This window comes from Triticum aestivum, chromosome 7B (genome assembly GCF_018294505.1).
Source record: "Triticum aestivum cultivar Chinese Spring chromosome 7B, IWGSC CS RefSeq v2.1, whole genome shotgun sequence".
In the NCBI taxonomy this organism is placed as follows: domain Eukaryota; kingdom Viridiplantae; phylum Streptophyta; class Magnoliopsida; order Poales; family Poaceae; genus Triticum; species Triticum aestivum.
Window position 1 is genome coordinate 275,656,760 of NC_057813.1, and position 72,089 is coordinate 275,728,848.

A 72,089-nucleotide genomic window follows, 5' to 3' on the forward strand; every position below is an offset into this window, starting at 1 on the left:
TGGCACAGTCCAACAGAAGCCCATTCCTGTGAAAAGGCCGACCCGTTTGACTTGGTCAAAAGGTGGCGCGCCGCCCACAGAAAGCCTATTAACGGCCTGTTCGCATATAGCCCATTTACAATCCACTACCCAAGGGCCCGTTACGACCTATCCGAATTAGGCCCAGTAGCGTCATGTAGGCCGTCCAATATGATTCCAGCTCATTTTAACTTCTAGCCCAAGTATGGCCCATGACGTCTTTCGGCCCACATGAGGACCTTTGTAACTCTTGGCCCGTTAATGGTCTGTGGTGAAACTGGCCCGTAATGAACAGTGTATCATTTTATACCCATTAACGACCCACTATTCCATTGGGCCATTTCCAGCCCATGTTATCTTTCGACCTTCTCAGGGCCCATTTATTCTTGGGATCATTTCCAGCATTCGGTTACTTACGACCCGTTACTCTAATTTTCTGCTTGTGGGCCAAATTCAGCCTGTGGTTACAGTCGGCCCATTTGTCGCCTGTTAATATGTTGGGCCCTTTTCATAACATCATCAAATACGGTCGATCAACGACGGCCCGTTATGGTCGGCCCATGAACGGACGATTCCAACTCTAGCCCGTTTACGGCCATAATGCGGTCTGTTATTGACCAATGTTTGGCCAATCGATCATACGGCCCGTAGAAGGCCCATTGATGATACGGTCGTAGAAGGTCCATTGTGTCTACGGCCCGTAGAAGGCCCCTTGTGTCTACGGTCCGTAGAAGGCCCATTGTTTCTACGCCTTGTAGGAGGCCCATTGTTTCTATGTCCCGTAGAAGACCCATTGTTTCTATGGCCTGTAGGATGCCCAGTGTCACTACAGTAAATATGTAGCCCATGGTTATTGTGGCCTAGTTTAAAAAAAAGGTTATTGTGGCCACTAGCAAACTGCGGAAAAAGAACTGCACTCACTACAAGCAAACAAATAAACAAGACAATAAGGAAATAAATAAGCAAGCAACTTACGCTAGGCTATCACGACTATTACACATATTACATCCAGTGGGCATCAAAGTTCGCCACCAGTGCAAATATAGGGAACAAAGCAGCATATCATATACACTGGTTGTCAAAGTTGGCAACTGGTGCAAATAAACGCCGCAGCAAAACAAGTACAAAACTGAAACCACTTTAGAAGATCTCAAGAAACAATATCTTGGGTACCCATAATCACTACTAGGGAAAAGCCTAGCAGCAGTGCAGGTTTTAGGCCTATCAGTAGCGCGGGACGATGCGCTCCTGATAAGGCACTACAGCTAACGTGTAGCAGTAGCGCATGTCGTCCCATGCTACTGCTATACATGGATAGTTGTAGCGCGCTTAAGTGAAGAGCGCTGCTGATATTATCTGCAACGCTTTTTATAGGGAAGCGCTACTAGTAAGGCGGCGCTACTGCTAACTTTTTTCCCGTCGCTACTACTAGTTTTATTAGTTTTTTTTTCTGCATATTTGTTTTGTATTTGAATAGGCTTTATACAATAATCTTTAGCATATCATACACATACAAATGTAATCATAGCATATACATACAACTAGTCTCATCAAATCATGTCATCATCATAATCATCATCCAACACAAAGTGGTCTCTCGTCATCATCTCAAAAATAGCGATACAAGTCTCGATTACTTGCAAATACATCGTCATCCATCTAAACAATGATATACGCAAGAAGAGATATCACTTTGAGTGATAGCGGAACTATGCAGTACATGAGTTCGTATCCCTCTCTCGCATTAGCATGAACCTAAACTAACTACTACCTGTCACTCGGAAACCGGAAACCGGTACGCCTGGGCCTGACACTCCATCCACTCGTCGTATATATACTCCTGGCGTAGCACTTCTTCGCCATCGATGATCTATGCACCTGCATCGTCACATCAGTCGATGATATGCAACATATATAGTTGAGCAACAGAAAGAGGCAGACTTGGCAAAAATAGAAACAACATATCATAAGCATAAATAACAAAGTTCATCGTACCCAAAATGCCCTAACTAGAGTGATCTTCGCCAGTCGAGGAGGAGGACGGTTTAATTACATCACAAATAAAGTTTCGTCGTGCATAACTCAAAGTTTTGTCATACAGAAAGGATGGACTAAATGGATACATTGTCATATATCGACAATCACTCCAACATGTCATGCCATCCACCGATGTCAGGGAGATAGTCCCCGAGCTTAGTGAAAGGCTTCATGTCGAGACGCTGAGAGGCTACCCATGTTCGGATGTCTTCCCGTGACATTTGTCCTTCTTCGTAGAACATCCCTGTTTTCCCGACGACCTCCTTCATGATGATTTGGGCAAGTTCGTGCTAGATGTTATAGAACTCAGCTCGAAGTCGATGATCCTCGATATCTCCTACGTTCTTTGCCCATTGCAGAATATGGGCATCGCCGGATCTAGGTGACATGCGAAGGTTCTAGTGATCCCGTCTGTACTCCAGCATGTGGTGTAGGACATAGAATCCATCATTAAGAGAATCACTCGGTTGCTGGATGCAGCAGAAGTCGGTCTTATGGCCGAAGGCGAGCCTGCCGCCCCTTCTCTTCTTGCCCTTGACCTCTCCACCCCATGCTTGGTAGTAAAACATAGCACTGTCGAGAACATGCTTGATGTGGGTGTAATCCTTTTTGTGAATGTTCTTCGACGAGTCCAAGTAAAGAGCGTGGGAGTATCGGGGGTAGAGGATGATGAGGACGGCGCGCCCGCCGCTGCGCAAAATAAGTACACCTCAAATTAATTAGCCTCCACCATGCAAATGAATGATTGAAACCGAAGGAAGGATATCCGCGTGGATGACTTACACGGGATGATAAGGCACGAGAATTGCCTCCTTGTCCTTATTGGCAAGCATGAAATTGACAATGTATTCCCTCGCGTATTCACGGTGCTTTGTGCAGACTCCAAGAAGCCCTCGTGCATGTAGTACGGGTCAGCGACACAAATATGAGGTATCTGCTCAACCCCGATGATGTAGTTCATGTGCAAGGCATAAAGGCGGACAAACGTAAAATCCAGCTTCTTCACGTGAAACATGTCGAATATGTAATCGAATCGAAGGAAGAACTTATCCGTGGGGAAGCAGTCGACGTACGACAATTGCCGCGGAACGTTGACCATGTAGAGTGGGTATCTGTCAGGACCCTGACTCAAAGCCACACTGGTCTAGCATGTAACACCTCATATCACTTTGCGGCCTCACGCACGGTATTCCCACGGGTGTCGCCTTACCTTGCCCGAGACCGTTTACGCCTTTTGGCACACGTATATGATAGTGTCGCTAGCATCCATATGACAAGGAGCCTGGGCTGACATGGCAAGTCGTGAACCCAAAGTGGCACTAACTTACAGGGACAGGCATACATGACCCAGCAAGGAACGTGTCGGTCATCAGCGAGTGAATCCAGGCTGTAGCAACTGGGCTAGCAGGACTTTGGTAAACCGGGCTGTAGCAGGCTAACAGGACTCCGGTAGACACCACGTGACATTTCCCTGAAGGGACAGACACATGAACGAAGAAGGACACATGCCGGCCAGCCTAAGTGTTCCGGAGCAGTAGCAAGCTACCAAGGCTTAGTGGAAGCACTAGGAGACATTTCCCGGTAAGAGAGGCTACCAAGGATAAACAAGTAGATAGTCAGATCCCACACATACCAAGCATTTCAAATATACACACAATAAGCTCGATATGTGCAAATACGACAGGGCATGACAACATGACTCTACAACTCGAGTATTTTATTCAATAGGCTCCGAGGAGCTAGATATTACAAACATGGGTCTCATGACCCAACATTCAGAGCACACCAGTCAAAGCACAAGCAGAAGCTTAACATGTCTGAGTATAGACATCTACAAATGAAAAAGGCTGAGAAGCCTGACTATCTACCAGATCCTGCCGAGGGCACAAGATCGTAGCTGAGGTAACAAGCTAAACGTCGAAGTCCACACGAAACTACTAGTGAGACAGAAGTCTCTCTGCAAAAACATAAATAGGCAAACATGAGTACAAATGTACCCAGCACATCAAATTTAACTACATATGCATCATTATCAACAAAGGGGATGGTGGGGTTTAACTGCAGCAAGCCAGCTTTGACTCAGTGGCTATCCTGTACTACGACTGCAAGTAACTCTTTTGAGGTGGCGCACACGAGTCCACATATTCACCATACCAATACACCACTATGGATCCAATCCCGTCTCCCTACGAGAACGCCATCCATAGCACTCACGCTTATCTTGTGCATTTTAGAGTATCCACTTTCACTTGTCTATGAACTATATAGGCAACCCAGAAGTCCTTTACCACGGATACCGCTATTCGAATAGATAATGTTAACCCTGCAGGGGTGTACTTCTTCAGACACGCTCTCATCACTTATCTCCATTTACACAACATGTACTCGGCAACCTTCAAGCGGAAGCCCAGCGAGGGTGTCGCCCACGACCTGACTAACCACGGAAGTCTCTCGTCCAGGTTTATCGCCTATTCGGGTTCCATCCGCAAGGAGATCCGGCCGGGGTGTCGCTCACGACCCCAAACGATGTGAGCAGGGTTCCCAAGCCCACCATCCGGGTGCCACTTGGTACACCGTGCCACTGTGCCTAGTCTGTTCCAAGCCCACCCGTACCGGGTGCCACTTGGTAGACTACTAACACTACCTACAAACACCAGAAACTAGTTGCAACTCCTGGACAGAGATCAGGTTGATTAATAAGTCGAGAGGGGCTGAGTTACCGGAACCCAATGTGTGGTAGTAATTATTCATGGATCACAAACACAGAACTCAGTTCCTGAGGACGGTCTCAATGAGACAACCCACCATGTACTCCTATATGTCCTCTCACCACTACCTTTACCAAATCGTATTCACACACTTAGCTCTCAATAGTAGGACATGTTTCACAACATTCCAATTCATCCCCGATGAATCAGACCTGACACAACTCTAAGCAATAGCAGGCATGACAAACAAGCATGAATGAGTGGGCACATCAGGGCTCAAACAACTCCTACTCATGCTAGTGGGTTTCATCTATTTACTGTGGCAAGGACAGGTCATGCAGAGGATAAGGGGTTCAACTACCGCAGCATGTAACAGTTGAATCGATGTTGTCCTAATGTAGTAAAAGAGAGCAGAGCGAGAGAGTGGCTTTGTATCGGAATGAACAAGGGGGTTTTGCTTGCCTGGCACTTCTGAAGATAGTAATAGCTGTTCATCGGTGTCATCGAACTCATCGTCGAAACCACGTCTACTGAGAGGGAACAATTACCGGCAAACAAGGAAGGCACAATCAATGCAATGCACAATATGATGCATGATCATGGCATGTCAATATGATGTGATTTCAGCTAATGCAACTAGCAACAGATTAAATGGAGTTGGTTGGAATCCAAGATTCAAATTCAAACTCCATATGTGGATATTCAAATGCCATTTACATGATTTGTCCTCAATAGTAGCTATAAGTTGTTCTAACATGCATGAAACTAGTACAGATGGATAGATTGGATTTTTCTGATCATTTTTCATATATAATTTATCTCATTTGGAGTTATAGATTAATTTCTATGATTTTTAGAAGGTTAGGGCATTTTCTGGAATTTCCTGAATAAGATTAAATCCAGAAAATACTTTATTGCGTCAGCATTGCGTCACAATGACGCCAGCAGTCAACGGAGACGGTCCAGGTCAATCTTGACCTGTGGGTCCTGTCTGTCAGTGACTAACCTAACTAATCTAATTTAGTTAGCCTTAAACTAACACTAATATAGTTTAGTTAGTGGCCTGGGGCCCACATGTCAGTGACCCAGAGGGGGTCAAACTATGGTCAACCCCGGGTCAAACTCACCGGAGTTGACCCTAGGCTCGCCGCCGGTGAGGCCTGGGACAGCGGAGGCGCTCTGGTTTTGCCCACGGTCGACCAAATCGACCGTGGTTTGGTCCTACACATAGCTGGGACTCGCACGCATCTGGTAGGGCAAGCGGGAGGGGCTGGGGTGGAGCGAGCTCGCCGGAGTCGAGCTCGTGGCGGCGGTCGGAGTTCAGATGGGATTGGGCTCGGCACTACGATGCACGGGAGGAGGAGCTGGTGGCGGCTATGGGCTCCTGGTGCTGCGTTGAGCACAACGGTGAGTTTGGCTTCGAGCCACTATGGCTCTAGCCACGTCGGCGACAAGGCACGATGGCGGCGAGCTTCGGCGGCGGTGGTCAGTGGGGCTAGAGGAAGAAATCGACGGCGGGGAGAGAGGGGTTGGGTAGATGTAACACCCACGATGCGTCTATATCTCCCACGTGTCGAAGCACGACTTAGAGGCATAACCGCATGGTGGTTTTGTCACAAGAAGGGTCATCTTCACACAATCCCATGTAATGAACAAGAATGGGATAAAGAGAGTTGGCTTACAATCGCCACTTCACACAATAAATAATTAAGATCATACATCATTCAAAATACACTCATAGACCGGCTATGATCAATTCAAATGAAAAGAAGACAACCCCAAATGCTAGATCCCCGATCATCCCGACTGGGCTCCTCTACTGATCATCTGGAAACGATACATAGTAACGACCAAGGGCCTCATCAAACTCCCACTTCAGCTCAGTTGCGCCATCTGCGCTAGTATCCTCGGCACCTGCATCTGTTTTGGTAGAATCTGTGAGTCACGAGGACTCAACAATCTCACACCCGCGAGATCAAGACTATTTAAGCTCATAGGTAGGAAAAGGGGTAATATGATGGAGCTGCGGCAAGCACTAAGCATATATGGTGGCTAACATATGCAAGTGAGAGCGAGAAGAGAAGCAATGCATCGGTCGAGAAGCTAGAAGTGATCAAGAAGTGATCCTGAAACTACTTACGTCAGGCATAACTCAAACCGTGTTCACCTCCCGGACTCCGCCGAGAAGAGACCATCACGGCTACACACGCTGTTGATGCATTTTAATGAAGTCAAGTGTCAAGTTATCTACAACCGGACATTAACAAATTCCCATCTGCCACATAACCGCGGGCACGGCTTTCGAAAGATAATATACCCTGTAGGGGTGTCCCAACTTAGCCCATCACAAGCTCTCACGGTCAATGAAGGATATACCTTCTCCCGGGAAGACCCGATCAGTCTCGGAATCCCGGTTCGCAAGACATTTCGATAATGGTAAAACAAGACCAGCAAAGCGACCCGAATGTGCCGACAAATCCCGATATGAGCTGTGCATATCTCGTTCTCAGGGCACACCGGATTGTCCAAACTTCCGATAGGCCAGCCCAGAGTTGCCCCTGGTGGCCACCGGCGGCGGACAGGTTGGACCAACACTCGAAGGAGCACTGGCCCGGGGGGTTAAAATAAAGATGACCCTCGGGCTCGCGAAAACCCAAGGGAAAAAGGCTTAGGTGGCAAATGGTAAAACCAAGGTTGGGCCTTGCTGGAGGAGTTTTATTCAAAGTGAACTGTCAAGGGGGTCCCATAAATCACCCAACCGTGTAAGGAACGCAAAATCAAGGAACATAACACTGGTATGACGGAAACTAGGGCGGTAAGAGTGGAACAAGTCACCAGGCATAAGGCCGAGCCTTCCACCCTTTACCAAGTATATAAGGTGCATTAATTAAACAGGAGATATTGTGATATCCCAAAATATCCATGTTCCGACCAGGAACAAACTTCATCTTCACCTGCAACTAGCAACGCTATAAGAGGGGCTGAGCAAAAGCGGTGACATAGCCAAACAACGGTTTGCTAGGACAGGATGGTTAGAGGTTTGACATGGCAATAGGGAGGCATGATAGACAGTGGCAGGTAGAGCTAACAAAGCGATAGAGCAAGTACTAGCAAGCAAAGATAGAAGTGATATCGAAGGTATGGTCATCTTGCCTGCAAGGTTCTCAGAGTTGTCGAAGGCTTGATCCTCGTTAGCATACTCAACAGGTTCCTCATGCATGTACTCGTCTCCCGGCTCTACCCAAAGCAAGAACATAAGCAAAGGAACCACAATACATCACGGTGCAATGCACAAGCAACATGATGCAATACATGTCATGATATGCGAGATGTGATATGCAATGCTTATGCGTGCTTCGGGAGGAAAAAGGATGAACAAGGCATCAACTTGGCAAACCAAGTATGCCGCTGGAAAGATGAGATGATTTCGGTTGAAATTGATATGAAGATCAGCGGAAACGGATGCACGTTTTGCAAATGGCAAGCAAAACAAGAATGGCGCAAAGATGCGATTAACAGCACGATGCTACTTAGCATGCAACAAGAAACTATGCTACAACACCCCAACATACCAAAAAAGCATATGGCAGTGATCTACAGGAGATGCTTAACAAAAGAGGAACACTGAGCTACGGCTATATCACATCATAACAGGTTCAAACAAGCATGGCAAAAGAGCTAAAAATATCAGGTTGGACATGGCATAAACAACATCACGGAGCAATGTTCAGAGCAAGTTATCAACAAGCTACAGGAACTTATAATAGCAAAACAAGACATGGCATGAATCTACTCAAAGCATAGATCAAAAGTCCCTTACTAGCCATAAGCCAAAAAGGATCAGAAAATATGATGGCACCCATGTAAACATAGCAAGTTTCGTTAACAGATTCAGCAAACAAAGCATGGCATTGACAGAATTACGAAGGCACCTTCGTGACCTCGATGCACTCACTACAGAGCATTTCATGATAAACTAATCATACATCCATCAAGAAGACATGACATAGAAGCTATACATGGCAAGAACAACATCATAGCATACACGGATCAACTACAACAACCTTGGCAAAATTGAATAACATGTAAACAATCTGCCAGGAAACATTTTGAAGCAAAAGTAGAGCACGAAAATGACATGCTAGACTACTCCATAATTTCAAACAGGGGCATGTATGGGTAGATCATAACCATATGTTCAAAACACCCTTACTGAAGTATCTCAAATTATGCATGGATCTCTCTATAGCAACATGTTTACATGGCATGAAAATAACAGCAGAACAGGGACCAAAATCAGCAATATCACGAAGCCTAGTTTGCATGCTTGTGCTAGTCACCACATTGATCACAAAAATACATGGCAAGTACCTATGTAAAGAAGACATGGCATAGTTCAAAACACATTTAGGGATCAAGTACATAGGATGCACACATCAATCATGGCAAAAATGACAAAAGTGCATGTTCTGATACGAATCTGAAACTAACATTATGAAGCACTCTTAAAACAGCATTTCGGGCACCAAGATGAGCTCAAATGAAAATGATGCAATGAGATGAAATGATGTACTCTTCAAGGCGAACAATTCGGTATGCTACACGCCCAAAACGGAGCCACGGGTGCAAAGTTGTGGGGCGATGAACATGCAACAAAATTAATGATAGATAAGGACTAGGATGAATTTCGGGGGGAGGAAGAAAGTCAACCCTAAGCCAAATCGGATGTGGATCCGGCCCGGACGTCGGAGTTGGCCGGAGATGAGGACGGCTGGAGGAGATGTCGGGGCGAGGCGGCGGCCGAGACGGCGGGCGGCGGCACCGGGGCGCGCGGCGGCGGCGAGGCGGCCGCGGGACGGCGGCCGGTCGTGGGTGGACGGCCGCGGCGGCGGCGACGGTGGCGCCGCGGGAGCGGGCGGCAGCGACGGGAGACTCAGGCGGCAGGGAGCGGGCGATGGGCCGCGGGGGCCCCGCCTGGGCCCGGTGGGCCTGCGCGGGAGGCGGCGGCGATGTGGGCGCGGGCTGCCCACATGGCAGCCCCTGGTTGGTTGGGTGCGGCGGCGTGGACGTTGTCCGGCGCCGGCGGAAGGTGTCCGGCACAGAGAGGAGCGGGGCTAGGGTTAGGGTAGGAAATGATCCGGGATTTCGGGGGAGGGGGTGTTTTTATAGGTAGAAGGAGCTAGGAGTGTCCAAATGAGGTGTAGTTTTCGCCCACACAATCGTGGTCCGACGACGGTGAGCATGGAAGTGACTTAGATGGGTTATTGGGCTGTTTTGGAGGGGTGTTGGGCTGCATCTCAAAAGAGGCCTTTGCGGTTATGCGGTTAACGGTTGGAGTATCAGACGAGCTCCAAATGACCCGAAACTTGACAGGTGGTCTACCGGTGCTATACCAGGGCCACTTGGCAAGGCTCGGTCCATTCTGAGAATGTTTAACACCCGCACACCAAAAGAGACAAGAGGGATGCGCCGGTGCATGTGGGAGTGTCGGATTGCGAAATGGACAACGGGGAAAATGCTCGGGTGCATGAAACAAGCACGTATGCAAATGAGATGCACATGATGACATGATATGAGATGCATGACATGAATAAAATGCAAAACAAAAGACAAAACCCAACCACGGAGGGAATATCATATCACATAGCCGAAAAAGGCAAGAGTTGGAGTTACAAAGATGGAAAGTTACATCCGGGGTGTTACAGTAGAGGAGCTCACAGCAAGGTCGTAGAGCAGCTCAGCGTGCCCGGGGACGGCTTGTTGATGATGGAAAGTCGCCGTCGATCTCCGTGGTCGGAGGAGGAAGAAGGGGGCAGGGACGACGCGTTGGGGCCTTCTACTTGCCTGGGATGACGGAGAGGACGAGGGCGGCACGACGGAGCTCGGGGGTGCGTCTGAGAGGCGAGGCAGTGGCTGTGGCCACGACAACGATGAGCGGCGGCGACAGCGGCACTCGGGCGCGAGAGGAAGAGAGAGCAGAGGAGGGGAGAAGCACGGGAGAGAGTGAGAGCGGTCTAGGAGGTGCATGGTGACGCGGGAGAGATCCAGGGCGAGCAGGCAAGCAGGAGGTGGCCAGCGCGTGCGCGCACGCGTCGGGCACACACCCTCCTGCCTACTGGCAGGAGGTTGAAGACGGTGGCGGTTGCGGTGGGCTAGGCCGCACAGTGCTGGACTAGCACAGGAGCTGGGCCGGCTCTGGTGGGCTGGCTCTGGTGGGCTGCACAGGTAAGCACTTCTCTCTCTCTCTCATTTGTTTCTGTTTTCTATTTCTTTTCCTCTGTTTTGAATTAGTAAAAATACTAACCCATTTTGTAAACTCCTGAAATAATTTGTGGACTCTCTCTGGATTATTCCAGTGACCCACATTTAGTTTCAGATTTATTTGAGCACTTAAATTATTTATAGTACTTAAATGCCCAAAGTCACTTACAATATGATTTAATTCAAAAATCCAAAAATGATCTAAGAATATATTCATCATTTTTGGCAGAGGTTTTCACCTTAACCAGAAATCATGAACTTTTCTTAGGGACATTTTGGGTTTATTGAAAAAAGATTTTAATCCATCCTAGTTGAGTTGATTTAATGCTAGGGTTTGAACATCCCCATTTCAATCTTAAATAAAATTTAGACATGATGCAACAACCAAGCTAGCACAAGTGCATAGCAAGGATAGGGATGTGACAACTCACCCCCACTAAACAAGAATCTCGTCCCGAGATTCAAGACGTGAGGTAAGAGGACAAAGGGGACACAAACTAACACAATCTTCATGATCCGTTTGCTCTTGTCGAAAATGTTGATTCATTGCATCATCTTGGTCTTGACATCTTGCTTTGAGAACTCCATTCAACATGACCACGAGAACAAATGAAAACTCTAGAAGAATCAATCTTCTCGAGGGACGAGCAACTAACGATCAACTCACGGAATGAGGCATAGAACACCTCTTGAGCTGAGATGTTCAAACACACTTCGGGAGGAATGGAAGAACAGATGACGGCAACTCGATTTGGTAGGCAACAATTCCACGCTTGAGGAGATGGTGAATGGTTTGAAGATAGCAATGAAATAATTGCCATGATTCCATAACGGGGCACCTTAGAGAAGGTGACACGTAGAATTATTTCCTTAAGTAGCAGAAAGAATTACTTTTGATACCTAGATCATTGAAACTCTCTATACCATCCTAAGGCAATTCACAAACGATCGTTTGACAGAGTTCGAAGGAATGGCATATCCGGATTCGAGTGGATGATGTGGACTACCTTGTTGAAGACAACGCGATGGATGATTTTGCTTATCATCGGAAATGGATGGGATCCATTGTAGGACCACCTCTGAAAATGATCCTAAGCAACAATTGCTGAGATGGGCAGTCAAGGAAGGTTGGCACAAGGCGGTGTAAGCTGGGAACAGAATGCAAATGTCGGGAATGTTCCAACCATCACATCTGCCTGAGATTCAGATCTGGTTGGTGTCAGGATATTCCAGACTCATCAAGTCTAGAAAGAAAAATGGAAGTTTGCAACAGAAATCGACGAGATGACGTTGCAATATTCTCGGGGAGTGAACTACGATAACAAGCTCCAAAACATGAGCTGGTTCTGCTACACACCTGCGAACACGCTGTCCAAGACAAGCATGACCACATAGTAATCTTACAACAAAATGCTACCGAGTTCTGGTAGGGAGCCATCATTGCAGATCACAAAATCTTGTGCGTGAACTAGTATTAGCACAACAAACTCATTTTCCTTGAACAAATCAATCAGTGGCTTGGTGTGCTAGGGAATACATATGGAGTGCAGGTAATTAATCTACCAAACCATAGGATACATTCGCACATGCATAACTGACTTGGGATGGTACCAGAGGACACAAAAACAATCTTTCTCGAACTCACGGCGGCAACTTGCACCAAATGCACATGAATTCAAGGAATTCACTTCTTCCATCCAACATATGCTTCATGAACGGAACATGAAGATAATGCTTATAAAAAAGTTTCCAACACTATCTGGATGTCCAACACTAATCATGGAGAAGATAAAAATGTTGTTGATGGGCTCAACAACAAGTCATCGAGATTTCCATATAAGTGGAATTCCACAATTATGTGAACAAGGTGATAGCATTGGTCAGACCCAAAAGATATAATGGTGTATGCTCGAGGAAGCAACCACGAGTAAGACAACATTACGAATGTCATTGGTTCTGATTTGTTTTGAAGATAGCCCATACTCAAATCAAAGATTGGATAAGATGATAGGTCCATTAACTGATCACGAGGGACAATCGATGAAAATATCATCTTTCCTCAACACACACACACACGATATCGCTTAAAATGAACTAAGTCGGACAAGCTTTCATCTTCCAAGTCTCGAAGTTGTTGTTTAACCTAACCAACTCGCTCAGGGTATCCGACACAGATTCTTGGAGAAAGGGTGGTTTACAAGAAAACCAACTTGATCATGAACCCAACATAGCGGTCAGGTGACGATTTGGTGATACATTCCGAGAAGATATACGGAAAATCACGAACCACCGATATGTCACTAAGCTCAAGAACAATCTTACTTTTCAGGGCAAGACGATATGATCAAATAAGCAAGGATTGACACCATCCTAACTCATTGATCGAAAAGTGCACCGGAAATAAGGATTAGGTAGCACGATCAACCTTAGGGTGATGATTCAACAATCAACACGTAAGGATAAGATTATTGTCCATTTAACTACCAAGCAACAGAGTTGCTAGGAGTATAGATTTCTCACATCACGGTTCACTTGTCGGCAATCCGGTTGCGACAACACGGAACCGAGGAATGAATAATGATGCCGAGAAGTATCACTACGTCAAGAATTCCTAAGAGAAGGTGCAATTCTCATGACATTCCTGACATAAAGTGGGTAATACTTCAGGGTAGAACAGACCAAAAGCTTGATTGCATTTTGATCTGCAGAATACAACTGCTTTGACTCAATCCTGGATATGGGTGAGGTACTGGAGTTTGTTTCTACTAGTCATTCCGGAATGGAATGGCTTGAAGGACCACAGGAGTAAAAGGCATCGATGAACACGAATGCACAACCACTCCTGACTGTCAATTGATAGACGAGGGCCAGAAAAGAACTGAAGAGGGATAATCCCAAAAGAACATATGATTTTCTGAGTTGTGGATGCATGGGATAAAATGTTGAACGAGTTCAACATATTTCTTCCGGATAACCCATGCAGAAAGGTTGAACTGGCAGAGTCGCAATATAGGATGGACAACCCATCGAGAGCGCTCCTGTTGTGATCTTTTGATCCAACAAACTTCTGCCGTAAGTGGTTCGTAGTATTTGGAAGAAGGAAATACCACGAACCTCGAGGACTAAGGCAAAGGTTACTAATATCCTAAAGGAACGAGCAAAGACTATCAACATGAGGTAAGTAGGGTGAGTCTCGGGTTCAAAACCCAGGAATAGAATGCCTACTAACTAAATGGCATCACGGGATGCTTTCGAGGATGACGGCCAGATTCATCACACTGGGAACACAAAGCATGACTAGGGTACTAGGTGATCCTCTAAGGCACCTAGGGTCATAATAGTAGCTCCAACATATATGTCGAGGCAGCAGAGTACCTCAACTCACCGATTAGTGTGCTTGAACTGGCCCAAAGGGACATCGGGAATGGGAAGAAGGGATTTGCAAATGCATCAGACTGTTTAGAAACCTGGGATGACTCAGACAACATAATGGCTGTAAATGCTCAAAAAAAGATTTGAGACATTCACAAGGATTTGCATAGTCACTCAACAACATCATATCAAGGTTCTGGTTCAATTGATAACATACTAAAGTAGTAGAAATTGAACTGAGGCCTGGAACCAACAATCCTAAGATTCTACGGATTAGTAACACGTGATCCTGATAGAGAGAAGAGAAAGCCTAGTTCCTTAACCCCGTAGGAAAGATAAGATGACTCAGAACAGAAGGGCACAAGGTATAAGGAGTAAAAGAGCCTTACGTTCCATCCCACAATCAATTCCCTTATATAACTAAAGAATTTCTAGACTCAACTTCGACCAGTTTGGCTTGGTAATCCTACAGGCAGTCGGGCTCTGATACCAAAGCTGTCAGGACCCCGACTCAAAGCCACACCGATCTAGCATGTAACACCTCATATCACTTTGCGGCCTCACGTACGATATTCCCACGGGTGTCGCCATACCTTGCCCGGGACCGTTTGCGCCTTTTAGCACACATATATGATAGTGTCGCTAGCATCCATATGACAAGGAACCCCCGCTGACATGGCTAGTCGTGAACCCAAAGTGGCACTAACTTACAGGGACAGGCATACATGACCCAGCAATGAACGTGTCGGTCATCAGCGAGTGAATTCAGGCTGTAGCAACTGGGCTAGCAGGACTCCAGTAAACCGGGCCGTAGCAGGCTAACAGGACTCCGGTAGACACCGCGTGACATTTCCCCAAAGGGACATACACAGGAACGAAGAAGGACACATGCCGGCCAGCCTAAGTGTTCCGGAGCAGTAGCAAGCTACCAAGGCTCAGTGGAAGCACTAGGAGACATTTCCCGGTAAGAGAGGCTACCAAGGATAAACAACTAGATAGTCAGATCAAACACATACCAAGCATTTCAAACATACACACAATAAGCTCGATATGTTCAAATACGACATGGCATCACAACATGACTCTACAACTCGAGTATTTTATTCAATAGGCTCCGAGGAGCTAGATATTACAAACATGGGTCTCATGACCCAACATTCAGAGCACACCAGTGAAAGCACAAGCGGAGGCTTAACATGTCTGAGTACAGACATCTACAAATGAAAAAGGCTGAGAAGCCTGACTATCTACCAGATCCTGCCGAGGGCACAAGATCGTAGCTGAGGTAACAAGCTAAACGTCGAAGTCCACACGAAACTACTAGTGAGACAGAAGTCTCTCTGCAAAAACATAAATAGGCAAACATGAGTACAAATGTACCCAGCACATCAAATTTAACTACATATGCATCATTATCAACAAAGGGGATGGTGGGGTTTAACTGCAGCAAGCCAGCTTTGACTCAGTGGCTATCCTGTACTACGAATGCAAGTAACTCTTTTGAGGTGGTGCACACGAGTCCACATATTCACCATACCAATACACCACTATGGATCCAATCCCGTCTCCCTACGAGAACGCCATCCATAGCACTCACGCTTATCTTGCGCATTTTAGAGTATCCACTTTCACTTGTCTATGAACTGTATAGGCAACCCAGAAGTTCTTTACCGCGGACACGACTATTCAAATAGATAATGTTAACCCTGCAGGGGTGTACTTCTTCACACACGCTCTCACCACTTATCGCCATTTACACGACATGTACTCGGCAGCCTTCAAGCGGAAGCCCAGCGAGGGTGTCGGTCACGACCTAACTAACCACACAAGTCTCTCATCCAGGTTTATCGCCTATTCAGGTTCCATCCGCAAGGATATCCGGTCGGGGTGTCGCTCACGGCCCCAAATGATGTGAACAGGGTTCCCAAGCCCACCATCCGGGTGCCACTTGGTACACCGTGCCACTGTGCCTAGTCTGTCCCAAGCCCACCTTTACCGGGTGCCAGTTGGTAGACTACTAACACTACCTACAAACACCAGAAACTAGTTGCAACTCCTGGACAGAGATCAGGTTGATTAATAAGTCGAGAGGGGCCGAGTTACCAGAACCCAATGTGTGGTAGTAACTGTTCATGGATCACAAACACAGAACTCAGTTCCTGAGGACGGTTTCAATGAGACAACCCACCATGTACTCCTACAACCCACCATGTACTCCTACATGGTCTCTCACCGCTATCTTTACCAAATCGTATTCACACACTTAGATCTCAACAGCAGGACATGTTTCACAACATTCCAGTTCATCCCCGATGAATCAGACCTGACACAACTCTAAGCAATAGCAGGCATGACAGACAAGCATGAATGAGTAGGCACATCAGGGCTCAAACAACACGTACTCATGCTAGTGGGTTCATCTATTTACCGTGGCAATGACAGGTCATGCAGAGGATAAGGGGTTCAACTACCGCAGCATGTAACAGTTGAATCATTGTTGTCCTAATGCAGTAAAAGAGAGAAGAGCGAGAGTGTGGGTTTGTATCGGAAAGAACAAGGGGTTTTTGCTTGCCTAGCACTTCTGAAGATAGTAATAGCTCCTCATCTGTGTCATCGAACTCATCGTCGAAACCACGTCTACTGAGAGGGAACAATTACCGGCAAACAAGGAAGGCACAATCAATGCAATGCACAATATGATGCATGATCATGACATGTCAAGATGATGTGATTTGAGCTAATGCAACTAGCAACAGATTAAATGGGGTTGGTTTGAACCCAAGATTCAAATTCAAACTCCATATGTGGATATTCAAATGCCATTTACATGATTTGTCCTAAACAGTAGCTATAAGTTGTTCTAACATGCATGAAACCAGTACAAATGGGTAGATTGGATTTTTCTGATCATTTTTCATATATAATTTATCTCATTTGGAGTTATAGATTAATTTCTATGATTTTTAGAATGTTAGGGCATTTTCTGGAATTTCCTGAATAAGATTAAATCCAGAAAATACTTTATTGCGTTAGCATTGCATCACTATGATGCCAGCAGTCAACGGAGATGGTCCAGGTCAACCCTGACCTGTGGGTCCCGTTTGCTAGTGCCTAACCTAACTAATCTAATTTAGTTAGCATTAAACTAACACTAATCTAGTTTAGTTAGTGGCCTGGGGCCCACACGTCAGTGACCCAGAGGGGGTCAAACTGTGGTCAACCCCGGGTCAAACTCACCGGAGTTGACCCGCGGCTCACCGCCGGTGAGGCCAGGGACGGCGGAGGAGCTTGGGTTTTGCCCATGGTCGACCAAATCGACCGTGGTTTGGTCCTACGCGTAGCTGGGGCTCGCGCGCATCTGGTAGGGAAAGCGGGAGGGGCTGGGGTGGAGCGAGCTTGTCACGCCCAATATGCGACCCTATCCGAAGGGAACTCGAAGGTCCCACCAAGGATAGACCCGCATATTGAAACGCTTTTGCAAGGTGGATACCATTACATCAACATTACATAATAGATGGGGATACATACAAAAGGCATACAATGACACATGATTACAACATCATCATACATAAGATCAACATCCGACTAAGGATGAAACACAAACAACATTCACCCTGCTAGCCCAGGCTGCCGACCTGGAACCTATCCCCTGATCGAAGAAGAAGCAGAAGAAGAACTCAACGCAAGCAAACATCGCTCTCGCGTCATGATCATCGCACAACCTGTACCTGCAACTGTTGTTGTAGTAATCTGTGAGCCACGAGGACTCAGCAATCCCATTACCATGGGTATCAAGACTAGCAAAGCTTAAAGGGAATGGAAGGGCTAAAGTGGTGAGGTTGCAGCAGCGACTAAGCATGATATGGTGGCTAACATACGCAAATAAGAGCGAGAAGAGAGCAAATGGAATGGTCATGAAGCTAGCAATGATCAAGAAGTGATCCTGAACTCCTACTTACCTCAAGCATAACCCAAAAAAACCGTGTTCACTTCCCGGACTCCGCCGAAAAGAGACCATCACGGCTACACACGCGGTTGATGCGTTTTAACTCGAATCTGGTGTCAAGTTATCTACAACCGGACATTAACAAATTCCCATCTGCCCATAACCGTGGGCACGGCTTTCGAAAGTTTATACCCTGCAGGGGTGTCCCAACTTAGCCCATGATATGCTCTCGCAATCAACGAAGGATATACCTTCTCCCAGGAAGACCCGATCAGACTCGGAGTCCTGGTTTACAAGACATTTCGACAATGGTAAAACAAGACCAGCAAAGCCGCCCGATGCGCCGACAATCCCGATAGGAGCTGCACATATCTCGTTCTCAGGGCAACACCAGATGAGACAGGCTACGAGTAAAACCAGACTTTGAGTTTCCCTGAGGTGGCCCCGCAGGGGGCTCGGTTCGGACCAACACTTAGACAAGCACTGGCCCGGGGGGGGTCTTAAATAAAGATGACCCTTGAGAGAGCGACTCCCAAGGGAAAAGTAGGTGGTGGTGAGGAAAATGGTAAAACCAATGTTGGGCCTTGCTGGAGGAGTTTTATTCAAAGCAAACTGTCAAGGGGGTCCCATAAATCACCCAACCGCGTAAGGAATGCAAAATCCGGGAACATAACACCGGTATGACGGAAACTAGGGCGGCAAGAGTGGAACAAAACACCAGGCATAAGGCCGAGTCTTCCACCCTTTATCAAGTATATAGATGCATTAATTAAATAAGAGATATTGTGATATCCCAACATAATCCTGTCCACCATGGAGCAATCTTCAACTTCACCTGCAACTAACAACGCTATAAGAGGGGATGAGCAAAAGCGGTAACATAGCCAAGCAATGGTTTGCTAGGAAGGGTGTCATAGGAAGCGCAACATAGCAATAGAACGAAACAACTTGCATAGCAATGATAGTAATGAGATCCAAGGTGACGGTCATCTTGCCTGAAATCCTGCAAGGAAGAAGAACGAGTCCATGAAGAAGATGAAGCCACGAAGACGAACCAAGCGTAGACGAACGAATCCTCACGATCGCAACGAAACGGGAACTATCGAGAAGAAGCACACAACATGGTAAAAACACCACACATGAACAAGTCATGATGCTCAACCAAGTATGATGCATGGCAAGGCTACATGAAGCTGCTCTTGGCAAGAGATGATGCATACAAGAGCAACACATCGAAGCAAGTTTAAATGAGGCCGGGAACAACATATAACAAATCCGGTAAGTCCTCATATGCAAGTTTCGAAATTGGTCCAGATCTGAATAAACCTTATGTTCAAGTTGTTAAACAGCAAGTTAAGAAGCACAAATATGATCTACACGAGATTCTAGTCAAGTTACATATAAAGTTCATTTAGTTCGGAGCTACGTCCTAGAAGATATGAGCAAATCAAGTTAAACGTGGCATTGATGTAAAATGCATACAAACATCAAGAAAACACACCAAAACATGTATGCAACATGATAATATCAAACTACATGCAATTCTAAGCAAGTTTCATATAGAGCACACTCAAAACGGAGCAACGGTTCAACACATACACTCTATACAAGTTATAGCAACAATCTGTCCAAAACAGCAACTAGGTATCTTGCAAGCATCAAAACAACATGCTACAACACCCTAACATGAGAACAAAAGGCATGGGCATGATGTACAGGGAAATCAGTACAAAACAGGAACACTGAGCTATCTCCATAAATCACTAGAACATGCTCAAACACACATGGAAAGATAGCAAATAATATCAGTTTCAGACTTTGCAGAAATAACATCAGGTTGCAATGTTTAGAGCTATCAAACAACATGTTACAGGAACTTAACATGGCAAACAAAGGCATGGCATGAACCTACTAAATCCATAGAACAAAAGTCCTTTACTGACCATGAACCAAAAAGGAACAGAAGATACGATGGCACCCATGTAAACATGGCAAGTTATATGACAGATTCATACATGGCAGGAACAACAATAAGTAGGCATGTTGGTGAGCTTGTACCACTCACCACAGAGCATTACATGGCATGGCAGGGCAACCAACAGTAAGAAGACATATTTATGAAGATAATCATGGCAAGAGCAAGTTCATAGGGTGCATGAATCACTAGCAAAACACATGACAAACTGGAACTTAGTGTTAACAGGCTGAAAGCAACATTATTTAGCAACTTTAGAGCAAGATTATAACAAGCTACAACAGGATATAAATGCAACCAGGGGCATGGATGGATAGATCATGACATGTATGACAAAACATCATTAGTGAATATCTCCAGATTATGCATAGAATGACTTGTAGCAGCAGGTTTACATAGCATCACAAAATAACAGATTCTGCCTAGCAAAACAGCAACAAGTACACTACTTCACGAGCTCGATTCACTCACCACAAGTCATTGCATGACAAGATAAGCATAGCATCAGCAAGAAGACATGTGTATGAAACTAACCAAGGCAAGAACACGTTCATAGCATGCAAGGCAAAATTGAATAACATGTAAACAATCTGCCAGGAAACATTTTATAACAAAAGTAGAGCAAGAAAAGGACATGCTAGACTACTCCATAATTGCAAACAAGGGCATGAATGAATAGATAATAACCATATGTTCAAAACATCCTTAATTAACTATCTCAAAATATGCATGGATCTCTCTATAGCATCAAGTTTACATGGCATCAAAATAACAGCAGAACAGGGACTAAAATCAGCAACATCACGAAGTCTAGTTTGCATGCTTGTGCTAGTCACCACATTGATCACAAAAATACATGGCAAGCACCTCTGTAAAGATGGCATGATGTAGCACAAAACACATTTAGACATAAACCTCATAGGATGCACACATCAAATATGGAAAAAATGACAAATGAGCATGTTCTATTAACCGACAGCAGACAACATCATATAGCACTATTGCAACAATGATTCAGGCATCAAGATGAGCTCAAATGAACATGGTGAAATGGAATGAAATGTAGAGAATCTCTCAATGACATTTTGATATATTACACACACGAAACGGAGCAGTATGCAAAGAGTTATGACATGTCGAACAGGGCACCATAATGCTGAAAATCTCAGGGACAGGCAAAATTATACCTCCGCGAAAAGTCAACGCGGGACGGAGGGAAGCGGGACGGGCAGATCCGGGACGCGGACACCCGTTTGGTTCCCGGGGTTGGTGGATCTCATCCACCTTCCCCGGATCCGGCTAGGTTGCGGCCTCTGGCGAGGTAGCGGATTCCGGTGAGGGGAGGCGCGGGTGCCGGCAAGGGGAGGGCGAGGCGCCGGCGAGGAGACGGGGCGGCGCGGGCGCACGGCGGAGCCGGACGAAGGCGGCGGCAGACGAGGCGCTCCGGCAGTAGAGAAACCAAGGGGCGGCGGCGGAGTCCGGCGGGGCTCCGACGAGGGGCGCCAAATCCGGCGGCGGCGGAGCAAGCGGGCGCGGTCGGGGCCACGGCATGGAGCGGGGCGGCGGCTGGCGGCGACGGGCGCGGTCGGGGGCGACCGGCGGCAGGGCAGAGCCGGCGAGCTCCGGCGGCTCGCCGGTCGGAGGCGGGGCCGGACGCGACGGGGAGGCGGCAGAGCTAACGGGAGCTCGGGGCGAGCGGGCGGGCCGCGGACGGCGAGCGGCGGCGATGAAGCGCGGGCCGGGCGGGCCGTCCTCGGGCCCCGTGGGCCGCGGCGGCGCGTGGTACGGGCGGCGCGGGAGAGGCTGGGGCGGCGGCGCGGGTGACGTGTCGCGCGGGGATTGGCCGGGGTGAGGTGGAGGCTGGACGTGTCCGACCGGAGTTGGACATGTCCGGTGGCGGCGGGGGGGAGTTTTTAGGGTTTCATCTGCGATTTGGACGGGGGAGGCATATATTTATAGGTAGAGTGAGCTAGGAGACTCCAAAAGGAGTGCGGTTTTCGCCCACACGATCATGATCGAACGACCGAGAGCATGGAGGGGGGTAGGATGGGTTTTGGGCCACTTTGGAGGGTGTTGGGCTGCAAGACAAAAGAGGCCTTTACGGTTCCCCGGTTAACTGTTGGAGTATCAAATGACCTCCAAATGGCACGAAACTTGACAGGAGGTCTACCGGTGCTATACCAAGGCCGCTTGGCAAACCTCGGGCCATTCCGAGAACGTTTAACACCCACTCACAACAACAAGGTCTGAGAGGGGACGACGGGCGCGCGCGAGAGGTCTGGACTCCGAACGGACAACGACGAGAACCAGGAGAACCCGAACGGATGCAATTTTTGAAAAACATGTGGATGAAATGCAGATGATGACATGGCAAAATGCAACACGCAAGCAAATGACATGGCAACAGTGATGAATAACTGGAAGACACCTGGCGCAACGAATCTGGGGCGTTACAAGACTCCTCCACTAACAAGAGATCTCGTCCCGAGATCTTAGGACCGAGACGGAAGGGAAAAGGGATGAGGTGAAACAAGAACTCAAGAGAAGAAGCAAAGAATCAAGAGCACTCGAGAAGAAGAGAGGAACGGCGAGAATGACGAGAATCGAAAGCTCACGGAATCAGATAGACTATGAAAACACTCCGGTTAGAATGAGATAAGAAACGAGTAAGACTGAAAGGATTTAGGCAGCACTCCGGTTGAACAAGGAAAGAATAGAACACGAACTAGAGAGGATGAAATGATCCTTGATGAAGACATGACACAAAACCTCTGGAAAGAATTTAAAGAGTTGAATGAAAAGAACTTAGAAGGAAGGGTTGAACAGAGTTGTTGAGAAAATCAACAATGAAAGAATAAGCTTGTTGTGGTCTTATAGGTAACATCTCAAGATTATGAGGTCATAACCGGCCACAAACGGAAATGATTGGATAGCTGAGGAGAACGAAGAAATGCAGAACTCCACTTCAAAATAATACGGAGAATTAATTTCCCTTCGAGATGTGAGAAGAAAGATACTAGAACTCGTTGAACAAAATCTTGATGAAAAACTTGAAGAATGGATTAAATCATGATTAACCACCATGAAGAACTCCGGTGATAAAAGGATGGTGAGATAGAATGAAGGAATAAAGAATAATATTAAAGCTTGCGATGACTTAGATGGAGGTACCGATGAGATGGCCGAGGAAATTTGAACTCCGGAAAAGAAAAGATGAAAACACTTGAAACTAGAATTTATTCATCAAGAACAAACTCCGATGGAAGGGATTACTCGCTTGGATGAAATAAGAATAAGATTTATTGTATGCTTATCCTTCATCAAATTAAATTGATGAAAAGCAATGGATTTTGAATACTACTTATTCTTCTTGAAAAGGATTGAGAAGTGACATATCACAAACTTGAGAAGGTCTTCATGAACCACCGGTAGGATTGGAAAGAGGGAATGAATATATGATAAACAAAGGAAAAGGAGTGTTGAATGAACCACCGGTAGGATTGGAAAGAATGAATGAATTAATATGATAATCAAGGAAAAAGGAATCTGAAGGAACCACCGTAAGAATTCGGAAATGACTGCCGAAAGAGAATTAATCACCGGAAGAATTAGAAGAACAAATATGCTTGAGGAGATTTAGATACAAAAGAACGGGAAGACTTCGAACTGATTAAAGAGCACTTGAACAAAGCGCCGGTGTAATTGGATAACGGTAGCTAAAATGTGATGACAAAGGATTCTTCTGGAATGATGGCCTCCGGTGAAACGAAAAAAAATCAACTCCTGAATACTCCGGATGGGTAAGAAAAGAATATCTGACAAATGGAATAATTCGAGTCGATAGCATGAAACTAGAACCGCGAGTCTTTGAGAGAACGCGCAAGATTTAGAAGGAACTCTTCTTCGATCTTCAAATGACGACGAGAAAACACCACTAAAATTACTGAGATACTCCGGGAGAATGGAAAGCAAAGAGGTTGAGCCGACAATGAAATGATTTGAAATCGATCTTGGAGAAGGAATATGACTGATGAAAATTCATTCTTATGTCAAACTTGGAAATGAATTTGAGAATGGCTCCAAAAAATTAGAAGAGTCAGGTAAGATCCTGGAAAAAGACCTGTGGGTTAGGGCCCACTGAAAGAAACACCATTGGAAAGGATGTTGAATAGATAGATGATGCACCAGAACCATTGAAATATTTGAATGAGGTGACAACCATGAATTAATTGGAACACAAATGAATCTCCTGAGATGTCTTGAACACTCCGGAAGGATAAACTGGTGAGAGGCGAACGAGCAGGGAAGACACTTGATCCAAGGAAAAGAATGTGATCAACCCGAAAAACTTGAATTGAGTTCACCATAAAAGAGATGAAGAATGTCGAACGAGACGAGAATTCACCGGTTGAAATAATTGAGGGAAACCTGAAGAGACTCCGGGAAGAAAAGGGTGGGAGGGTGGAAAAACAAAGGCAACTTGGAAGGGAGAACCAACGAATATCTTGAAGAGAAAACACCGGTTGAAATCATTGAGGAGAGAGAGCAAAAACTTCGTACGAGTAGGATGGATACTCGATTATGGACTCCGGTTCTGAGGAGAAAAGGGGGGGTGGGTGGGAAAGAAAACAACTGAGGATTGAACTTGGCAACGATGAAGAGGCTCGAGTTAACTTGACGAGAAATGCACCGGATGAAAAGAGCTAAGAACCAACGATCGGAAAACCAACTGCGTGATCCTAAAGAAAGTTTGAAAGGGAAGAGAAGTAATTCAAAACACCTACGTAAAGATTCCTTACCAGAGCGACGAAGGGGCAGAGGAGTAAAAAGAATTCCTACTCTCCGATATAACTAGACTCCGAAAATAGTTTTCTTCTAGATCAACAACGTCCAGACTACACGATCAATCAAGGGGGGCTCCTAAGGTCGGTCGAGGCTCTGATACCAACTTGTCACACCCAATATGCGACCCTATCCAAAGGGAACTCGAAGGTCCCACCAAGGATAGACCTGCATATTGAAACGCTTTTGCAAGGTGGATATTATTACATCAACATTACATAATAGATGGGGATACATACAAAAGGCATACAATGCCACATGATTACAACATCATCATACATAAGATCAACATCCGACTAAGGATGAAACACAAACAGGAACTCAAACAACATCCACCCTGCTAGCCCAGGCTGCGGACCTGGAACCTATCCCCTGATCGAAGAAGAAGCAGAAGAAGAACTCAACGCAAGCAAACATCGCTCTCGCGCCATGATCATCGCACAACCTGTACCTGCAACTGTTGTTGTAGTAATCTGTGAGCCACGAGGACTCAGCAATCCCATTACCATGGGTATCAAGACTAGCAAAGCTTAAAGGGAATGGAAGGGGTAAAGTGGTGAGGTTGCAACAGCGACTAAGCATGATATGGTGGCTAACATACGAAAATAAGAGCGAGAAGAGAGCAAATGGAACGGTCATGAAGCTAGCAATGATCAAGAAGTGATCCTGAACTCCTACTTACGTCAAGCATAACCCAAAAACACCGTGTTCACTTCCCGGACTCCACCGAAAAGTGACCATCACGGCTACACACGCGGTTGATGCTTTTTAACTCGGATCTGGTGTCAAGTTATCTACAACGGGACATTAACAAATTCCCATCTGCCCATAACTGCGGGCACGGCTTTCGAAAGTTTATACCCTGCAGGGGTGTCCCAACTTAGCCCATGATAAGCTCTCGCAATCAACGAAGGATATACCTTCTCCCAGGAAGACCCGATCAGACTCAGAATCCCGGTTTACAAGACATTTCGACAATGGTAAAACAAGACCAGCAAAGCCGCCCGATGCGCTGACAATCCCGATAGGAGCTGCACATATCTTGTTCTTAGGGCAACACCGGATGAGAGAGGCTACGAGTAAAACCAGACTTCGAGATTCCCCGAGGTGGCCCCTCAGGCGGCTCGGTTCGGACCAACACTTAGACAAGCACTGGCCCCGGGGGGGGGGCTGAAATAAAGATGACCCTTGAGAGAGCGACTCCCAAGGGAAAAGTAGGTGGTGGTGAGGCAAATGGTAAAACCAATGTTGGGCCTTGCTGGAGGAGTTTTATTCAAAGCGAACTGTCAAGGGGGTCCCATAAATCACCCAACCGCGTAAGGAACGCAAAATCCGGGAACATAACACCGGTATGACGGAAACTAGGGCGGCAAGAGTGGAAGAAAACACCAGGCATAAGGCTGAGTCTTCCACCCTTTACCAAGTATATAGATGCATTAATTAAATAAGAGATATTATGATATCCCAACATAATCCTGTCCACCATGGAGAAATCTTCAACTTCACCTGCAACTAGCAACGCTATAGGAGGGGCTGAGCAAAAGCGGTAACATAGCCAAGCAATGGTTTGCTAGGAAGGGTGTCAAAGGTTAGAGGTTCATGGCAATTTGGGGAGGCTTGCAGAACAGGTGATAGGAAGCGCAACATAGCGATAGAATGAAACAACTTGCATAGCAATGATTGTAATGAGATCCAAGGTGACGGCCATCTTGCCTGAAATCCCGCAAGGAAGAAGAACGAGTCCATGAAGAAGATGACGCCACGAAGACGAACCAAGCGTAGACGAACGAATCCTCACGATCGCAACGAAATGAGAACTATCGAGAAGAAGCACACAACATGGTAAACACACCACACATGAACAAGGCATGATGCTCAACCAAGTATGATGCTTGGCAAGGCTACATGAAGCTGCTCATGGCAAGAGATGATGCATACAAGAGTAACACATCGAAGCAAGTTTAAATGAGGCCGGGAACAACATATAACAAATCTGGTAAGTCCTCAAATGCAAGTTTCGAAATTGGTCCAGATCTGAATAAACCTTATGTTCAAGTTGTTAAACAGCAAGTTAAGAAGCACAAATATGATCTACAAGAGATTCTAGTCAAGTTACATATAAAGTTCATTTAGTTCGGAGCTACGGCCTAGAAGATATGAGCAAATCAAGTTAAACGTGGCATTGATGCAAAATGCATACAAACATCAAGAAAACGCACCAAAACATGGATGCAACATGATAATATGAAACTACATGCAATTCTAAGCAAGTTTCATATAGAGCACACTCAAAACGGAGCAACAGTTCAACACATACACTCTATACAAGTTATAGCAACAATCTGTCCAAAACAGCAACTACGCATCTTGCAAGCATCAAAACAACATGCTACAGCACCCCAACATGAGAACAAAAGGCATGGGCATGATTTACAGGGAAAGCATTACAAAACATGAACACCGAGCAATCTCCATAAATCAATAGAACATGCTCAAACACACATGGCAAGATAGCAAATAATATCAGTTTCAGACTTTGCAGAAATAACATCAGGTTGCAATGTTTAGAGCTATGAAACAACATGTTACAGGAACTTAACATGGCAAACAAAGGCATGGCATGAACCTACTAAATGCATAGAACAAAAGTCCTTTACTGACCATGAGCCAAAAAGGAACAGAAGATATGATGGCACCCATGTAAACATGGCAAGTTATATGACATATTCATACATGGCAGGAACAACAATAAGTAGGCATGTTGGTGAGCTTGTACCACTCACCACAGATCATTACATGGCATGGCAAGGCAACCAAAAGTAAGAAGACACATTTATGAAGCTAAGCATGGCAAGAGAAAGTTCATAGGGTGCATGGATCACTAGCAAAACACATGGCAAAACTGGAACTTAGTGTTAACAGGCTGACAACAACATTATTTAGCAACTTTAGAGCAAGATTATAACAAGCTACAACAGGCTATAAATGCAACCAGGGGCATGGATGGATAGATCATGACATGTATGACAAAACATCATTAGTGAACATCTCCAGATTATGCATAGAATGACTTGTAGCAGCAGGTTTACATAGCATCACAAAATAACAGATTCAGCCTAGCAAAACAGCAACAGCAAGTACACTACTTCACGAGCTCGATTCACTCACCACAAGTCATTGCATGACAAGATAAGCATAGAATCAGCAAGAAGACATGTTTATGAAACTAACCAAGGCAAGAACACGTTCATAGCATGCAAGGATCAACTACAACAACCTAGGCAAAATTGAATAACATGTAAACAATCTGCCAGGAAACATTTTATAACAAAAGTAGAGCAAGAAAATGACATGCTAGACTACTCCATAATTGCAAACAGGGGCATGAATGAATAGAGAATAACCATATATTCGAAACATCCTTACTGAAGTATCTCAAAATATGCATGGATCTCTCTGTAGCATCAAGTTTACATGGCATCAAAATAACAGCAGAACAGGGACTAAAATCAGCAACATCACGAAGCCTAGTTTGCATGCTTGTGCTACTCACCAAATTTATCACAAAAATACATGTCAAGCACCTATGTAAAGATGGCAGGATGTAGCACAAAACACATGTAGAGATCAACCTCATAGGATGCACACATCAAATATGGCAAAAATGACAAATGAGCATGTTCTGTTAACCGACAGCAGACAACATCATATAGCACTCTTGCAACGATGATTAAGGCATCAATATGAGCTCAAATGAACATGGTGAAATGGAATGAAATGTATAGCATCTCTCTATGAACATTGTGAAATATTACACGCACGAAACAGAGCAGTATGCAAAGAGTTATGACATGTCGAACAGGGCACCATAATGCTGAAAATATCAGGGACTTGGGCAAAATTATACCTCCGCGAAAAGTCAACGCGGGACGGAGGGAAGCGGGACGGGCGGATCCGGGACGCGGACGCCCGTTTGGTTCCCGGGGTTGCTGGATCTCATCCACCTTCCCCGGATCCGGCTAGGTCGTGGCCTCCGGCGAGGTGGCGGATTCCGGTGAGGGGAGGAGCGGGTGCCAGCGAGGGGAGCGCGAGGCACCGGCGAGGAGAAGGGGCGGCCCGAGCGCACGGCGGAGCCGGATGAAGGCGGCGGCGGACGAGGCGCTCCCGCGGCAGAGAAGACGAGGGGCGGCGGCGGAGTCCGGCGGGGCTCCGGCGAGGGGCGCCATATCCGGCGGCGGCGGAGCAAGAGGGCACGGTCGGGGCCGCGTTAGGGAGCCGGGCGGCGGCTGGCGGCGACGGGCGCGGTCGGGGGCGACCGGCGGCGGGGCAGAGACGGCGAGCTCCGGCGGCTCACCGGCCTGAGGCGGGGCCGGATGCGACGGGGAGGTGGCAAAGCTAATGGGAGCTCGGGGCGAGCGGGTGGGCCGCGGAGGGCGAGCGGCGGCGGCGAAGCGCGGGCCGAGCGGGCCGGCCTCGGGGCCCGCGGGCTGTGGCGACGCGTGGGACGGGCGGCGCGGGAGAGGCTGGGGCGGCGGTGCGGGTGATGTGCTGCACTGGGATTGGCCGGGTTCAGGTGGAGGCTGGACGTGTCTGGCCGGAGTTGGACATGTTCGGTGGCGGCGGGGGGAGTTTTTAGGGTTTCATCTGCGATTTGGACGGGGAAGGCATATATTTATAGGTAGAGGGAGCTAGGAGACTCCAAAAGGAGTGCGGTTTTCACCCACACGATCGTGATCGAACGACCGAGAGCATGGAGGGGGTTAGGATGGGTTTTGGGCCACTTTGGAAGGGTGTTGGGCTGCAATATAAAAGAGGCCTTTACGGTTCCCCGGTTAACCGTTGGAGTATCAAATGACCTCCAAATGGCACGAAACTTGACAGGCGGTCTACCAGTGCTATACCAAGGCCGCTTGGCAAACCTCGGGCCATTTCGAGAACGTTTAACACCCACTCACAACAATAAGGTCTGAGAGGGGACGATGGGCGCGCGCGAGAGGTCTGGACTCTGAATGGACAACGGAGAGAACCGGGAGAACCCGAACGGATGCAAGTTTTGAAAAACATGCGTATGAAATGCAGATGATGACATGGAAAAATGCAATACGCAAGAAAATGACATGGCAACAGCGACGAATAACTGGAAGACACCTGGCGCAACGAATCCGTGGTGTTACAGAGCTCGCCGGATTCGAGCTCATGGCGGTGGCCGAAGTTCGGACGGGATTGGGTTCGGCGCTACGGTGCACGGGAGGAGGTGTTGGTGGTGGCTATGGGCTCCTGGTGCTGCATTGAGCACAACAGTGAGCTTGTTTCGAGCCGCTGTGGCTATAGCCCCGTCGGCGACGAGGCACGGCGGCGGCGAGCTTCGACCGCGGTGGTTAGTGGGGCTAGAGGATGAAATCGACGGTGGGGTGAGAGGGGTTGGGTTGAGGAGCTCACAACAGGGTCGTAGAGCAGCTCAGCGGGCCCGGGGATGGCTGACGACGGAAAGTCGCCAGCGATCTCCGTGGGCGGAGGAGGAAGAAGGGGGCGGGGATGACATGTAGGGGCTCTTCTGCTTGCCTGGGACGATGGTGAGGACAAGGGCGGCACGACGGAGCTCGGGGGCGCGTCGGAGAGGCGAGGGAGTGGCTGTGTATCACGCCCAATATGCAACCCTATCCAAAAGGAACTCGAAGGTCCCACCAAGGATAGACCCGCATATTGAAACGCTTTTGCAAGGTGGATATCATTACATCAACATTACATAATAGATGGGGATACATACAAGAGGCATACAATGCCACACGAATACAACATCATCATACATAAGATCAACATCCGACTACGGATGAAACACAAACAGAAACTCAAACGACATCCACCCTACTAGCCCAGGCTGCCGACCTGGAACCTATCCCCTGATCGAAGAAGAAGCAGATGAAGAACTCCAAAACAAGTAAACATCACTCTCGCGTCATGATCATCACATAACCTGTACCTCTAACTGTTGTTGTAGTAATCTGTGAGCCACGAGGACTCAGCAGTCCCATTACCATGGGTATCAAGACTAGCAAAGCTTAAAGGGAAAGGAAGGGGTAAAGTGGTGAGGTTGCAGCAGCGACTAAGCATATATGGTGGCTAACATACGCAAATAAGAGCGAGAAGAGAGCAAATGGAACGGTCGTGAAGCTAGCAATGATCAAGAAGTGATCCTGAACTCCTACTTACGTCAAACATAACCCAAAGACTGTGTTCACTTCCCGGACTCCGCCGAGAAGAGACCATCATGGCTACACACACGGTTGATGCGTTTTAATTCGGATCTGGTGTCAAGTTATCTACAACTGGACATTAACAAATTCCCATCTGCCCATAACCGCGGGCACGGCTTTTGAAAGTTTATACCCTGCAGGGGTGTCCCAACTTAGCCCATGATAAGCTCTCGCGATCAACGAAGGATATACCTTCTCCCAGGAAGACCCGATCAGACTCGGAATCCTGGTTTACAAGACATTTCGACAATGGTAAAACAAGACCAGCAAGACCGCCCGATGCACCGACAATCCCGATAGGAGCTGCACATATCTCGTTCTCTGGGCAACACCGGATGAACACTACGTACAACTAAAACCAGACCTCGAGTTTCCCCGAGGTGGCGCTGCAAGTGGCTCTTGTTCGGACCAACACTTAGACAAGCGCTGGCCCGGGGGGGGGGGCAATAATAAAGATGACCCTTGGGTTAATTACTCCCAAGGGAAGAGTAGGTGGTGGTGAGGCAAATGGTAAAACCAAGGTTGGGCCTTGCTGGAGGAGTTTTATTCAAAGCGAACTGTCAAGGGGGTCCCATAAATCACCCGACCGCGTAAGGAACGCAAAATCCGGGAACATAACACCGGTATGACGGAAACTAGGGCGGCAAGAGTGGAACAAAACACTAGGCATAAGGCCGAGCCTTCCACCCTTTACCAAGTATATAGATGCATTAATAATATAAGAGATATTGTGATATCCCAAGCAAAATCCTGTCCACCATGGAGAAATCTTCAACTTCACCTGCAACTAGCAACGCTATAAGAGGGCTGAGCAAAGCGGTAACATAGCCAAGCAACGGTTTGCTAGGAAGGGTGTCAAAGGTTAGAGGTTCATGGCAATTTGGGAGGCTTGAAGAGCAAAAGATAGGTAACGCAGCATAGCGATAGAACGAAGCAACTAGCATAGCAATGATAGTAGTGAGATCCAGGGTAGAGGTCATCTTGCCTGAAATCCCGCAAGGAAGAAGAACGAGTCCATGAAGAAGATGAAGCCACGAAGACGAACCAAGCGTAGACGAATGAATCCTGACGATCGCAACGAAATGGGAACTATCGAGAGAAGCACACAACATGGTAAACACACCACACATAAACATGACATGATGCACAAATGAGCATGATGCATGACAAGGCTACTCAAGCTACTCATGGCAAGAGTTGATGCAAACCGGAACAACACAACAAGGCAAGTTTAAATGAGGTCGGGAACAACATATAACAATTTCGGTAAGTCCTCATATGCAAATTTCGAAGTTGGTCCAGATCTGAATAAACATTATGTTCAAGTTGTTAAACAGCAAGTTAAGATGCACCAAGATGATCTACACGAGATTCTAGTCAAGTTACATATAAAGTTCATTTAATTCGGAGCTACGGCCTAGAAGATATGAGCAAAACAAGTTAAACATGGCATTGATGCAAAATGCATACAAACATCAAGCAAGCACCTCAAAACAAGGATGCAACATGATAATATGAAACTACATGAAAAATCAAGCAAGTTTCATATAGGGCACACTCAAAACGGAGCAACGGTTCAACACACACACGCTATACAAGTTTAAAGGACAAGCTGTCCAAAACAGCAACTAGGCATATTGCAAGCATCAAAACAATATGCTACAGCACCTCAACATGAAAAGAAAAGACATGGGCATGATGTACAGGTAAAGCATAACAAAACATGAACACTGAGCTATCTCCAAAAATCACTAGAACATGCTCAAACACACATGGCAAGATTGCAAATAATAACAATTCAGACTTTGCAGAAAATAACATCAGGTTGCAATGTTTAGAGCTATCAAACAACATGTTACAAGAACTTATCATGGCAAACAAAGGCAGGGCATGAATCTACTAATTGCATAGATCAAAAGTCCCTTACTGACCATGAGCCAAAAAGGACCAGAATATATGATGGCACCCATGTAAACATGGCAAGTTATAATACAGATTCATACATGGCAGGAACAACAATAAGTAGGCATGTAGATGAGCTTGTACCACTCACCACAGAGCAATACATGGCATGGCAAGGCAACCAACAGTAAGAAGACATGTTTATGAAGCTAAGCATGACAATAGAAAGTTCATAGGGTACATGAATCACTAGCAACAATCATGGCAACAACTGAACTTAATGTTAACAGGCTGACAGCAACATTATTTAGCAAATTTGGAGCAAGATTACAACAAGCTACAGCAGGCTATAAATGCAACCAGGGGCATGGATGGATAGAGCATGACATGTAGAACAAAACATATTTAGTGAACATCTCCAGATTATGCATAGAATGACTTGTAGCAGCAGGTTTACATAGCATCACGAAATAACAGATCCAGCCTAGCAAAATAGCAACAACGAGTACACTACTTAACAAGCTTGATTCACTCACCACAAGTCATTGCATGACAAGATAAGCATAGCATCAGCAAGAAGACATGTTTATGAAACAAACCAAGTCAAGAACAAGTTCATAGCATGCAAAGATCAACTACAACAACCTTGGCAAAATTGAATAACATGTAAACAATCTGCCAGGAAACATTTTGAAGCAAAAGTAGAGCACGAAAATGACATGCTAGACTACTCCATAATTGCAAACAGGGGCATGAATGGATAGATAACAACCATATGTTCAAAACATCCTTACTGAAGTATCTCAAAATATGCATGGATCTCTCTGTAGCATCAAGCTTACATGGCATCAAAATAACAGCAAAACAGGGTCTGAAATCAGCAATATCACGATGCCTAGTTTGCATGCTTGTGCTAGTCACCACATTGATCACAAAAATACATGGCATATACCACTGTAAAGATGGCATGGCATAGTTCAAAACACATGTAGACATCAACCTCATAGAATGCACACATCAATCATGGCAAAAATGACAAAAGAGCATGTTCTGTTAACAGACATCAGACAACATTATGAAGCACTCGTGCAACGATGATTCAGGCCTCAAGATGAACTCAAATGAACATGATGCAATGGAATGAAATGAAGTACTCGTTGAGGCGAACAATTTGACATATTACACGCACGAAATGGAGCAGTATGCATGGAGTTATGACATGATGAACTAGGGACCAGAATGCTGAAAAATAGGGACTTAGCGAAAATCTCACCCCGGGGAAGAGTGGACGGTGGGGTTCCGAGGACGAGCCGGTGCAGCGGGGCCATTTGGTTGGCGGGTCGAGGACATCCAGGGTCCGGCTTGGACAGCGCTGTGCCGGGATGATGCGGACGCGGGATGATGAGGTGCACGCTCACGTTTGGGTGGAGGGTTGAGCAGATCCGGGTCAAATCGATCCCGACGGCGGGGATTCCGGCGACGAGGCATGCAAAGAGGCGGGCAACGCCAGCGAGGGTGGAGGAGGACGGATCTGGGGGGGAGGCACCGAATCCGGCGACAACGACAGCCAGCGGCGGCGTCCGGCGCTCGGGGACGCGGGGGCTGTGCCGAAGGGTGACGACGCCGCTAGCGGAGGGGTGGTGGCGCGGACGAGGCGAGTTCACGGCGGCGGGTTCCGGTGGGGACGAGGTGACGGCGGTCGTCGATCTGGCGGCCGGGCGGCGAGGCCCTGGTCGCTGGCGGCGGGGCGGCGGCTGGCGACGGCTCGGGTAGCTCGGGGAGGACGCGAGCGCTCGGGCGCAGGAGGCTGGGGCAGCCTCGGGCCCAGATGGGCTTGGCGGGCCCCAATCTGGGTTCCGCGGGCCCACGGGTTTCGCGGCGGCACGGGGAGGACAGGGGCGACGTGGCCAGGCCACATGGCGGGCGCCGGTTGGCCCTGGCGGCGTGTGGCGGCGGCGCGCCCAATGGCGATGCCCCAAGTGGCGGCGGGGCTGAGGTCGGGTGCGGAAATGGAGGATGGAGGCGGCTAGAGGCGCGGATTTTGAGGAGGGGGTTGGCTGTTGCCAAAAATGGAAGGGGAGGCTTCCTTATATAGGTAGGGCTAGGGTTTGAGGGGTTAGGAGGGGTTTTCGGACCCTCGGATCGCGGTCGGGCGCTCCGGACAGAGGGGGGGACTAGGTGGCTGCAGGTGGGCTGTGTAGAATGCCTCGAGCTGACAAGAGAGAGAAACATAGCGACCCAGTGGCAGCTTCCGGATACCGAAAACGTCCGACGCTAGACCGGCTATAGTGCGGTTGTAACTTTAACGGTTGGGCTATCAAACGAACTCCGAATGCGACGAAATTTGGCAAGCAGCCTGTCTACACTATAATAAGACCGCACGCCAACTCTCACCCCATTCCGAGAACATTTTTATGCCACTTATAAAATAATATTTCGGAGGTGCCGCAGGCGCATGTGAGTGTGTCTGTGCTCGGAACGGACAACGGAGAGAACCGGGGGAACCCGAACGGATGCAAGTTTTGAAAAACATGCGGATGAAATGCACATGATGACATGGAAAAATGCAACACGCAAGCAAATGACATGACAATGACGGTGAATAACTGACAGACACCTGGCGCATCGGATCGGGGCGTTAAACTGTGGCCATGGCAACGATGAGCGGCCGCGACAGCAGCGCTCGGGCGCGAGAGGGAGAGAGAGAGCAGAGGAGGGGAGAAGCACGGGAGAGAGTGAGAGCGGTCCAGGGGGGTGCGTGGCGACGCGGGAGAGATCCAGGGCGAGCAGGCAAGCAGGAGGTGGCCGGCGCATGCGCGTGCGTCAGGCAGACGCCCTCCTGCCAACTGGCAAGAGGTTGAAGACGGTGGAGGCTACGGTGGGCTGGGCCGCACAGTGCTGGACCAGCACAGGAGCTGGGCCGGCTCTGGTGGGCTGGCTTTGGTGGGCTGCACAGGTAAGCACTTCTCTCTCTCTCATTTGTTTCTGTTTTCTATTTCTTTTCCTCTGTTTTGAATTAGTAAAAATACTAACCCATTTCGTAAACTCCTGAAATAATTTGTGGACTCTCTCTGGATTATTCTAGTGACCCACATTTAGTTTCAGAATTATTTGAGCACTTAAATTATTTATAGTATTTAAATGCCCAAAGTCAAATACAATATGATTTAATTCAAAAATCCAAAAATGATCTAAGAATATATTCATCATTTTTGGTAGAGGTTTCCACCTTAACCAGAAATCATGAACTTTTCTTAGGGACATTTTGGGTTTATTGAAAAAGATTTTAATCCATCATAGTTGAGTTGATTTAATGCTACGGTTTGAACATCCCCATTTCAATCTTAAATAAAATTTAGACATGATGCAACAACCAAGCTAGTCCGAGTGCATAGCAAGGCTAGGGATGTGTCAGTATCCTAGATCTTTCGAAGCGATGAGGCCTTTCTCTATCCGCAGCACATCGTCATGAAGTCTCCTTAGATCGCCGAATCTGGCCCCTAGCGCTCTTGCAGGTAGGATTGGTTGACCAGGGATATGCCATTTATCCACATCGGGGATATCTATACGGTCCTGAAGCCGAGGCTGCTGAGGCGGTTGGATCATAGAATCAGCTTTTTTGCCTTTCCTCGCTCTCTTCCTAGACTTCTTTACTACCAGAAGGTCGTCCATAATACGTTCAGCCTCCGGACACGGCAATTCAGGCACCGACTCATGACGCTCAAACCCTGAGTAGGCGCCAGTATAGACATACTGTTGAGTGCCATCGTCGTCCTCATCCTCATCCATGGCGATGTCATCAGCGACTAATGGAGCCTCTTCCTTACCCCATCCGCTATCACCCAACCCGACACCAGGACGCTAATTGGGTAGGTGGGGTGTTGATGTTCATACCTTGCCGAAGCTGCGTGCTCGTGGGTGTGCTCCCGGCCGCCTCCAGACGAAGCAGACTCTTTGGCCACAATAGGATCCACCCATTGCAACAATCACCAAGCCGCCGAGGGGTCTCGTCGTCATCCCCCACTAGTATCAGAGGATGCAAATTCTTGTGGCCCGGTTTGACACTGGCCACGGAAACCTTGAAGATGTTCGGGGGGATCGGACGGCTGTGGAACAATGGTTCCTTAGGCTCCATTATCGTCGCCTTCCCTACGTCCACCTTCTGGTCGCCAATGGTGTAGAATATGGTGCATGGGGTTTCGTCGGCCTGTAAAGAAAAGTCTGCGACGTGAGACATCCGAAAGGCAACGAAATGGGAGATTATACATATATTGAAGGGGGGCGGTGTGACAGATACCGTGAGGGCGTCAAGCTCAGCCAAAGACGAAGCACCATCGAGCACGTCCGGTGCGGGAGCCGGTGCGGGAGCCGATGCGGGAGCAGGTGTTGGTGCAACGCTAGTCGAGCTGCTCCCCAAGAAGTCAGCAAGGGGAAAGTCCACTGCATTTTTTCTGGATTTTGCCTAGTACAATTGAAAACGGTCGGAACCAAGGAAGTAGACATATCTACAACCACCTGTTTTGCGGCAGCTGCCGCTCTTGCGACTGTCTGAGATGATTTCTTCTCAACCGCAATCTCAACCTTCTTGTCGATGTTTTCTTCAGTTAACCTCCGTCTTTCCTTTCTCTCCTACGTGGTCTCACGGTAGTACTTCTTCCACATGGCGTTGTCTCTGACACCGTGCACGCGTCCATATTACGGTCGAGTCTCCACCGGGAGTCGTTTCAATATGTTCAACGCCCAGTTGAATGGAGTGTCCCACTTGGGCCTCGCCAATGCCTCAAACGGCAAGTCGCTTTCGGCCGCAATCCCGTGCTGCTCTCTCTGCAAAAGGCACAAGGATCGTTTACAAATATGACTAACATGTGCAGTCGAATTGATCAGAAACTAAAATTACCAGCAGTCCAATGAACTCCGTCGTGACCGCGTTTGTCTCGTAAACCTTCTTCACTGGGTCCCAACGGTGCCATGCCCTGAGGATGTCATGCTCCTACGGGACAGTGAACTCCGCCAAGGGGTCTGGGATGCCCAGACTCGCGGCTTCCGCGTCCTCCTTGGCCCATTTGGACCTCTTCCCGTCGTAACCACGGCTTCCGAGGTGGTGGCTCCCAATGTTCCTCTCTTGAAGCCCCTTCATGTACTTAGATATTTTTTTGGCAGCTTCGGCCTCGCAAGCCGCCTTGAATATTTCAAACTGCTCTTCCGTGATTGTCGGATTATCCTTTACAATCTCGGAGTAGGGTTCCTTCTTGTCGATGATCCTTGCTTTCACCCTTGTTTTCCATGCGGCCAACACGTTGCTAAACATGGTCATGGCGTCTTTGTTTATCTTCTTCATTGTCGGGCCCTTATCTGGATCTTCATAATCCTTTTCATTCTGGCCCAGGAACAATAATATCTAGTGAAACTTCTTTAGGAGGGAGGGCCTCATATTATCTATCTTCTGTAGTTTCTCATCATTGATGGTGGCAATTATCCGTACGATGCAGCCTATTTGATTGCCGTAGCACGCGCGTGCTTCCTCGAGCGTGTTTAGCTCAAAATCGTTGTCGTCCACCTCATGACCACCAGTCTAGTAGTCCTGAGTTTGTTAGGAAGCCGTTGCCTCTTTGCTTTCGGTTCTACACCGGCTCGGCTCCCCGAGGCAGCGCCGGTCTCAGTCTCAGCACCGGTCTCGATGCTGGTCTGGATCTCAGCGCCGGTCTCAGTCTCAAGACCGGTCTGCGTGTCGGTCTCAGTCCCCGATGCCACCGATGGGCCCAGCAACAACATCAGTTGATCGACGGCAAGGCTCAAAAATTCGTCTGCCGCCCGGTAGACGTCGTCGCAATCACCAGAACCCTGTCCTTCATCGTTGCTAGCCATGTTTCCTACGATTAAATCTAGTCAAATAATTCTAGACCTAATAAAATGAATAATGACATAAAAGGCCTATTGTTTTGCAGGAATGTTGACTCCTTCCCGGTGCGGCAAATACCGGGCACCCAATATGTCCTAGTTTGTAGCACAAGTCATGCCGAAATTCATGGAGAATTTCGGCATGACCTTTGCTAAAAAGTGGACAAATCGAGAACCTGAAATTTGCTGGAATGGAAATGAATCAACATTCTGGCAAAACATAGGCCACTCGGCTTCATTCCCTGGAAACAACAAAAGGGCACTTGGGCACAATCAAAACATGCATGTGCAAACACAATTGAGGAATTTGCATATATCCTGACCACTTCAAATTTGCATGTCCTAGAGTTTGACACTACAAAAAAATCTACACAAATCTCATGCTCTCCCAAACTCAATTCAAAAACCAAATATAGATTATATTTAGTTAACTACTGAACTAAATTACTTTACTCTAAACTAAACCCTACTGCGCTAATTAACATCTAGTTAAACAAACTCAATTCAAAAACTAAACACTACTGAACTAATTAACATCAACATTATCTACTACTTAACATCTATTATTACCCTAACTAAAAAACATCTACTATTATCCATACTGCCCTAGTCAACTAGTACCATCACTATCGGATATCGGGTTCCAGCAAAACCCTTAAGGTTGAAACTCTGGGTTGTGCACGGAGATCTTCCCCCTACCGATCCACGTCCCAACGCCTCACTGAGAATCTAAGCTAAACGATGAACAACACAAGGGACACAAGATTTATACTGGTTCTGGCCACCGTTGTGGTGCAATACCATACTCCAGTGTGTGGTGTGGTGGATTGCCTCAGGGGCTGATGATGAACAGTACAAGGGAAGAACAGCCTCACGAGAGGTGTTCTTGTGGTGGTGGTTTGCTTGGGAAGGATTCCTCCCTCCTACTGTGGTGGCTATCTCTATATATAGAGGCCCTGATCCTCTTCCCAAATATTGAGAGGGAAGGGCGCCAACAACGACCATTTTGAAGGGGAACATCTAGCACAAGTTATCCTTACTAAAGTTGGTCTTAGGCTTCCGAAGGCACTGGCGATGACGCCGTCTTGGGCTCCACGGTCACCTCTGTCCTGCCGCTCTGCCGGTCTTGGTCTCGTTGCACCAAAATGGTAACCTTCGCTTGGTGCCTCCGTACTCCGCGCCTGTGCTTGCCCCCTTTGCACCAAAGAGGAAACAAGGACACTGCACTGGTCGGCGCCCGCCTGGTCTCGATCCTCACGGCTTGTGTCACGAGCACCTCGCGAGCTACCCTCGCCTTGATCTCTCTGCCTCCTCGCGAGCCAGCCTGGTGAGGCCGCGCCTGAGGAAGCCTTGCGTCGTCCGCTCCACGAGGCTTGGCCCCTCGCGAGGGTATTGAGCTTGAGTTGATGAAGATGGGTTGTACTGGGCCACCACTTGAGCCACGCCGCAGGCCGCAGGCAGGCAAGTCTGCGGACCCCCATTCCCAGAACACCGACAATAGCCCCCGGGCCCAAGACGCGCTCGGACTTGGCTTAGCAGAGAAGCAAAGGGGCACGTGCGGAGCACCGCGGGCCCGAACAGCCTGCGGCCTTGGTCGCCGCGTGGCCGTTGATTGGACGTGGGCGTCTCCGCTTCCCCACGCTGCCTCGACAACTGCCCGTCTGACAAAAAGGCTGGCTCTGGTTAGGCTTACCTTCATTTCTCTCATTCGCCTTGCTCCAGATCCCCTTTCCTGCTCTTGCCCTCCTGTTTCCGAAATCTCCAAATCCGCTTCTCCCTTTCTTCTCCAATGAACAATGGTGCCCCGCAAGACCGCAACCGGGGCTCCATCGGCCTGGTACTCGCCGGCTCTGGATCCCCCAAACATGACGGAGAAGAATCTTGCCCTCATGCACTTGATGACGGCGGCGCAAGGCAGCGAGATGGGGGAGAGTGCGCTCCGGCCCGGCTCCGCCCAGCCGGAGGACAAGGGGGAGCACCTTCTATACCTTCTTCATGAGCGTCGTCCTGGTGCCTCCCTTTTCCGAGTTCTTCTATGTTGTCCTCCGCCATTATAGGCTGCATGCTCTGCATCTCCACCCCAACTCTGTTCTCCTTCTGTCGATTTTCGCCTACTACTGCGAGGCGCACGTCGGCGTGATGCCCTCCGTGGCCTTGCTGCGCCACTTCTTCTTCCTCAGAGTCACTGGCGCCAATATCTCGGCGTGCGCAAGCTTTGTTGCGTACTCTAAAGCCAATGCAATCTCGAAGGCCGCGAAGAGGGCCGATGGCTTCCGGAGCAAGTGGGTCATGCTGGATGCCGGATGCATCAACTCTCGGCTGGCACTGCCCACGGGGATGCCCCAGTCCGTCAATGCATGGTCCCGCGTGAAGCTTGACGACCGACGGGCAAAGCCGGTGCTGGAGAAGATGAACGCCGACCTGAGGCGAGCAACATGAAGGCGGCAAAGCTGACTGGGGCCACGCTCCTGAGGGAGTTCTTGGCGCACCGGGTGGCTCCACTCCAGGCGCACTCACGCCCGTTGTGGAGGCTCGAGGATGCAGACGCCATCCTCCGCCTGAGCTCGGAGGCCCTGGCTAACGAGGATCTGACGGCAGCCCTTCGCTTCCTGGTCGGAGAGGACGTGGCGAGCCCAGAGGGTGCTCTGGGCCCCTTGTTCCTCCGCGACGACTGGGAGCGGGTGGTGGACACCATGCCCACCTTTGACAAGGATGGACTGGTGCCGGCGGAGGCACCTGAGGGCCAGGCGGCGACATCAACGGTGGACTTGTCCTCCGACGATTCCGGCGGGGGAGAGGAGGAAGATGAGGAGGAGGAGGAAGAGCGCGACTCGGAGGCGACCACCGAGGGGACGGGGGAGACTTCCCCCTGGCACGGGTCCGGCGCCCTACGCTCCATGTCGGACGATGACGAGGCCGACACCAAGCGAGTGGGAGAGGACCCGCCCGTGATCCCGAAGAAGGACAGATCAGGGCTGATCTCCCGTGGGTCTACTCTAGCCCCGCTACTGCCCGGAGCCAGCTCCAGCCCTTCTGGTGCGCCTTCCTCTGCTGCCGGGCCTCTCGAGGCTGAGCCCCGTAGGAGGCTCTCAGGCTTCGAGCACGGCCGAAGGCCGTTGGAACCCGCGGCAGTCAACTAGTAAGTACTCGAACTCTGCTTCGCTCTTATTTTTGCCGTCAAGGCTTGACACCCTCCATTGTTTGGGTAGGCCTGAAGGGGGACACGGCAGCCCCACTTGGGGCAAGCTCGTCTGTTGTGGCCACGCCTTCACCTGCGGGAAAGGGAGGCAGTGAAGTTCGCACCTCCCCTACCCAATCATCCTCGCGAGGCCAGGAGGGACGCTCTGGCGGGGAGCTAGCCCCTGTGGCCCCGCTGACTCTGGAGGCGCCTGCGCTTGACACTGTCGCCGAGGTTGCGAAGGCTCAGCAGGTCCCGGCCTCTCAAGCCGTGACCACACTGCCGTCTTCTCCACCTACTCCACCAGTTCCCATTTCCTCTGCCTCCTCCGCCGCCTTGGACCGTGCTGCTGATGAGCTGAGTCGGCTACGAGAAGATCTCCAGGGCACCAGCCCCCGCCTGGTGGCCGGGCACCTGGAGATGGTCTCTAGCTGGGTTCACTCTGATGCTTCCGTCCGGGTGGCGCTGAGCCAGGCTGTGACAGTTTCCGAGGAGGAGAAGCAAGTCACCTCCCAGGCCATAGCCGCTCGCGACGCGGCGTTGAAGGATTCTTCAACTGTCAAGGGCCACTGCAAGGCGCTGGAGGACGAGCTGCAAGGCATGCGTGATGAGCTCGCCAAGGAGGTTAGCGACCGTCAGGAGAAGGAGGAGGAGATGAAGGCTCAGGAGGCTGTCGTCAGGGACCGCGACACCGAACTCTCAGCTGATCGCGGCTGGCTGAAGATGCTGGAGCGGACGCTGAAGGCGGAGAGGGTTGAGCTGGATGCCAAGGTGAAAGTTTTGGACGAGGATCGCGCGGCCTTCACGGATTACGAGGTGAGATCTCGCAAGGCGCTGAAGTCGCTTTACGAAGATGGTCTGGAGAAGCCGCTGGCCGGAGCCACGGAAGGCCCCGCCAAGCTGCTTCCCTTCCTGGTCGAGGCGCTTGAGGAGGTCGTGACCGGCATCGGCCCCATGGCCGAGGTTGAAGCTCGCGTCCTTTCCTCCGCAGCGCTGACGCGGATCGTCAGCCACGTCTACCTACGCAACCCCGATGCCAACTTTGACGACCTGCTGGAGCCTGTGGATGCCGAGCGCTCCACCGCTGCTTCTGAGGCCGTGAAGGGCCGAGCGGAGGCCTTGCTGGCGAAGTTCCGTGCCTTCACCACTGCACCCAAGCGAGGTGCTCCTGGCTCCGCGGCCTCGGGGGGTGGAGCTGACAAGCGCAACCCCACCACGAGCGGCGGTGCTACCCAAGGGTGATCTTCTCGCGGATTCTTTCCTGATCCAACTCCTGCAACATGTACCGTGCCTCGTGGAGGTGTTTAAACTTGTGTTTGGTATCGTGAGGACAATTTATGGTCTGTAATATTTGCTTCTGAATTTGCTTCTGAATTTCCGAGATTTTGCGGTTTCCTTCCTATTTGCTTTGTGTTCTACGTCGGCAGGGTCCGACCCCGCGCATACCTCAGCCACTGTTAGCCCCGACCGGATCACCAGGACGGGACTAAGGAGTGAGGGGCTATGTGGCAAGTTAGGCTCCTGAGTCGCGATGCTCAGGAGTCCCCCTTGATGCGCAAACAGCAAATAGGGAGGGGGTGTAGGAGTGGATCTGTCGTTCTACGTCGGCAGGACCCGGCCCCGTGCATACCTCAACCGCCATTAGCCTTTCGGAACTAAGGAGTGAGGGCCTACGTGACCAGTTATGCTCCTGAGTCACGATGCTCAGGAGTCCCCCTTGACACTCAAACGGTCTTCATACCTTGGCTCCGCTCGAGGAGGGGCGCACGACGACCAGGTCCGAGAGACCTGGCTGGGTGGCGTGCGCTCGGGCGTGACCCGGGCGTAGCCCCCGTGTCCAGCCCCCTCGCACGGCGCTCCCAAGGGGAGGCGTTGCAATGAGGCCAGGCACCGAGCTCTGGGCTCCCTGAGGTTAATACGGCCGTGGGCTGCCGTCACTTGTTTATCACCAGCGCGGAGCATAGCGCTTCCGTATGTGTACGGTCATAGCCGCTCCTCGGCAGTGTCGTCAGCCAGCGCGGAGCATGGTGCTTCCACTGGTACGTGGGAGGGGGTCCCCCTCTGGGAGGAGCCCCCGGGGCGTGTACAACCCCGCCCTGACACGTGGTCGGCATGGTTGAGCTAGACGAGTTGTATCTGGGCACTCGTGAGCCAGCGCGGAACTCACGAGGCCCTACCTCAAGGAGGGTTGCGCCTGATCTTGAGCCTTGGGAGGCTGAGTGTTCCTGCATGGTGGTTAGATGCAAATGCTTTACGTCCTCAGGTCCCGGCCCTCGAGCAAGCTTAGCCGCCGCTGGTATGCCAGGTCGCGATGCCGTGGACAAGGCCAGGAGGTGAGGGCTGGAGAGCCAGTAAGAACTCCTGAGTCGCGATGCTCAGGCGCCCCCTTTTAACGTGCAAGCGGTTTGCATGAGGGAGAAAAAGGGTCCACGATGGGCGAGAGATGATAATCATAAGCAGGTTAATCGCAAGTAGCAAATCAGCTTAGATAGATGGAGGAAAGATACACGCCACTGGGTCAGGCCCGAGCGGCCTGGGGATGATGCAGCCTGAGGGGCGCCCCCAACAAGGTAAGCTGAAGACATAAGCAAAACGGATTCATGCCACAGGGACAGACACACAAGACCTGGGAATGATGCAGCCCTGAGGGTGCTCCCAGCTGGAATGAAACTCGAAAGATGTCACCTGGTATCATTGCAGAGCGAGTGTTGGAGTAGCTGATGATGCGCGGTGAAAAAGCCGGTCCTCACGAGCCTTCGGAGCCCTGAGCCTCGGGAGGCTCTAGAGGTCCAGGCGGCTCCTCAATGTCCATCTCTATTTCCTCCAGGAACGCGCGGTGCCTGGCCACCTGAGCTTCCAGACTGCTCCTCATTAGGCGCTGGTGAGCAGCAGCCACGTTTGGCAGGCCGAAAGGCATGCAAACGTAGCTATGAGGTGGACACTCGCAGCGTCCCACGTGCGAAGGCCAGAAATGCTCCTGAGACGCGACTCGGTTGAGCCCTGGGTAGTCGATGCAGACACGCAGCCCACCATCCTCTCCTGGATGGGGAGCTACACCGGGTAGGCGGCGACTGCCACGCATGACTCTCGATTCCTGCAGCTCCTGAGTGACCTTGGTGATGAACTCCTGAGGGTTGGGCCCTCCTTGCCTCATGCCTTCCTGAGGGAAACGTGCCACGAAGCACGCCTCCAAGTGGTGCCCGAGCGCCTCCCTCGTGATCTTGGCAAAGTCAATGGCCCTCCAGGAGAGAGCCCCCGAGCCTTGCCCAAGGAGGGCGCCGCGCGCGCCTTCCTATGCGATGGAGGGAGGCGCCCCTTGGACGGGTGCAGATCCTGGCGCGGTGCCACCGGAGGTGCGTGCCTCCTGAGGCCTTGAGCTGGGTGATGTCTTCTTCTTCTTGGGAGATGCCTCGGGAAGGTTCCTACTCTTGTTGTCTAGGTCCTCAATTGATGCGTCTTGGAAGGCACGCTCGAGCGAGCACACCGCATCCTTCTCTTTGTAAGGGACTGTGATGACTCCACCGCTTCCCAGCATCTTGAGGACATTGTAACCATGGTGAGTCACTGCCATGAACTTGGCCAGGGCTGGATACCTGAGGATGGCATTGTATGGCAGACGAATGTGGGAAACGTTGAAGTCGATGAGCTTGGTACGGTAGTTCTTGCGTTGTCCAAAGGTGACAGGGAGGCGGACCTGCCCTATCGGGGTGGTGCAGCCGTTAGTGACTCTTGAGAAGGGGTTGGTTGGTTGGAGCTGATCATATGGCACTTGGAGATTGTTGAACGTCTCGACGGACAGAACGTTGAGTCCTGCGCCGCCATCGATGAGGGTCCTGGTGACTTGCACGTTGCTAATGACTGGGGAACAAAGCATTGGGAGGACCTCGGTTATTGCCGCACACTTGAGCTGATCCACCGAGTTGAACGTGATGGCGCATGTTGACCACCTGAGAGGGCGCGTGGCCTCGAGCTTGGGGAGGAATGCAATCACCTCGCGAGCAAACTGCTTGAAGATGCGCTGAGAGGCTGGGGCCTGAGCTCCACCCAAGATGCAAGCGATAGCGCGTGGCTCCTGGAAGCCCTCGACCCCCTCGTCCTGATGATGGTCGTCATTCCTTCTTGGAGGTGGTGGCACAGGAGGAAGGCCTGCGTTGCCTTGCAGGCGATCCTCACGAGGCTGGTCTTGCCAGCAGTCCTCGCGAGGTCGGTCACGCCACCCTTGGCGATGGCCACGGTCATCCCATCGTCCTCCACCTCTTCCTCCTCCTCGGCCATAGCCCCGATCGTTGCGCTCGGGGCGTCGACCGACACGTCCTTCTTGCACGGCCCTAAGCTCTTGGCATTCGTTGGTGTTGTGGGTGTGGAGGTCGTGGTACACGCAGTACCGGCTCCCCTTGGACGACTCCGACTGGTCCCTGCCGTGCTTCGTGTCTGGCTCTGCTGCGAGCATAGTTGCTCCTTTGCGCTTCACGTCCTTGGCCTTGGCTTTCTTCTCTTCTGGGTCAGTAGCTAGGAGCTCGAGGAGGGAGAGGCATCCTTCTTCAGCCCTTGTGCACTTGGTCGCCAGGTTGAACAGCTCCAGAGATGTGCACAAATCTTTGTGGATCGCCAGTTCCTCCTTCATCTTGACGTCACGGATGCCATCAAAGAACGCTGAGATGATAGCCTCCTTGGTTACCTTGGGAATCTTGAGGCGAGCGTTGTTGAAGCGCTGGATGTACTTCTGTAGGGTCTCTCCAGGTTGCTGCTTGATGCGGCACAAGTCGCCCATGACTGGAGGACGATCGCGAGTGCCCGGGAAGTTGGCAATGAAGCGGGTGCGCATCTCATCCCAAGAGGATATCGTGCCGGGAGGCAGGTTCAGGAGCCAGGTGCGGGCACCATCTTTGAGTGCCATGGGAAACCAGTTCGCCATGACCTTCTCGTCTCCGTTGGCCGCTTCGATGCCCAGCTCGTAGAGCTGCAAGAACTCCGGAGGGTCGGCTGTGCCGTTGTAGCGAGGAGGCAGATCCGGCTTGAACTTGCCTGGCTAGGCAACACTGCGCAGCTCGGTGGTGAAGGCGCGGCAGCCTGCGGCGGCCACCGGAGCCCATTGCAGACGCGGGGCTTGCTCCTGGGGATTCCTGCACGCCGCCACCAGGGGCAGCACGGGGCCTTGACATGGTGGCGCAGGGATGCGTTCATGGCATGCTGGTGCAGGGAGCACGCGAGCACCTTCTTGGGGACGAGGGATTTCTTGGCAGCTCCTTTCTTGTCGCGCAGGCGCTGGACGTGGTGGGTCCCGTCCAGGGGCCGCGCGCCTTGGAGCCAGGGCACCTTCTTGAGGAGGAGGTGGTGGAGGCACCTCCTGAGCTGCATCACCCGCGCAGGACGGAGGGTGAGGCATCGAGATGGACGACGCTGGGTAGCCCCTTGCTGCGCTGACGAGCTCAGTGATGCGAGCGAGCCACTCCTCGTAGAGGTCGCCGACGGGACGGAAGTGCAGGAGCTCGCGTGCCAGGAGCAACGCGGCATGCGCGTCCATGGGAGCACGACGGGCGTGTGATGACGAACCAGCTGGAGTTAGCGACGGGGTGGCGGTGCGGCCTTCCCGCCGCACCGAGGGATGCAGCAATGACGCCTGTTGCTTGTTCCCCGCCGGGCCGGTGGCAGCGTCGGCGGCGGACGACGGGGAACGATGGGGAGGCCCAACAACGGGAGCTATCTGGGCGACGTGGGCGGCGAGAGCAGCCTGACGCTCGGTGCGAGCTCGGCGAGCGTCAGCCATGGATGCGACGAACGATTGAACACGGAACAACGGAAGAAAGATTTCGGTGCACCCCTATCTGGCACGCCAAATGTCGGATATCGGGATCTGGCAAAACCCTTAATGTTCAAACTCTGGGGTGCGCACGGAGATCTTCCCCCTACCAATCCACATCCCAACGCCTCGCTGATAATCTACGCTAAACGATGAACAACACAATGGACACAATATTTATACTGGTTCGGGCCACCGTTGTGGTGTAATACCCTACTCTAGTGTGTGGTGTGGTGGATTGCCTCAGGGGCTGATGATGAACAGTAGAAGGGAAGAACAGCCTCGGGAGAGGTGTTCTTGTGGTGGTGGTTTGCTTGGGAAGGATTCCTCCCTCCTACTTTGGTGGCTATCTCTATATATAGAGGCCCTGGTCCTCTTCCCAAATATTGAGTGGGAAGGGCGCCAACAACGGCCCTTTTGAAGGGGAACATCTAGTACAAGTTATCCTGACTAAAGTTGGTCTTCGGCTGCCAAAGGCACTGGCGATGACGCCATCTTGGGCTCCACGGTGACCTCTGTCCTGCCGCTCTGTCGGTCTTGGTCTCGTTGCACCGAAATGGTAACCTTTGCTTGATGCCTCGGTACTCTGCGCCTGTTCTTGCCCCCTTTGCACCAAAGAGGAAATAAGGACACTACACTGGCCGGCGCCCGCCTGACGCCAGCCTGGTCTCGATCGTCATGGCTTGCATCACGAGCACCTCGCGAGGTACCCTCGCCTTGATCTCTCCGCCTCCTCGCGAGCCAGCCTGGTGAGGCCGCGCCTGAGGAAGCTCTGCGTTGTCCGCCCTGTGAGGCTTGGCCCCTCGTGAGGGTCTTGAGCTTGAGTTGATGAAGATGGGCCGTACTGGGCCACCACTTGAGCCACGCCGCAGGCCGCAGGCAGGCAAGTTTTGGGAACCCCGTTCCCAGAACGCCGACAATCACTACTACTACTGAAAATCATTATGTATGAACCCTAGTACTAATTAGCATCTACTACTACTACTAATTAACATGGCAGAGGAAGAAAAAGCTGAGAGAGAGGGGGTGGGGGAGGGGTGGGGGGCTTACACATAGGGGAGAGACGGTGGTGGGGAGGTGCTCGGTGACGGAGGTAGGGGCGGCGAGGGCGGGCTCAGGATCGAGAGGCGGCGCTCCTGGGCGGGCTCGGGGGCGGTGAGGTCGAGTGCGGCGGCAGAGAGGTCGAGGGAGGGGACGCTGAGGTTGAGGGCGGCCCGAGAGGCGGCGGCGAGGCTGGGCGGCGGCGGTGAGGATGAGCGTGGCATCGATGCAGGCAGGAGAAGGTGGCGAAGTGGGGGCGACGGCGGCGAAGAGTGGGGCGAGGGATTTGGGGGAGAAGTGGTGGCCGGGGGAAACCGTTTTTTGGGTTAAGTGAAAACTAACGGTAGCGCGTTAGGGAAAACATGCTATAGCTAAGTTAGCTATAGCGCGTTTTCGCAAATGTGGTACTGCTATTCCTTCATCCTTTTTTCCCTTTTTTGTTTATTTTTCTTTACATTTTATATTTTTCCTTTCTCCTTTTTCTATTTCTTTCATTTTCATTTACTTTTCTATTTGTTTTTCATCTTATTTTCTTTTTGTTAGCAGTAGCGCTTTACACGTAAACGCGCTGCTATAAGAATATTAGTGGCACCGCGGTTTCTGAAAGATCACTACTACTATGTGTAGCCCATTGGCTTAGTGGTTGAAATTTTAGTAGTAGCGAGTTTTCAGCAAGACACGCTACTGCTATATATGCATCTGCAGCGCGCTTATTTGGCACGTGCTACTGCTATCTAGCAGTAGCAAGCTTTTTTAACAAGCGCTACTGCTAAAGTTCTGCGTATAATGTTTTCCCTAGTAGTGAATGCTGGCAAGATTCTTAGAAAGCTTATTAACTTTCTCTTGGTTGGCGCTTAAATCCTCCAGTGCTTGCTGTTGCACCAGAAAGTATGCATCTGAATTCTACAGGGACTTCCTCAGTCCTTCAGCTTCCTGTCGTAGCACATCCGATCGATGTCTTTCAACCTGAAGTTGAGACTCAAGAAGACGAACTGATTCAGGCAGCGAGTTCGAAGAGCTTGTGCCAGCAGTAGTGGCCAGTAACTCAAACAACATCAAGACATGACTTTTGGGTTCTCTCACTGTCATCAAGATAGTTTTTATCAGCTTTCTTGGAAACCAACAGGGATGTCTCACTATCTTGAACCTTATCTGCATTACTTCCTTTACCATTGCATAACGGTGTACTGTTCTCCAATATTTTGTCTGCATTCTAAAAGAGAAACAAGCAGACACATCACAGGTTTACCATGTTGTATATGAAACTCATTTGGGTAAATCAGTTCAGTAGTAAAGTGGATAAGATAACAGCATGAAACAAACATATATTTATGTACCATGGTCACTTTATGGTCTATATCATTCTAGTTTATGTTTCCAAATCAAGATAGAAACACAGTTCAAATAATATTTGTTCAAGACAAAGCAGAATAGACAGAATATAAGTGTGGGAAACTATAGAGCAATAACAACACTTGTAATGTGCATGACATGAGAACATAACTGTTTTTTCAATTGAAACTGAAATCAACATAGAGCAAGTTACAACAGCAAACCAGTTAAAGAAACAGGTTTAAAACATACCTGTTGTGCCATTGGAGTTTCAATTCCATCCTTAAAATTTGAAAATAGTTGGTATGAGTAAATATAGTGATGCAAGGGCAAAGGAGTATGAACCATAGCTAAAGAACCTGACCTGAGAACAAATCTTCTTCTCCTTTAAGCGTTGAGTTGGGATTCGGAGTGGTGGTCCTCGTGCTTTTGGCACTGCAGTTCCCTTACTAACTGCTCGTGTTTGGGTGCTCTGTGGTGGAGATGGTGTTGTGTCAACTGTAACTGGGTTACTATCTGCCAGGGTTGGGGTTAGAAGGGGTGTAGCTGGTTCTCTGTCCAACTAGGTAGGGGTACAATCTGTGAGAGTCTGGGTTATGTGTGGTGGGGCTGGTTCTTGGGCAAGTACAACCGTGGTTCTATCTACATCAACTGGTAGCACTATCTTTTCTGAAGACCGTGTTATTACTCCCTTAGATACTAGCATCACCCTCTCCAATTCAAATGGCTGATAAACAAGAAAAGTAATTAAAAGTACAGACGTTGTATGATAGATAGGTGCAATGGATAGTGGGGAATAAAAGAGGGCATGAAATAATTCACATTTATGTTGTCTAACCAAACAGGATAGCATGACACAATTTCACATATATGATGGCTAACTAAACAGGATAGCATGACACAATTTCACATTATGATGGCTAACTAAAAAAGATGGAAAGACATAGTTCAAAATATGATGACTATGTAAACAGGATGACACGATATAACTATATAATGTGTTTATTAAATAGGTTGGCTTGCCATAATTCACATACATGCCGCCTATGGAAACATGATAGCATGATATAATTCACAGATAGAATGACATAATTCAAAATATGACGATTGTAAACACTAAACAGGATGAGATGATATAACTATATGATGTCTTTATTAAATGGGTTGCCATGCCATAATTCAGATAGATGTTGTGTATGTAAACATGATGGCATGATATAATTCAAATATATGATTTATATAGTAAGCAAGTAAGCAGATGGCAATCCTGTTGGGTTTCGTAGTAATTTCAAAAAAATTCCTACGCGCACACAGGATCATGTGATGCATAGCAACGAGAGGAGAGTGTTGTCTACGTACCCAACGTAGACCGACTGCGGAAGCAATGATACGACATAGAGGAAGTAGTCGTACGTCTTCACGATCCAACCGATCAAGCACCGAAACTACGGCACCTCCGAGTTCGAGCACACGTTCAGCTCGATGACGATCCCCGGACTCCGATCCAGCAAAGTGTCGGGGAAGAGTTTCGTCAGCACGACGGCGTGGTGACGATCTTGATGAACTACAGTAGCAGGGCTTCGCCTAAACTCCGCTACAGTATTATCGAGGAATATGGTGGCAGGGGGCACCGCACACGGCTAAGGAATCGATCACGTGGATCAACTTGTGTCAACTTGTGTGTTTAGAGGTGCCCCTGCCTCCGTATATAAAGGAGCCAAGGGGGGAGGAGGCGCCGGCCAGGAGGAGGTGGCGCAGGAGGAGTCCTACTCCTACCGGGAGTAGGACTCCCCTCCAATCCTATTCCAACTAGGATTCCCAAGGGGGAAAGAGGGAGAGGGGTGGCCGGCCACCTCTCCTAGTCCTAATAGGACTAGGGGAAGGGGGGGGGGCGCAGCCCCCTTGGGCTGCCCCTTTCTCCTTTCCACTAAGGCCCATGATGGCCCATTTGGCTCCCGGGGGGTTCCGGTAACCTCCCGGTAACCCGGTAAAATCCCGATTTCACCCGGAACACTTCCGATGTCCAAACATAGACTTCCAATATATCAATCTTTATGTCTCGACCATTTCGGGACTCCTCGTCATGTCCGTGATCACATCCGGGACTCCGAACAACCTTCGGTACATCAAAATGCATAAACTCATAATATAACTGTCATCGTAACCTTAAGCGTGCGGACCCTACGGGTTCGAGAACAATGTAGACATGACCGAGACACGTCTCCGGTCAATAACCAATAGCGGGACCTGGATGCCCATATTGGCTCCTACATATTCTACGAAGATCTTTATCGGTCAGACCGCATAACAACATACGTTGTTCCCTTTGTCATCGGTATGTTACTTGCCAGAGATTCGATCGTCGGTATCCAATACCTAGTTCAATCTCGTTACTGGCAAGTCTCTTTACTCGTTCTGTAATACATCATCTCACAACTAACATCTTAGTTGCAGTGCTTGCAAGGCTTATGTGATGTGCATTACCGAGAGGGCCCAGAGATACCTCTCCGACAATCGGAGTGACAAATCCTAATCTCGAAATACGCCAACCCAACATCTACCTTTGGAGACACCTGTAATGCTCCTTTATAATCACCCAGTTACGTTGTGACGTTTGGTAGCACCCAAAGTGTTCCTCCGGCAAACGGGAGTTGCATAATCTCATAGTTATAGGAACATGTATAAGTCATGAAGAAAGCAATAGCAACATACTAAACGATCGGGTGCTAAGCTAATGAAATGGGTCATGTCAATCAGATCATTCAACTAATGATGTGACCTCGTTAATCAAATAACAACTCATTGTTCATGGTTAGGAAACATAACCATCTTTGATTAACGAGCTAGTCAAGTAGAGGCATACTAGTGACACTTTGTTTGTCTATGTATTCACACATGTATTATGTTTCCGGTTAATACAATTCTAGCATGAATAATAAACATTTATCATGAAATAAGGAAATAAATAATAACTTTATTATTGCCTCTAGGGCATATTTCCTTCAGTCTCCCACTTGCACTAGAGTCAATAATCTAGATCACATCACCATGTGATTAACATCGATAGTTCACATCATCATGTGATTAACACCCATAGTTCACATCGCTATGTGACCAACACCCAAAGGGTTTACTAGATTCAGTAATCTAGTTCACATCGCTATGTAATTAACACCCAAGGAGTACTAAGGTGTGATCATGTTTTGCTTGTGAGAGAATCTTAGTCAACGGGTCTGCCACATTCAGATCCACATGTATTTTGCAAATTTCTATGTCAACAATGCTCTGCATGGAGCTACTCTAGCTAATTGCTCCCACTTTCAGTATGTATCTAGACCGAGACTTAGAGTCATCTAGATTAGTGTCAAACTTGCATCGGCGTAACCCTTTACGACGAACCTTTTTCCACTTCCATAATCGAGAAACATATCCTTATTTCACTAAGGATAATTTTGACCGCTGTCCAGTGATCTACTCCTAGATCACTATTGTACTCCCTTGCCAAACTCAGTGGTAGGGCATACAATAGATCTGGTATACAGCATGGCATACTTTATAGAACCTATGACTGAGGCATAGGGAATGACTTTCATTCTCTTTCTATTTTCTGCCGTGGTCGGGCTTTGAGTCTTACTCAACTTCACACCTTGTAACACAGGCAAGAACTCTTTCTTTGACTGTTCCATTTTGAACTACTTCAAAATCTTGTCAAGGTATGTACTCATTGGAAAAACTTATCAAGCGTCTTGATCTATCTCTATAAATCTTGATACTCAATATGTAAGCAGCTTTACCGAAGTCTTTATTTGAAAAACTCCTTTCAAACACTCCTTTATGCTTTACAGAATAATTCTACATTATTTCCGATCAACAATATGTCATTCACATATACTTTATCAGAAATGCTGTAGTGCTCCCACTCACTTTCTTGTAAATACAGGCTTCACCGCAAGTCTGTATAAAACTATATGCTTTGATCAACTCATCAAAGCGTATATTCCAACTCCGAGATTCTTGCACCAGTCCATAGATGGATCACTGGAGCTTGCACATTTTGTTAGTACCTTTCGGATTGACAAAACCTTCTGTTGCATCATATACAACTCTTCTTTAATAAATCCATTAAGGAATGCAGTTTTGTTTATCCATTTGCCAGATTTCATAAAATGCGGCAATTACTAACATGATTCAGACAGACTCAAGCATAGATACGAGTGAGAAGCTCTCATCGTAGTCAACACCTTGAACTTGTCGAAAAACCTTTTGCGACAATTCTAGCTTTGTAGATAGTAACACTACTATCAGCGTCCGTCTTCCTCTTGAAGATCCATTTATTCTCAATTGCTTGCCGATCATCGGGCAAGTCAACCAAAGTCCAAACTTTGTTCTCATACATGGATCCCATCTCAGATTTCATGGCTTCAAGCCACTTTGCGGAATCTGGGCTCACCATCGCTTCTTCATAGTTCGTAGGTTCATCATGATCTAGTAGCATGACTTCCAGAAAAGGATTATCGTACCACTCTGGCGCGGATCTTACTCTGGTTGATCTACGAGGTTCAGTAGTATCTTGTTCTGAAGTTTCATGATCATCATCATTAGCTTCCTCACTAACTGGTGTAGGTGTCACAGAAACAGTTTTCTGTGATGTACTACTTTCCAATAAGGGAGCAGGTACAGTTACCTCGTCAAGTTCTACTTTCCTCCCACTCACTTCTTTCGAGAGAAACTCCTTCTCCAGAAAGTTTCCGAATTTAGCAACAAAAGTCTTGCCTTTCGGATCTGTGATAGAAGGTGTATCCAATAGTTTCCTTTGGATATCCTATGAAGACGCACTTCTCCGATTTGAGTTTGAGCTTATCAGGATGAAACTTTTTCATATAAGCATCGCAACCCCAAATTTAAGAAACGACAGCTTAGGTTTCTTGCCAAACCATAGTTCACACGGTGTCGTCTCAACGGATTTAGATGGTGCCCTATTTAACGTGAATGCAGCTGTCTCTAATGCATAACCCCAAAACGATAGTGGTAGATCGGTAAGACACATCATAGATCGCACCATATCTAATAAAGTACGGTTATGACGTTCGGACACACCATTACATTGTGGTGTTCTAGGTGGCATGAGTAGTGAAACTATTTCACATTGTTTTTAACTGAAGGCCAAACTCGTAACTCAAATACTCTTCTCTACGATCAGATCGTAGAAACTTTATTTTCTTGTTACGATGATTTTTCACTTCACTCTGAAATTCTTTGAACTTTTCAAATGTTTCAGACTTATGTTTCATCAAGTAGATATACTCATATCTGCTCAAATCATCTGTGAAGATCAGAAAATAATGATACCTGTCGCGAGCCTCAATATTCATCGGACCACATACATCAGTATGTATGATTTTCAACAAATCTATTGCTCGCTCCATTGTTCCGAAGAACAGAGTCTTAGTCATCTTGCCCATGAGGCATGGTTCGCAAGCATCAACTGATTCATAATCAAGTGATTCCAAAAGCCCATCAGTATGGAGTTTCTTCATGCGCTTTACACCAATATGACCTAAACGGCAGTGCTACAAACAAGTTGCACTTATCATTATTAACTTTGCATCTTTTGGTTTCAATATTATGATTATGTGTATCACTATGATCGAGATCCAACGAACTATTTTCATTGGGTGTGTAACCATATAAGGTTTCATTCATGTAAACAGAACAACAATTTATTCTCTTACTTAAATGAATAACCGTATTACAATAAACATGATCAAATCATATTCATGCTCAACGCCAACACCAAATAACACTTATTCAGGTTCAACACTAATCCCGAAAGTATAGGGAGTGTGCGACGATGATCATATCAATCTTGGAACCACTTCCAACATACATCGTCACTTCACCCTTAACTAGTCTCTGTTTATTCTGCAACTCCCGTTTTGAGTTACTAATCTTAGCAACTGAACTAGTATCAAATACTGAGGGGTTGCTATAAACACTAGTAAAGTACACATCAATAACATGTATATCAAATATACTTATGTTCACTTTGCCATCCTTCTTTTCCGCCAATCACTTGGGGTAGATCCGCTTCCAGTGACCAGTCCCTTTGCAGTAGAAGCACTTAGTCTCAGGCTTAGGACCAGACTTGGGCTTCTTCACTTGAGCAGCAACTTGCTTGCTGTTCTTCTTGAAGTTCCCCTTCTTCCCTTTGCCCTTTTCTTGAAACTAGTGGTCTTGTCAATCATCAACACTTGATGCTCTTTCTTGATTTCTACCTTCGTCGATTTCAATATCACGAAGAGCTCGGGAATCGTTTTCGTCATCCCTTGCATACTATAGTTCATCATGAAGTTCAGTAACTTAGTGATGGTGACTAGAGAATTCTGTCAATCACTATCTTATCTGGAAGATTAACTCCCACTTGATTCAAGCAATTGAAGTACCCAGACAATCTGAGCACATGCTCACTAGTTGAGCGATTCTCCTCCATCTTTTAGCTATAGAACTTGTTGGAGACTTCATATCTCTCAACTCGGGTATTTGCTTGAAATATTAACTTCAATTACTGGAACATCTCATATGGTCCATGATGTTCAAAACATCTTTGAAGTCCCGATTCTAAGCCGTTAAGCATGGTGCACTTAAACTATCAAGTAGTCATCATATTGAGCTAGCCAAACGTTCATAACGTCTGCATCTGCTCCTGCAATAGGTCCGTCACCTAGCGGTGCATCAAGGACATAATTCTTCTGTGCAGCAATGAGGATAAACCTCAGATCGCGGATCAAATCCGCATCATTGCTACTAACATTTTTCAACACAATTTTCTCTAGGAACATATCAAAATAAACATATGAAAGCAACAACGCAAGCTATTGATTTTACAACATAATTTGCAAAATACTATCAGGACTAAGTTCATGATAAATTTAAGTTCAATTAATCATATTACTTAAGAACTCCCACTTAGACAGACATCCCTCTAATCCTCTAAGTGATCACGTGATCCAAATCAACTAAACCATGTCCGATCATCACGTGAGATGGAGTAGTTTTCAATGGTGAACATCGTTATGTTGATCATATCTACTATATGATTCACGCTCGACCTTTCGGTCTCCGTGTTCCGAGGCCATATCTGCATATGCTAGGCTCGTCAAGTTTAACCTGAGTATTCTGCGTGTGCAAAAACTGGCTTGCACCCGTTGTAGATGGACGTAGAGCTTATCACACCCGATCATCACGTGGTGTCTGGGCACGACGAACTTTGGCAACGGTGCATACTCAGGGAGAACACTTCTTGATAATTTAGTGAGAGATCATCTTATAATGCTACCGTCAATCAAAGCAAGATAAGATGCATAAAAAGATAAACATCACATGCAATCAATATAAGTGATATGATATGGCCATCATCATCTTGTGCTTGTGATCTCCATCTCCGAAGCACCGTCATGATCACCATCGTCACCGGCGCGACACCTTGATCTCCATCGTAGCATCGTTGTCGTCTCGCCAATCTTATGCTTCCACGACTATCACTACCGTTTAGTAATAAAGTAAAGCATTACATCGCGATTGCATTGCATACAATAAAGCGACAACCATATGGCTCCTGCCAGTTGCCGATAACTCGGTTACAAAACATGATCATCTCATACAATAAAATTCAGCATCATGCCTTGACCATATCACATCACAACATGCCCTGCAAAAACAAGTTAGACGTCCTCTACTTTGTTGTTGCATGTTTTACGTGGCTGCTACGGGCTTAAGTAAGAACCAATCTCACCTACGCATCAAAACCACAACGATAGTTTGTCAAATAGACTCCGTTTTAACCTTCGCAAGGACCGGGCGTAGCCATACTTGGTTCAACTAAAGTTGGAGAGGCAGTCGCCCGCAAGCCATCTCTGTGCAAAGCACGTCGAGGGAACCGGTCTCGCGTAAGCGTACGCGTAAGGTTGGTCCGGGTCGTCTCGTCCAACAATACCGCCGAACCAAAGTATGACATGCTGGTAGGCAGTATGACTTGTATCGTCCACAACTCACTTGTGTTCTACTCGTGCATATAACATCAACATAAATAACCTAGGCTCGGATGCCACTGTTGGGTTTCGTAGTAATTTCAAAAAAATTCCTACGCACACGCAGGATCATGTGATGCATAGCAACGAGAGGAGAGTGTTGTCTACGTACCCAACGCAGACCGACTGCGGAAGCGATGACACGACGTAGAGGAAGTAGTCGTACGTCTTCACGATCCAACCGATCAAGCACCGAAACTACGGCACCTCCGAGTTCGAGCACACGTTCAGCTCGATGACGATCCCCGGACTCCGATCCAGCAAAGTGTCGGGGAAGAGTTTCGTCAGCACGACGGCGTGGTGACGATCTTGATGAACTACAGCAGCAAGGCTTCGCCTAAACTCCGCTACAGTATTATCGAGGAATATGGTGGCAGGGGGCACCGCACACGGCTAAGGAATCGATCACGTGGATCAACTTGTGTCAACTTGTGTGTTTAGAGGTGCCCCTGCCTCCGTATATAAAGGAGCCAAGGGGGGAGGAGGCGCCGGCCAGGAGGAGGTGGCGCAGGAGGAGTCCTACTCCTACCGGGAGTAGGACTCCCCTCCAATCCTATTCCAACTAGGATTCCCAAGGGGGAAAGAGGGAGAGGGGTGGCCGGCCACCTCTCCTAGTCCTAATAGGACTAGGGGAAGGGGGGAGGCGCGCAGCCCCCTTGGGCTGCCCCTTTCTCCTTTCCACTAAGGCCCATGATGGCCCATATGGCTCCCGGGGGGTTCCGGTAACCTCCCGGTAACCCGGTAAAATCCCGATTTCACCCGGAACACTTCCGATGTCCAAACATAGACTTCCAATATATCAATCTTTATGTCTCGACCATTTCGAGACTCCTCGTCATGTCCGTGATCACATCCGGGACTCCGAACAACCTTCGGTACATCAAAATGCATAAACTCATAATATAACTGTCATCGTAACCTTAAGCGTGCGGACCCTACGGGTTCGAGAACAATGTAGACATGACCGAGACACGTCTCCGGTCAATAACCAATAGCGGGACCTGGATGCCCATATTGGCTCCTACATATTCTACGAAGATCTTTATCGGTCAGACCGCATAACAACATACGTTGTTCCCTTTGTCATCGGTATGTTACTTGCCCGAGATTCGATCGTCGGTATCCAATACCTAGTTCAATCTCGTTACTGGCAAGTCTCTTTACTCGTTCTGTAATACATCATCTCACAACTAACATCTTAGTTGCAGTGCTTGCAAGGCTTATGTGATGTGCATTACCGAGAGGGCCCAGAGATACCTCTCCGACAATCGGAGTGACAAATCCTAATCTCGAAATACGCCAACCCAACATCTACCTTTGGAGACACCTGTAATGCTCCTTTATAATCACCCAGTTACGTTGTGACGTTTGGTAGCACCCAAAGTGTTCCTCCGGCAAACGGGAGTTGCATAATCTCATAGTTATAGGAACATGTATAAGTCATGAAGAAAGCAATAGCAACATACTAAACGATCGGGTGCTAAGCTAATGAAATGGGTCATGTCAATCAGATCATTCAACTAATGATGTGTTCTCGTTAATCAAATAACAACTCATTGTTCATGGTTAGGAAACATAACCATCTTTGATTAACGAGCTAGTCAAGTAGAGGCATACTAGTGACACTTTGTTTGTCTATGTATTCACACATGTATTATGTTTCCGGTTAATACAATTCTAGCATGAATAATAAACATTTATCATGAAATAAGGAAATAAATAATAACTTTATTATTGCCTCTAGGGCATATTTCCTTCAAATCCATATATGATGTAAAAACTAAGCAATGCAAGACAACATGCATGACAAGGGTAATATAACCCTGCCAAGTTTGAGCATAGACCTCAGGGGGGAAATAGGACTGGTCATCAGTCTCTGAATCCTCCTTTGAGGAGCTCTCTGTAACCAGCAAGATGTCTGCTTCAGCAGGGAGCATTGTCTACTCTCAATACCTTGTTTTCACTCCAGATACTTCCATCACCAATTCAAATGGTTGATGCACAGGAAGAGTAGTTGAATATACAAACGTTGTCGACAAATGGAACGCGTAATACAAAAAAATGATAGCATGATATAATTCACATACAAGGTGATTGGCTAAACAGCATGGCATTGCATAATTCACATATATAATGCCTTTGCAACAAGATAGCATTGCATAATTCACATATATAATGTCTTGCAACAAGATGGCAATGCATAATTCACATACATGGTAATTAGACACTAAACAGGTGGCATTCACACAAAGCATGTCTAAACTAATCAAATGACATATCAATGCAAGACACCATATGCACGATATGAGCAACATAATGATACGTCTCCAACGTATCTATAATTTATGAAGCATTCATGCTATTTTATTATCTGTTTTGAATGCTTATGGGCTTTATTATACAGTTTTATATTACTTTCGGGACTAACCTATTAACCGGAGGCCCAGCCCATATTGCTGTTTTATTGCCTGTTTCAGTATTTCGAGGAAAAGGAATATCAAACGGAGTCCAAACGAAATGAAAACTTTGGCAGCGTGATTTTTTGGAAGAATATGATCCTGGAGACTTGGAGTTCATGTCAGAAGATCCTTGAGGACGCCAAGAGATAGGGGGCGGGCCCCCCTACTGGGTGCGCCCCCTGTCTCATGGGCCCCTCGAGCACCCCCCGACCGACTTCTTTCGCCTATATAGTCCGACGTACCCTAAAAACATCCACGGAGAAGATAGATCGGGAGTTCCGCCACCGCAAGCCTTTGTAGCCACCGAAAACCTCTCGGGAGCCCGTTCCGGCACCCTGCCAGAGGGGTATCCCTCACCGGTGGCCATCTTCATCATCTCGGCGCTATCCATGACGACGATGGAGTAGTTCACCCTCGGGGCTGAGGGTATGTACCAGTAGCTATGTGTTTGATCTCTCTCTCTCTCTCTCGTGTTCTCTCTATGGCACAATCTTGATGTATCGCGCGCTTTGCTATTATAGTTGGATCTTATGATGTTTCTCCTCCCTCTACTCTCTTGTGATGAATTGAGTTTCCCTTTTGAAGTTATCTTATCGGATTGAGTCTTTACTTTGAGAACACTTGATGCATGTCTTGCCGTGTTTATCTATGGTGACAATGGGATATCACGTGCCACTTGATGTATGTTTGGTTGACCAACTTGCGGGTTCCGCCCATGAACCTATGCATAGGGTTTGGCACACGTTTTCTTGACTCTCTGGTAGAAACTTTGGGGCACTCTTTGAAGTACTTTGTGTTGGTAGGATGAATCTGAGATTGTGTGATGCTTATCGTATAATCATGCCCACGGATACTTGAGGTGATAATGGAGTATCTAGGTGACATTAGGGTCTTGGTTGATTTGTGTCTTAAGGTGTTATTCTAGTACAAACTCTTGAATAGATTGATCCAAAAGAATAACTCTAAGGTGGTTTCATACCCTACCATAATCTCTTCGTTTGTTCTCCGCTTTTAGTGGCTTTGGAGTGACTCTTTGTTGCATGTTGAGGGATTTTTATATGATCTATCTATGTTATTATTGTTGAGAGAACTTGCACTAGTGAAAGTATGAACCCTATGCCTTGTTTCCTATTATTGCAATACCGTGTACGCTCACTTTTATCTTTAGTTACCTTGCTGTTTTTATTATTTCAGATTACAAATACCTATATCTACTATCCATATTGCACTTGTATCACCATCTCTTCGCCGAACTAGTGCACCTATACAATTTACCATTGTATTGGGTGTGTTGGGGACACAAGAGACTCTTTGTTATTTGGTTGCAGGGTTTTTTGAGAGAGACCATCTTCATCCTACGCCTCCCATGGATTGATAAACCTTAGGTCATCCACTTGAGGGAAATTTGCTACTGTCCTACAAACCTGTGCACTTGCAGGCCCAACAACGTCTACAAGAAGAAGGTTGTGTAGTAGACATCAAGCTCTTTTCTGGCGCCGTTGCCGGGGAGGTGAGTGCTTGAAGGTATATCTTTGGATCTTGCAATCGAATCTTTTTGTTTCTTGTTTTATCACTAGTTTAGTTTATAAAAGAAAACTACAAAAACAAATGGAGTTAAGTTTGTCTCATACGCTTCATCTTTTTAATGTCTTTCATGAGTTTGATGGAAAGGAAAATTGTGCTCAAGTGCTAGAAGAAGAGTGCATTAAAATGCTTGGTACTGAATCTTTGAATGATGAGCATGATTGCAATATTATTAGTATGAATTCCTTGAATATCCTTGATGCTAATGATATGCAAAGCCACAAGCTTGGGGAAGCTATGTTTAATGAAGATGATATTTTTAGCATCCCAAGTTTTGATATACAAAGTTGTTATGATGATAGCATGCCTCTTACCTATGATGATTATATTGATGAAAGTGGGTTTGGTAGAGTGTCAACTTTAGGAAGTAGTGATCCCACTATTTTGGAGGATGTTGAATTTTATTGTGATGAATACGAAAGTGGATTTGGAAGAGTGTCAACTTTATTTAGTGATTCCACTGTCTTGGGAGAGGTTTCAATCGATTATGATGAGAACGAAGTTGCTACTTATGATGATTATTGTGATGAAACTTATGCTATAAAAAGTAGTGATGATTATATTTATAAATCTTGTCATGATTATGATTACCCTTTTTCTGAACATTCCTCTTTTAATGTGGAAACAATTTTTAGTGTTCAAGCCTCTTATGATACTCCCACTAGCCGAATGAGAAGAATTTTGCTTATGTGGAGAGTAGTAAATTTTCTATGCTTGTAGATCATGAAAATAATGATTTAGGTGATCGTTATATTTTTGAATTCATTCATTATGCTACTGAAAGCTATTATGAGGGAGGAACATATGCTTGTAGGAATTGTAATAATATCAAGTTTCCTCTCTATGCATGTGCTTAAAATCTTGTAGCTATGCTTGTGTTACCTTCCTATGATAATTGATGATTGTTCCCATAAGTTGTTTGCTCACAAAATGCCTATGCATAGGAATTGGGTTAGACTTAAATGTGCTAGTCATATGCTTCATGATGCTCCCATTATGTTTTAGTTCTTATCTTTTATGTGAGCATCATTGTCATCATCATGCCTAGCTAGAAAGGCATTAAAGAAAAGCTCTTGTTGGGAGACAACCCAATATTGATCCTTACTGTTTTTGTGTGTCCACATGATTATGCTACTCTAGTAATCATGTTTTATAGCTTTTGTTACAATAAAGTGCCAAGTAAGACCTTTAGGATAGCTTACGATAATAGTTGTGTTGATCCTGCTGAGAATCAGAAACTTCTACATAGAGTAAATTAGTTTTGTTAATTCACAGAAACGTGCTTCTGATCTAATTCTTTTTGTCCTGGATTGGTAAACAAATTTCTCAGGACTTCCTTATTTGGTAGGAGTTTTGGAGTTCCATAAGTATACGTTGGATACAGATTACTATAGACTGTTCTGTTTTGGACAGATTCTGTTTCCTATGTGTTGTTTGCTTATTTTGATGAATCTATGAGTAGTATCGAAGGGTATGAACCATAGAGAAGTTATAATACAGTAGATATTACACCAATATGAATTTAGAATGAGTTCATTACAGTACCTAAGTGGTGGTTTTATTTTCTTATACTAACGGAGCTTACGAGTTTTCTGTTGAGTTTTGTGTTGTGAAGTTTTCAAGTTTTGGGTAAAGATTCGATGGATTATTGAATAAGGAGTGGCAAGAGCCTAAGCTTGGGGATTACCAAGGCAACCCAAGGTAATATTCAAGGACAACCAAGAGCCTAAGCTTGGGGATGCCCCGGATGGCATCCCCTCTTTCGTCTTCGTTCATCGGCAACTTTACTTGGAGCTATATTTTTTCGCCACATGATATGTGTTTTGCTTGGAGCATCATTTTATTTTGTTATTATTTTCTTTCTGTTATTTAGAATAATGTTTTGCATCTTTAGTTTCAATAAAAATGTCAAGGATAGCCTTTGCCATGCTTATTTTGCTAGTATACATGTTGCTGTTTCAAAACAGAAAGTTTACCGCTGTTGCAAAAATTCCCTAGAAAAGTCAGAGAATGATATAATGTTGAAACCTTTTGCATATTAAGATCTGATAAATTTAATACAGTGGGAATTTTATTTCATAATTTTTCGAGTTAGGGAAGTATGATGAATCTTGCATTCTTTACATACTATACTGTTTTGGCAGATTGCTGTTATGGTTGCATTGTTTGCATATGTTTGCTTATTTAATGATTCTATTTGATGATAGTAGTATTAAATATGCAGAGACATTTAGTATGCAATATTGAATAATAATTTAAGTGATTTGTTACAGTAGAAAATGATAAGGTTTTTGCATTGGTTTATACTAACCTATCTCACGAGTTCTTGTTGAGTTTGGTGTGGATGAAGCTTTTGATAAAAAGAAAAATCATGATATGAGAGGAATTAAGGAGACACAAAAGTTCAAGCTTGGGAATGCCCAAGGCACTCCAAGATAATATTTCAAGAATTCTCAAGCATCTAAGCTTGGGGATGCCCCGTTAGGCATCCCACCTTTCTTCTTCAACCACTATCGGTTCGGTTGAGCCTAAGTTTTTTCTTCTTCACATGAGTTGTGCTATCCTTGCAATGTCATTTTATTTTGTTTTTCTTGCTGTTTGAATACAATACCAAGATCTGAAATTCTTAAATGAGAGACATTCTTCGCATAGTTACATAATTATTTAGCTACTCATTGATCTTCACTTATATCTTGTTGGAGTAGTTTGTCGTTTACTCGTGTGCTTCACTTATATCCTTTGAGTAAATGGTTGAATGAGTTGAATGTCATAAATATGAAATTATATATGTCTCATTTTGTTATCCCATGGGGAGTAATGACTTCACGTCTAAGAAGTAGAGGATGTAAATTTATTAGAGGTTAGCAAGCATTGTATTGGTCATTTGAACAATTCATGAAAGAATATTGAAGGAAGAGAGATTCCACATATAAATATACTATCCTAGACATCTTTTATAGTTGGGAGCACTCATTAAGTATGACATGCTAAAAAGTTGATGTTGGACAAGGAAGACAACGTAATGGTTTATGTTTTCCGACATCTCAGTTAAAATATATTGTCATGGATCATTCAAACATGTTGAGCTTGCATTTACCCCTCACGCTAGCAAAAATTCCTTGCACCAAGTAAAGATACTACTTGTGCTTCCAAATATCCTTAAACATAGTTTTGCCATGAGAGTCCACCATACCTACCTATGGATTGAGTAAGATCCTTCAAGTAAGTTTTATACGATCTTTTGGTGTGAAGAAAATAGCTTTATACGATCTTGTTATGGAAGCAATAAAAGCGACAGACTGCATAATAAAGGTCCATATACAAGTGGCAATATAAAGTGACGTTCATTCACATTAAGATTTTGTGCATCCAACCCTAAAAGCGCATGACAACCTCTGCTTCCCTCTGCGAAGGGCCTATCTTTTATTTTATGCAAGAGTTAATGTGATCTTCACCTTTCCCTTTTTCATTTTATCCTTTGGCAACCACCTCGTGTTGGGAAGATCCTGATATATATATCCAATTGGATGTAAGTTAGCATGAACTATTATTGTTGACATCACCCAAAGGTGAATATGTTGGGAGGCAACACTATAGGTCCCTATCTTTCTCAGTGTCCAATTGAAACTCCATAACCATTAGTATTGCGTGAGTGTTAGCAATTGTAGAAGACTATATGATAGTTGAGTATGTGGAGTTTGCTATTCCTGAAAATAAGATGAATTGCCATTGTTTAATGACTGAGAATGAAGTTTGCTAGTTTTGAAGAAAGTTTATGGTCTATGCTTTGACATGTGAATTGCTTGTTACTTTATTGTGAGAAATTTTATGAGATGAACTACTGTTATGACATATAATCATGCTAGGAAAGGTGATTGAAATTATCATTGGTCAAACTTGTGCACCTTCTAGCATTCACACTTCATAAATTCTTTCTTTATCATTTACCTACTCGAGGACGTGTAGGAATTAAGTTTGGGCATGCTGATACGTCTCCAACGTATCTATAATTTATGAAGCATTCATGCTATTTTATTATTTGTTTTGAATGATTATGGGCTTTATTATACACTTTTATATTACTTTTGGGACTAACCTATTAACCGGAGGCCCAGCCCATATTGATGTTTTATTGCCTGTTTCAGTATTTCGAGGAAAAGGAATATCAAACGGAGTCCAAACGGAATGAAACCTTCGGCATCGTGATTTTTTGGAAGAATATGATCCTGGAGACTTGGAGTTCACGTCAGAAGATCCTCGAGGAGGCCAGGAGATAGGGCCCCCCTACTGGGTGCGCCCCCCTGTCTTGTGGGCCCCTCGAGCACCCTCCGACCGACTTCTTTCGCCTATATAGTCCCACGTACCCTAAAAACATCCATGGAGAAGATAGATCGGGAGTTCCGCCGCTGCAAGCCTCTGTAGCCACCAAAAACCTCTCGGGAGCCTGTTCCGGCACCCTTCCAGAGGGGGATCCCTCACCGGTGGCCATCTTCATCATCCCAGTGCTATCCATGACGAGGAGGGAGTAGTTCACCCTCGAGGCTGAGGGTATGTACCAGTAGCTATGTGTTTGATCTCTCTCTCTCTCTCTCTCTCTCTCTCGTGTTCTCTCTATGGCACAATCTTGATGTATCGCGCGCTTTGCTATTATAGTTGGATCTTATGATGTTTCTCCCCCCTCTACTCTCTTGTGATGAATTGAGTTTCCCTTTTGAAGTTATCTTATCGGATTGAGTCTTTACTTTGAGAACACTTGATGTATGTCTTGCCGTGTTTATCTGTGGTGACAATGGGATATCACGTGCCACTTGATGTATGTTTGGTTGACCAACTTGCGGGTTCCGCCCATGAACCTATGCATAGGGTTTGGCACACGTTTTCTTGACTCTCTGGTAGAAACTTTGGGGCACTCTTTGAAGTACTTTGTGTTGGTAGGATGAATCTGAGATTGTGTGATGCTTATCGTATAATCATGCCCACGGATACTTGAGGTGATAATGGAGTATCTAGGTGACATTAGGGTCTTGGTTGATTTGTGTCTTAAGGTGTTATTCTAGTACGAACTCTTGAATAGATTGATCCAAAGAATAACTTTGAGGTGGTTTCGTACCCTACCATAATCTCTTCGTTTGTTCTCCGCTATTAGTTGCTTTGGAGTGACTCTTTGTTGCATGTTGAGGGATTGTTATATGATCTATCTATGTTATTATTGTTGAGAGAACTTGCACTAGTGAAAGTATGAACCCTATGCCTTGTTTCCTATTATTGCAATACCGTGTACGCTCACTTTTATCTTTAGTTACCTTGCTGTTTTTATTATTTCAGATTACAAATACCTATATCTACTATCCATATTGCACTTGTATCTCCATCTCTTCGCCGAACTAGTGCACCTATACAATTTACAATTGTATTGGGTGTGTTGGGGACACAAGAGACTCTTTGTTATTTGGTTGCAGGGTTGTTTGAGAGAGACCATCTTCATCCTACGCCTCCCACGGATTGATAAACCTTAGGCCATCCACTTGAGGGAAATTTGCTACTGTCCTACAAACCTGTGCACTTGCAGGCCCAACAACGTCTACAAGAAGAAGGTTGTGTAGTAGACATCACATAACCCTGCCAAGTTAAACCATACACCTCGGGGGGGGGGGGGGGGGGGAAGAGGACTGGTCATCTGTCTCTGAATCCTCCTCTGAGGAGCTATCCATAACCAGCGAGATATGCGCTTCGTCAGATAGCATAGTCTGCTCTGAAGACCTTGTTTTCACTCCAGAATTTTCCATCACCGTGTCAAATGGCTGATGCACACAAAGAGTAGTTGAATGTACTAACATTGTTGATAAGTGTAACATGTAACAAAAAAAGGATGGCCTGATATAATTCACATATAAGATGACTGTCTAAGCAGGATGGCATTGCAAAATTCACATATATGATGCCTGGCTAAAAAAGATGACGTTGCATAATTCACATAAATGATGAATAAACTAAATAGATGGCATTCACACAAAGGATGTCTAAACTAAGCAGATGACATATTTGATGTATAAAGTAAGCAATGCAAAGCACCATATGCATGATATGACCAACATCAGCATGCAAAGTTAGAGCGAAGACCTCAGGGGGTAAATAGGAGTGGTCTTGTCCTTCTAAATCCCCCTCAAAATAGATATCTTCCTCTCGATTACAATCCGAAATGGGTGGAGGGGGGATGCGTTTGCGCCTACCATGGAGCGACGTCTGCATGAAATTTTGTTGCCACGCAAGGCTCGTCTCTTTTGCTATACATGTCCAGTTCCATTGTTTACAATAACTGACATGCGTAGGAATAAACCATAGTGAGCTTATGTAAGGATTGCATACAGAAATCTAGAGTGATGGTAGCAACCTGTGGATAGACCCAAAACCAATGATAGGAGGCAGATAATGGCTTTAGTTTAAAAATACAAATAATGGCTTCTTTAATGTTTGTTTCCCACCCGACATGAAACTCATAGTAGACACCAGAGATTAACCAGATAGTAGATAGGTACTATTGATTGCGGCCCCGATATGTACCCCACAACCATTTAAAAACTCAAGTTTGACCATTAGTTTGGAGCTGACTCAGAGTCTAATCCATGAACCGGACGATAAAATAGCATGTAATATTAAGCAATGCATAACGTAAGAAGACATGAAAGAGTGTGACCTCTCTTGCAGACCCGTGTAGTCCTCGAGGTCATCTGCTCGGTTGATGATGGTAATGCAGTTTTCATGGCTGCCGGCAACGGGGAAGAAGATCTGAGGCGGCGAAAGATAGTCTGGAGGCCGGATCCCTGCTGTGGTGGACCCTTCTGTCGTTGGAGCAGCTGAGCTGGGGTGGACGACGGCGCAGCAGGAGCGGGACAAACCATGCAAGGTTTTCTTTGACAACTATCTGTAATATAAGTAATTTTCTAAGGGCTCATTTGAATTGGAGGATTGTAACAATGTAGTGATAGGAAATACACAGTAATAGGATAGGAATGCACGTGCAAAATAGAGAATTTAAAAATATAGGATTTCTACCAATCTGGGTGTTTGGTTCACAAGAATTGGAAGATCAAAGGATGCAAAGAAGCATGGTGAGATTAAGTCAAACCACAAGAAAATGTACGGTTATAATGCTATTATGCTACTATCACTTAGTCTTGTGCTTCTTGAATTGGAATTTGAAAAGGAGGACAAGTGGATATTAAAATTCCTACGGTTTTTCTATCAAGGAGACACTAAAGGAACAAATCCTACAGTTTTCCTCTCCTCCATTCCTTTGAACCAAATGCATGAATAGTAGTACCATAGGAAACTTTCCAATTCCTATGTTTTTCCTTCACTTTTCCTTTCAAGAACTGGCGATTCTAGTAGGCAGGCTTGTGCAAGGAAAAGCCTATAGTCAGAAAATGTTTTTGTGCTACTTATACTACTTTGGACCCAGGCCACTGCCCTACTAGCTCAACTCCTAGGCCCATCGACAAATGCACAGCTCAAACGCGCAGAGATAAATAATGATGGCGTTCAAGAGAGTCCATCACAGATAGCTAAGTTGCCTGGTACCTCACTGCTTGTCATATAGTAGGAGAAACTAATTGTATTTCACGTTACTGTGTGTGCTCAGTGGACAATATATATAACATGTAGAGTAAAAAAGAGATGCAACAAGTGTACAACCTCTTTGGCGAAGCCATGTCGACCTCAACGTGATTGGGTTGCTCGGTGAGGATGATCCGGCTGACTTGGCTATCAGAGGTGGGGAAGAATATCTTAGGCATCTTGAGATCGAGCCCGGGGTACTGCTCCGCTGTGATGGAGGCTTTCGTCGTTGGAGCAGCTCCGGTGAGTTGTACGACACCGAGGCTGAAGCAAGATAGGAGAGACAACATTAACCTGTGGAATTCTAATAGCATCTTCAATAGATGATGTAAAATACATAACCACAAAGTGCTAGATGTAAAATACATCAGCCGCTCATCTCTGAACTTAACTGTCGAAACTGAATTTAACTGTCGAAACTGAACATAACTGTCGAAATTGAATTCTGCTGTCGAAATTGAATTTTACTATCGAAACTGAACGGACAAGAGGTGAGGCTACACATCAGTCGACTGACTTTTTCATCTCTGGTCAGTCGATTTTCTAGCCGTTGGATACGAAATCAAGGGCCTGCAGATCATCTTCAACCTCCACCCCCCTGAGCCGCCAGCCACCACTGGCCAAACAGCCACCCCCTACCGCCCGTGGCCAGCGGTGCACCGCCCCGCTTGCTCCAAAAACACTCCCCACAGCCGGTCGGCCGCTGCCCCGGCCATCCCTCTAGGCCCCCTCCACGTGCCGAGCTTTTTCTTCGGCGATCCCCACGCCACCACCCCACCAACGCCAGTGATCACTGCCCCCACCCTAAACCACTGTGGCTAGTTCTTCCTTAACTCCGGTGAGCCCCCCACCCCCTAAAAATTGACTGACCCAAAAGTCGATTCAGTCGACTTAAGTGTAGCTAAATCGGAGCAGCGTCGCAACCAAGTGCAAGAGCGAGAGTAGCAGCGCGAGCAAGGGTAAGAGAAAGAGCAATAACAAGAGTAGACCAGGCAGGGGACCGAGAGCAAGAGCAGAGTAGCAGCACAAGCAAGAGCTAAAGCAGCAGCATCTGCTACTGATGTGGACGTTGCCGTCGAGGGAGCGACGATGTGGAGGAAGTGGCCGGGACGCCGCCATGGATGGAGACGCGCCGTGTCGGCTCGGGACCGAGCGCCGGCAGCACTGTGAGATCGAATCAAGAAGAAAATGCGGTGATTAGTGTACAACCTCTTTGGTGGCACCGATTAGGCCGCAGCTTCATCCGAGGAAACGGTGATGATGCTGCTCTTCCGGTGGTGCAGGTGAAGATGGCGGTGTGGGAATGGATGTGGCATGAAAGACGAGGGGAACGTCGGGGCAGCTCCTTGGAGGTGGTGGACGGGGTTGCTGAACCGGCGGGACAGCGAGGTCGACGATGGTGGATGAGGGACATCGAGGTGTTGCTGTGGACGATGTCGTCGGGGAAGAGGCTCCGGCTGGGTGGCGGACGAAGGAGGGTGTGGGGCTTCGCGGGTTTTCGCGGCCTCGGTGTATGAATGTGTGGGCAGATGGGATGGGAGTGGGGAACCATGGCTTAGGGACACGCTTGTCCGAAATGTGGGGTAAGTTATGAAAGTACCCCCACCGTTTTGAGGCGGTTCTTTCGGTTCAGGGTTATCACGGGCATTTCGCGTGTAAGGATTTCACATGAGGTGGGAGTTTTTGCGCGTGTTGTAATTTTGGAATAGCAAGGCGCGGGTTGAGATGGAGGGAGTTGTCGGAGCACAGCGAGACAAAGATATATCTTAAATATTTTGGGC